The sequence below is a fragment of the Gorilla gorilla genome, chromosome 15, assembly GCF_029281585.2.
Source record: "Gorilla gorilla gorilla isolate KB3781 chromosome 15, NHGRI_mGorGor1-v2.1_pri, whole genome shotgun sequence".
NCBI classification, from domain to species: Eukaryota; Metazoa; Chordata; class Mammalia; order Primates; family Hominidae; genus Gorilla; species Gorilla gorilla.
The window spans coordinates 108,391,013-108,451,960 of record NC_073239.2 but is presented as its reverse complement, the minus strand read 5'-3'; the positions used below and the strand labels follow the sequence as shown (position 1 = coordinate 108,451,960).

General features: G+C 40.5%; 1 protein-coding gene across 5 annotated transcripts; it reads left to right on the top strand.

The window, feature by feature from the left end:
* The first annotated feature begins 490 nt into the window (after nt 1-490).
* PPP4R3A (protein phosphatase 4 regulatory subunit 3A) lies at nt 491-52,511 on the top strand. Of its 5 annotated transcripts, none has more exons than XM_055361249.2 (16): nt 491-545; nt 1,370-1,568; nt 20,495-20,550; nt 25,546-25,644; nt 29,082-29,699; nt 34,269-34,346; nt 34,730-34,846; nt 35,282-35,398; nt 37,886-38,017; nt 38,121-38,223; nt 39,123-39,281; nt 44,687-44,856; nt 47,236-47,378; nt 47,874-48,064; nt 48,506-48,732; nt 51,233-52,511. In XM_055361249.2, the coding sequence occupies exons 2-16, from the start codon at nt 1,427-1,429 to the stop codon at nt 51,341-51,343; spliced, it is 2,463 nt and encodes an 820-aa protein (XP_055217224.2). In that variant the 5' UTR covers nt 491-545; nt 1,370-1,426; the 3' UTR covers nt 51,344-52,511. The 5 variants fall into 5 exon arrangements, with proteins under 5 accessions (XP_055217224.2, XP_055217222.2, XP_055217223.2 ...); XM_055361247.2 differs by having other exon boundaries at nt 492-545; nt 35,282-35,437; XM_055361248.2 differs by having other exon boundaries at nt 541-999.
* Nucleotides 52,512-60,948: the final 8,437 nt, after the last annotated feature.

Here is a 60,948-nt window from a genome sequence, read left to right as displayed (position 1 = left end):
GCTGGCAGACAGTTCTGATAGGATGAAGGAATGGAGCACTTGGGGCTTGCCTAGGCTGTAAGGTGAAGTTTTAGAATTGTCACTTGGGACTCGGTCCCACGCCCAGAAAACGCAAACAGTCCCACGTTTCCACACTGGCCACGCCAGTCCGCGACCCACGGCGGCTCCCAAGGCTGCGCCGACCTAGGCGCCCACACCCGCGACCTTCCCCGGAAGCGTTTCCATTTCATTCCCTCAAGTCCGCAAGGCGCCGGGTGGGTCCCGAGCGCCCGACTCAGCCATAAAGGCGGCCCCGGGAAAACGCTCTAGGAAGCGGGTAGGGGTCCAGGCCCACGCTGCCCGGCGTCCGCAGGCCAGGGGCAGGGGCAGAGGCAGGGACGGGGCAGGAACAAGGGAAGGTGGCGGCGGGCGGAGGCGAGGCCCAGGCGCCGGGGCCCGCGGGCAGAGGCCGCAGACGGATCCACGCCCCTCGTGCCTCCTGGAGCGGGGCTGATGACGAACACAGGGCGCGACGGACGCACACACCGCCCCGCGCTCGCACGACGGTGCGTGCAAGGAGGCGGGAGGGAGCCTCGGGCTGTCACCGGCGCAATCAGCGTCCCGCCTCCTCCGCTCCCTGCGCTCCCGCCACCTCGGCAACTCCGCGCCCGCCTCCCGCCTCCGTCGGAAGCCTCCGCCGCAGTAAGGCTCCCGGTCTCGCTGCTGTCTCTTTAAATGGTGGGGCTACGAGCCGCCCCTGCAGCTGCTCCCTGGGTGGCCCCGCGCGCCGCTTTTGAGGGGCGAACCAAGATGGCGGCGGTTTTGGCTGTGTGAGGAAAACGGAAGAGACGGCGGCGGAGGGAAACCGACTCCCACTAGTCCGGGTCGCTTGGGCGGCCGGGGGCCCTCAGAGTCTCCCGGGCAGTGGTAGCAGTTGCAGCAGGATCAGGCGCCTGTCGGCTTCTGACGTTTAAAACAGGGGGAGCGGAAGGGAGCCACTGGCCGCGGTGGCAGGGCCAGGTATAAGGAAGGAAAATATGGCGGCGGCGGCGGCGGCCTGAGGAGGCGGCGGCGGCGCGGGAAGCTGCTTCGCGGAGATCATGGCGGAGGCGGGAGCAGGGCAGTGACGGGAGCCCCGAGTTCCTAGCGCTGCGGGGCGGGAGGCTACGAAGCGCTGCGCGGCCCCCTCGGGGCTGCCGGGCGCCGGGCTCGCCGGGCCTGGACAATAGCGCCGGGGAGCCGGAGGCGAGGAAAGGCGGCGGCCCAGAGCTCGGTCCCTGGAGCGGGCCATGCAGGCGGCGGCGCGGCCCCGCGGCGCCCAGCGGCGGCAGTGAGGCCGGGGAGCCCTCCGCTCGCGGGCGCCCTCACGCCTCGCCCCTCGCCTCTCCAGGGCCCCTTTCCTGGGCGTCTGCTGGCGGGGCCCCCGCCCCGGTTCCCGGGCGGCACGATGACCGACACCCGGCGGCGGGTGAAGGTGTACACGCTCAACGAGGACCGGCAGTGGGACGACCGGGGCACCGGGCATGTGTCGTCTGGCTACGTGGAGCGGCTGAAGGGCATGTCCCTGCTTGTCAGGGCTGAGAGCGACGGTAAGTGAAGCCCCTCGCGGCGGGACCCTCGCAGCCCCCACGGCCCTGGGCCGCCTCCCTGGTTCTTGCGGGGCACGGCGCTCGCTCCACGAGAACAGAGGGACGGCTGGGGAGGGCAGCCACCTCGGGGGAGGACGGTCCCCAGGTACCCCAGTCCTGCGGGAGCTCCCCGGAGAGCGCTTGAAATGTTTCCTTTCTCTGAGTGCCTGGTGGCATTTTGGGTACGAGGAGGGCCAAGCGTGTTTGAGCTGTGCCGCCCTGGAGTGTGGAGAGGTCGAGGACCTGAGATAGGGAGTCCGGAGCGTGCTGTTCTTTTGCACTAGAGTGACCTTGAGAAAGACACTGATTAATCCGATCTTCTGCCTTAGTTCACCCATCTGTAAAGCAGGCATGAAACTTTGCTTGCAGCTAAGAAAGTTCTTGGACCTTTCACACTTTGAAGAACGTTTTGCTGTGCTTTTTTTGTTTTTCTTTTTAAACATCTTTTTGCTACATGTTTCTGATCGTGTTGAAGCTTGGCAACACTGTATCTGGCAACTCTACACTAAGAGAAAACGCTTTCCCTTGCGAAGATTTTTGTTCACCAGTGTTGGTTGTCTTTTTTATAGTAATGCAGAATTTTGTGTGTAGCTCACTATATAAACATCTTGCAAATTTGGAATCATATGAGCTTTTTTTGATTGCTTAAATGGGTGTTCATAATTTGGTTAACAGGTGCAGAGAAGTTGGCAGATAATTTTTAAAACCTTTCGGATCTTCCCTAGTGTTTATGCTTCACAAATTTTGAAACAGCCCTCAAGGTTCAAAGACTAAGTTGTTTGAAACTAAGTGTTTCACGTTTTTTCTTTTTTCCACATGTGCTGTTTCATATTTTAAAAGACTTATTCTCTGTAGGGATTGCCACTGTTTTTGGCGATATACAGTGAATTTCACTTAAAATACTCAAGTGGGGTAAAACTATTCTCAAATTGTTACTTCCAAACGTGAAAGTAAGTTATCTTCCACTTCTCTTTGTACATTAGTTTGTATTTTATAGTTGCTAACGATGCCAGTTTATTATGATTGTAGCGATTCTGTATCTGAATTATTGCAAACTAATTTCAAGGAATTTTCTTCAATTGGACTCTCCCCAGAACTCCAATTCCATGAAAAACCAACAAGACTAGCCCTTCTGTAATTGAAGACTCTGGGAATATTGACGTTCTATTTAAATTGAAAGTGGTAATCTGGAGTATATTGCCCACAGGTTATAAGGTTACCCAAAGTAACTTAAATCTGGAGATAAATTATTTTCTTTTGGGGGCATTTAAAACTTTTTGAATGTTGGGTGTATTTTTCTGGGCCTGAGTTACTGGCTTCTTAAAATACAATTTGAATGTCAAGTGTTAGTGTAATTTTGTATGTGACTCACATAATAACCTACTCTAGATCTTTCACACATTTGGAAAACTTTACATAGTATGTTGGAAGATACGGGCTTTTTGTATCAGCTTCTTATGAGATGAAAGTATCTGTAGATTTCTTTTTAATTTTTTACGTTCAAAAAAATAAAAACAGGATTTTGCCCTGTTGCCAAGGCTGGTCTCAAACTCCTGACCTCACGCAGTCCACCCGCCTCGGCCTCCCGGAGTATTAGGATTACAGGCATGACCCCCATCCCAGCTGAAAGCATATGTAGATTTGAGATCAATTTATTGAAATCCATATTAAAAATAATACATATAACCTTCACATCATGTGTTTAATTTGATTCATTATACAAAAAATCCTTTAAGATATTTTTAAGTATAAAAGTTTAATGTCGTACTATCAGAAGTATGCTTTTCTGCATAATTAATATAAGCAATTTTTTTCCGTGTATATATTATTATAGTATATATAATAGTATATATAACTATAGTATATATAATAGATAGTATATATAACTATAGTATATATAATATATAGTATATATAACTATAGTATGTATAATATATAGTACATATAACTATAGTATGTATAATATATAGCATATATAGTTATAGTATATATAATATATAGTATATATAACTATAGTATATATAATATATAGTATATATAACTAGTGTATATAATATATAGTATATATAACTATAGTATATATAATAGTATATGTAACTATAGTATATATAATATATAGTATATATAATTATAGTATATATAATATATAGTATATATAATTATAGTATATATAATATACTATATATAATTACAGTATATATACTATATAGTATATATAATATGTATAGATTTTTTTTTTTTTGAGATTGGGTTTTGCTCTTGTCTCCCAGGCTGGAGTGCAATGGCACGATCGTGGCTCATTGCAACCTCCATCTCCTGAGTTCAAGCAATTCTCCTACCTCAGCTTCCTTAGTAGCTGGGACTATAGGCATGTGCCACTATGCCTGGCTAATTTTTTTGTATTTTTAGTAGAGACGGGGTTTCAACATTTTGGCCAGTCTGGTCTCGAACTCTGTACCTCAGGTGATCCACCCGCCTCGGCCTCCCAAAGTGCTAGGATTACAGGCGTGAGCCACTGTGCCGAACCTCCATTTATATTTTTACCATTTTGGAAATAGCCACAAATCTCTCTTCCTCCATTTTGCAGGTTGGAGGTTAAATGACTAAAACAAAATGAGTTTAATTTTTATCTAGCAGGGAGAGCTTAACTAAATTAGTGATGTGCCCTTGTAAATTTAGGCTGTAAGGAAAACTGAATGCAAAGAATGGACTTAGGCTGGGTGCGGTGGCTCACGCCTATAATCCCAGCACTTTGGGAGGCCCAGGCCGATGGATTGTGTGGGCTCGGGAGTTCAAGACCAGCCTGGGCAACATGGCAAAACCCCATCTCTACAAAACATACAAACATTAGCTGGTGCGGTGGCACGGGCCTGTAGTCCTATCTGCTCTGGAGGCTGAGGTGGGAGGGTCACTTGAGCCTAGGAGGTGGAGGCCGCAGTGAGCTGTGATCATGCCACTGCACTGGGTGACAGAGGGAGACCCCGTCACACACAAACACACATACACACACACCATGGACTTAGAAAAAGTTCCAGGATACTTGTGAAATACTGTCAGTAATCTTTAGTCGATGATTAACATTTCTTCTAACATCTAAATAGGGATAATAAGTCAAAATTTACCGAGTACCTACTATGTGCCAAACTCTTTTAGCAATTTTCTTATATTGACTTACATAATTCTTAACCACAGTGTCTGATTTAATGCTATTAGCCATATTAAACTCACATGTTACTGTCTACTTGCATTTGCTGCTTTATTAGCCTGAAGGTTTATTTCAAAGAAAATGAAAATTACTTTTAGCCTAAAGATATTTTCGGCCGGGCACGGTGGCTCATGCCTGTAATCCCATCACTTAGGGAGGCCAAGGCGGGCAGATCACAAGGTCAGGAGATCGAGACCATCCTGGCTAATATGGTGAAACCCTGTCTCTACTAAAAACATACAAAAATGTAGCCAGGTGTGGTGGCGGGCGCCTGTAGTCCCAGCTGCTTAGGAGGCTGAGGCAGGAGAATGGTGTGAACACAGGAGGCGGAGCTTGCAGTGAGCCAAGATCAGCGCCACTGCACTCCAGTCTGGGTGACAAAGCGAGACTCCGTCTCAAAAAAAAAAATTTTTTTTCAATTATAGTTTATCTACAAGCTTTACATGAATGTTTTTGTGTTGACTGCCAGTTGGGGTCAGCCATTATTGTGTGCTTGCTCCATTCTCCATCATAGGATAATTGATATTTTCTTTTTGTTGTCATGAGCAAAATGGAAAGTATTTCTGATTTTCCATAAATTGAGTCATTTGTCCAATAGAAACTTAAAATTATTGCGCTTTTCCATACTTGGGCTAGACCTAGTCATTATTGTGTTGAAGTTTTTCTTTTCTAAATTACTTGTAGCTTTTCCCCAAAAAAACGTTTGATTTTCAGATTATTTCTTTAAAACAAAATAAATATTTGATTCTTAACACTTTTCAAGTATTTTATTGTCTGTAAAATTAAGTTTTTGTGATGTGTTAATCATCCACCTTAGAAATAGGCTATCAGCTAATTTGGTGGTCAGTGCTAGAGATAGCGTGATAGGGGCTTTTGCATACCTGTGAAATAAATGGTGTGTGTGTGTTTTTTTTTTTTTTTTTTAGACAGAATCTCTGTCATCCTGGCTGGAGTGCAGTAGCATGATCTCGGCTCACTGCAACCTCCACCTTCCAGGTTCAAGGGATTCTCATGCTTCAAGCCTCAAGCCTGGAATTACAGGCGTCCGCCATCATGCATGGCTAATTTTTGTGTTTTTAGTAGGGACAGGGTTTCACCATGTTGGCCAGGCTGGTCTTGAACTGCTGACCTCAGGTGATCTGCCCTCCTCAGCCTCCCAAAGTGCTGGGATTACAGGCGTGAGCCATCACACCCAGCCGCGTTTCTTTTTTTTGATAAGTTCTCTCAGAAAGGATGACAACATGTCCAAAGTCATTCATCTATTAAGATAGTATGAGTTGGGATTCAAATTCAGGCAATTCATTTTAAACTGTATACACTACTTAGTAATGACAAAGCGTTTGGGAATTTTATAATGTATGTAGTGTTAGCATGGGTATAGAAAGGCTGGGTAGTTTTAAAATTTTCTCATTATTGGGTCTATATTTGTGGACAGGGAAGCTATAATGATGCTATCTCAACTGTAGGCTCAGTTCTTGTTAGGGGAGCTTATATGCTCGTCTAAAAATCACAGAAGGGAATTTCTAAATGGAAGTACTTGTGGCCTTCATGTTACAGAGCAGATCTGTCTTGGTAAGTACTGTATGCCTTCCCTTCCAAAACTGAGTAACTTGGCACTCAACCTACCTTGCTTTAGAGGAAAAGGGATGTCCCACTAAGCTTCTGGGCCCATTTCTTGGATTGCATCTTTATCCAGTAGGTTTCTGCTGGCAAAATAGGTTGTAAGAACACATCCCTTTCGTTTTTTGTTTTCTTTTTTTCTTTTTCTTTTTTTTTTTTTTTGAGTCAGTGTTTTGCTCTTGTCACTTAGGCCGGAGTGCAATGGCACAATCTCGGCTCACTGCAACCTCCGTTTCCCGGGTTCAAGCGATTCTGCTGCCTCAGCCTTACGAGTAGCTGGGATTACAGGTGCCTGCCACCACGCCTGGTGAATTTCTGTGTTTTTAGTAGAGACGAGGTTTCACCGTGTTGGCCAGGCCGATCTCGAACTCCTGACCTCAGGTGAGCCACCGCACCCTGCTCTTTTTCTTTTCTTTTTTTTTTTTTTTTTTAATTTTTAAGAGCTCTGTTGCCCATGCTGTAGTGCAGTGGCAGGATCATAGCTCACTGTAACCTCAAACTTCTGGGCTCAGTTGATCTTCCCGCCTAGCTAGGATTACAGGTGCACACCACTGCGCCTGGGTAATTAAAAAAATTTTTTTTTTTTTTTTTTTTTTTTTAAGAGGTGGAAGGGGGTGGGTCTTACTTTGTCGCCCAGGCTGGTCTCGAACTCCTGGGCTCAGGCATGAGCCACCATGCCTGGCCCAATTTTTGAATTTTTTCAAAGGTTCTCACTGTGTTGCCCAGAATGGTCTCGATCTCCAGATGTGAAGTGATCTTTCCCACTTGGCCGCCTAAAGTGCTGGGATTACACCGCACCTGGCCCATGCTTTTCTTTAATGAAGATAGATTACCTTATTTCTCTCAGTTTTTGTGATAGCCGTATACCTGCAAAGTTCCATCTTCCATTTCAGATTATTTTGTTTTTATTTTTAATTCTTTCAGTGTATGCTGTGTCTGTTAACTTGAAGTAAGGATAATAATTTCATACCTTGTGCTTTCCCTTTGTGGTCAAATCATTATACTACTTTTCTTTCGTTTTTTCTTCAACTTTTATTTTAAATTCCCGGGTACGTGTGCAGGTTTGTTACATAGGTAAATGTGTGCCATGGTGGTTTGCTGCACAGATCAACCCATCACCTAGGTATTAAGCCCAGCATCCATTAGCTATTCTTCCTGATACTCTCTCCCTCTGCCCCTTTGTACTACTTTTCACCATTATGATTTTTACCATATCCACCTGCCAGTTTTACAGTTGATAAATGCAAGGCTAGGGAACAAAGTGAGACCCCCATCTCTACAAAATAAAAATTTCTAAATTAGCCATGTGTGGTGTTAAACACCTGTAGTCCCGGCTGCTTGGGGCTGAGGCAGGAGGATTGCTTGAGCCCAGAGGTCGAGGCTACAGTGAGCTGTGACTGAGCCACTACTCCAGCCTGGCTGATGAAGCAAGACCCTGTCTCAAAAAAAAAAAATGTAGCTCGGGCACAGTGGCCCACATCTGTGATCCTAGCACTTTGGGAAGCCAAGGTGGGGGAGGATTGCTCAAGGCCAGAAGTTCGATACCTGCCTGGGCAACATAGCAAGACCCTGTCTCCACAAAAAGTTAGAAAATTAGCTGGGCATGTGGCACATACTTGTAGTCTTAGCTACTCAGGAGGCTGAAGCCAGAGAATTGCTTGAGCCCAGGAGTTTGAGGCTGCCATGAACTTTGGTCGTGCTACTGCACTCCAGCCTGGGTGACAGAATGAGACCCTATTTCTAAAAACAAAAAATTTAAAAAAGAAAGAAATGTAAGGGAGTTGGAATTCCTCCACACACTGAAGAGTGTCTTTGGCCATAATCATATTTGTGCTCCTTATTATGAAGTACTTGCCAAGGCATCCAGAATAGTGTGCTTACATTGAGTTTTTACCTTGAATTTTATAAAGTATTCTTTACATTTCAAAATAGTTTTATCTGTTCTCTGACTCATATCTTACAGTTAAACAGGTTAAATTCTCACTGTTACTTGAGGCATGAAGAAAATGAGACATGGAGAAATGTTTTTGTTCAAGGCAGCAGTGCTAGCGAATGGTAAAACTGGGATTCTGTGCTGTTTCTGCCTCTTGATAGAACTCCATGTTCGTTGTAGGTGGGTCTGCCTCTATCCCTACTGTGATTAGAAAAGGAGGTCAGAACACTTAGGGTGGAAAAGCTTTTGGGGGTAAGAGCTGTGAGAGAAATGAACAGATCAGTCAGTAGTATAGAATCTTGTATATGCCAAGCATTCTGTATATTTATCAAGAAGAGCTCAGTGTCGGTACAAGGGGAAGTATTTCACTTTGGAAAGTTTGTTTATTTAGAGACAAGGTCTTGCTGTCACCCAGGCTGGAGTGCAGTGCCACGATCATAGCTCACTGCAGCCTCAAACTCTTAGGCTCAAGTAATCCTACCTTAGCCTCCCAAGTAGCTGGGACTATAGACACATGCCACCATGCACAGCTGATTTATTTTTAAATTTTTTCAGGGGAGGTGGGATCTTAACTGTGTTACCCAGACTAGTCTTGAATTTCCGGCCTCAAGCAATGCTCCTACCTCACCCTCCTGAGTAGCCAGGATTATAGCTGTGAGCTACCACACCTGGCCCATTTTAGTTTTTAAATGCCACTATGTAATGAGGCATTTAAATTTTTTTTGGAAAAATCAGGAAAGAAGGACTTGGAGCACATACCTGTTATGGGTTTAAAGCATACTTTAGTCTCAGCCGGGTGCGGTGGCTCATGCCTGTAGTCCCAGCACTTTGGGAGGCCGAGACGGGCAGATCACGAGGTCAAGAGATACAGACCATCCTGGCTAACACGGTGAAACGCCATCTCTACTAAAAATACCAAAAAAAAAAAAATTAGCCGGGCTTGGTGGCGGGAGCCTGTAGTCCCAGCTACTCAGGAGGCTGAGGCAGGAGAATGGCGTGAACCTGGGAGGCGGAGCTTGCAGTGAGCCAAGATCACGCCACTGCACTCCAGCCTGGGCAACAGAGCGAGATTCCGTCTCAAAAAAAAAAAAAAAAGCACACTTTAGTCTCCCACCTACATAAGATTTTGGGCCCCATTGACTTTTTTTTTTTTGAGGCAGGATCTCACTCTTTTGTCCAGGCTGGAGTGCAGTGATCAGGGCTTACTGCAGCCTTGACCACCAGACTCAGGTAATCCTCTCACCTCAGTGTCCCAAGTAGCTGGGACCACAGGTGTACACCACCATACCTGGCTAATTTTTTCTATTATTTTTGTAGAGATGGGGTCACCTTATGTTGCCCAGGCTGGCATTAACTCATTTTTGATGGTGCATTATCTCTACTAATGAAGCATAGTACATAAGTCCCTGCCTTAAGCCTTGAATATTGATAAGGACAATATACTCTAGAAGCTGATGGATTGAGCTGCTTGCTTAGGAGTGACAAGGGTGTAGCTCTTCATTCTGAAATCCTTCAGTATTTATCCAAATCAGGGCTGTGGTGAAGACCAAAGTTACTTAAACCCAAACCCAAACACTCCCATATTACTTCCCTGCTACCTGAGTCTAGTTGGTTGATAGTGAAGATAAAACCATAAAAATTACAGGAATTCTCTATACTATCTCGTTTCTTCAGTGAGAGGAAGTTAAATCTTCTAAACAAGTGAATTTTCCAGATGAATAAAAGCTGTGTACCAGAAGGTGTTTTTTGGGTTTTTTTGTTTTTAAATTTTAGAGACAGGGTCTCGGTCTTTCACCCAGGCTGGAGCGCAGTGGCGTGATCATAGCTCATCGCAGCATCAACATTCTGGGTTCAAGCAGTCGTCCTGCCTCAGCTTCCCAAGTAGCTGGTACTACAGGCACATACCACCATGTCCAGCTAATTTTTGCACTTTTTGTAGAGACAGGGTTTGCCATGTTGCCCGGGCTGGTCTTGAGCTGGTCTCCAATTCTTGGCCTCCAGTGATCCACCCACCTCAGCTTTCCAAAGTGCTGGGATTACAGTAATGAGCCACGATGCCTGGCCTACCATAAGTTTTAAAAGTCAGTAATTTTTTTATGGAATGTTGACTAAATGTGTACTGGAATGTTTTTCCTAAACAGTAAATGAATATATTGGTTAACCTCTTATTCGTAATGTGTTTATGGGTCATTATTAATGCTTGGTGTTTATGGGTCATTATTAATACTCATTTTCCTGCTATAGAACAGTACAGTGTTACCAGTGAAATGACTGTATGATGATGCCCTAAAAAAACAAGTATTGAGGCCAGGCGCGATGGCTCAGCTTGTAATCCCAAGCACTTTGGAAAGCCGAGGCAGGCAGATCATGAGGTCAGGAGATCTAGAACATCTTGGCCAATATGGTGAAACCCCGTCTCTATTAAAAATACAAAAATTAGCTGGGCGTGGTGGTGTGCGCCTGTAGTCCCAGCCACTCCGGAGGCTGAGTCAGGAGAATCACTTGAACCCGGGAGGCGGAGGTTGCAGTGAGCCGAGATCGTGCCACCGCACTCCAGCCTGACAAGAGCGAAACTCCGTCTCAAAGAAAAGTATTGAGTGCTGGTTATGTACTACATATTGGGGCAGGCACTTGAATAAAAAATTTCAGTTAATGCTAATGGCAACCCTGTGAGGTAGGTATTATTTTTTTCTTAACTATAAATCTTGTTGTATTAACTTGCACCCGGCAAGAAATCTATAATTTTTATGCAAAACCTTTCCTTTTAAAAATATTTGCTGAGTTCTCTGTAATGTAGACTTTGTTAGAAGGATACCTCACTCTGTACTACCAGCCATCTTTATCTCCAATCCCCAGAGGTGTAGTGTTGTGTTGTGTTTTGGTGGTAGCACCCTACAAGAAAGGGCCTCACATTTCATTTTATAGGAAGAACCAAGATATGAAGCAGGGAGGGAACTTTTTTTTTTGAGATGGAGTCTCACTCTGTCACCCAGGTTGGAGTGCAGTGGTGCGATCTCGGCTCACTGCAACCTCTGCCTCCCGGGTTCAAGCGATTCTCCTGCCTCAGCTTCCCGAGTAGCTGGGTTTACAGGCACGCACCACCATGCCCAGCTAATTTTTGTATTTTTAGTAGAGATGAGATTTCACCATGTTGGCCAGGCTGGTCTTGAACTCCTGACCTTGTGATCCGCCCGCCTTGGCCTTTCTTATATTTTTTCTTGCTATTGGAATGTGACAGTTTCTACCTGCAGTTGTCTTGGTGATGTTCTGAGTCGCATTTCTCCTTTTGACATTGTTTTCCCATTTCCTAACTGTAAACACCTCTATTATCAGTATATTTGGGACATCAATTAATGTCAGGATACACAGATCTCATTTAAAAGTAGTGTAGTATTCCACTGTACTTATTCACACAGTAGCTTGTTGGTGGCACAGTGTAGCATTCCTCAAACTTTTGTTCTCAGGATACCTTTAGCCTCTTTTTTTTGTTTGTTTTGTTTTCATTTTTATATTTTATTTTGTTTTTTTCAGACAGGGTCTTGCTCTGTCGCCCAGGTTGGAGTGCAGTGGTGTGATCAGAGGTCACTGCAGCCTCAACCTCCTGGCCTCAAGCAATCCTCCTACCCCAGCCTCCCAAGAGGCTGGAACTATGGGCCTGTACCACCATGCCTGGCAAATTTTTATTTTTTGTAGAGATAGAGGTCTCAGCTGGGCGTGGTGGCTCACACCTGTAATCCCAGCACTTTGGGAGGCCAGGTCAGGCAGATCATGAGGTCAAGAGATCAAGACCATCCTGGCCAACATGGTGAAACCCCGTCTCTACTAAAAAAAAAAAAAATACAAAAATTAGCTGGGCTTCTTTTTTTTTTTTTTTTTTGAGTTGGAGCCTCACTCTGTCGCCCAGGCTGGATGGAGTGCAGTGGTGCGATCTCGGCTCACTGCAAGCTCTGCCTCTCGGGTTCATGCAATTCTCCTGCCTCAGCCTCCTGAGTGGCTGGGACTACAGGCGCCCACCACCACGCCCGGCTAATTTTTTGTATTTTTAGTAGAGACGGGGTTTCACCGTGTTAGCCAGGATGGTCTCGATCTCCTGACCTCGTGATCCGCCTGCCTCTGCCTCCCAAAGTGCTGGGATTACAGGCATGAGCCACCGCGCCCGGCCAAAAAAATTAGCCAGGCTTAAGTGATCCTCCCATAGCAGACTCCCAAGTACCTGGGGTCATTGGCGCGTGCCACCACGCCTAGCTAGATACCTTTATACTCTTAAATTGAGGATTCCCCAGATGTTCATTTGGATTGTATTTATCAATATTTACCATATTAGAAATTAAAACAGACTTTAGGAAAAAAATCACTTAAAAATAATGTTTTAAGTTAGCATGTTAACAAAATATCATTAAGAAAAAATAACTTTTCTAAAATAAGAGTTTAATGAGAAGAGTGTCTTTTTTTTTTTCTTTGAGACAGAGTCTCACTGTCAATTAGGCTGGAGTGCGGTGGCACAATCTTGGCTTACTGCAACCTCTGCCTCCCAGGTTCAAGCAATTCTCCTGCTTCAGCCTCCCTAGTAGCTGGAATTACAGGCATGCACCACCACACCCAGCTAATTTTTATATTTTTAGTAGAGACGGGGTTTCACCATGTTGGCCAGGCTGGTCTCGAATTCCTGACATCAAGTGATTCGCCTACCTCGGCCTCCTGAAGTGCTGTGATTACAGGTGTGAGCCACCATGCCTGGCCTACTTTTACAAATTGCAACATCTGGCCTAATTTTTAAAAAACCAGAAAGATTCTCATCTGCTTCTGCATTCAGTCTTTGGCAGTATCAGTGTAGACTCTGAGAGAATTAATGGTGGAAAAGGCATGTAACCTTGTAGGATCATTTTGAAAATAATCTTGACTTTGCAGGCCCCATAGTGTCCTCAGATCACATTTTGGGAACGGCTGGTATAGATTGTTTTTGGTTTGTTGCCATTACAGACTCTGCTAATGAAATCTGTATCCATATACCTTGGCACTTATCTGAGGGTATAGGGTAATTTCCTAGAAGAATGGTTGGCCCAAAGAGTAGTATGTGTTTAAAAGTTGGGTAGGTGAAGATGATTCAATTTTCAGTCTTGGTACTGGTAAATGAGTATTAAGGACGCCTTATTTTTTTGAGAAAGTCCAAGTGCACATATCAATTAGTAGACATTAGAACTTGTTAGGAATGATAGATTCCACAGTGGCAGATCTAATTGTACTGATGCATTCCGCTTAGCTTGAGCACTCTCTTGATTTTCATTTTTCTCTGTTTCCTTTCTCATTCTTTCTCAAGTCTCAATATTGGAGTTTTCTTGAATTGGAGTGTAGGATTTCCTTTCCTTGGTCTTTGTGACAATGTCTGTCTCAGATGTGTGGGAAAGGTATCTCGTGTGTGTGTGTGTAAATAAAAGATTGGGAGATAAGGGCATCTGTTTCATTGGAGAGGATAGATGTGTTTCTCAAATGAGTTGGGGTGAATGGGGTCTGTCTTGAGTGTGTGCTTCAGTTATTGAGTTCCACTAGACATAACTGTTATCATAAACATGTGTTGCTCTTAGAACCTTCTCTGCCTCCCTCTTAATGTTGCTGAGGTCTCCTGCTAAGGATCATCATTTCTCGCCTGTCATCTCTGCTACCATGTTATTTAATAAATTCCTCTCCTAAAGTTGAGCTCTATATCCCCATTCATACCCATACCTTAGTAGGATAGAATTACTGTGCCTAATACCGTAGCTATAGCAACAAAATACAAACAAACTTGTTGGGGGGAAGGATTGTGTTAATTGATATTAACACTGAACTGGATCTGTTATAGTTGATTGGTTTAGTGTTTATAACTTGGCTCAATAAAACCTATTAGGTGATGGAGGGAAACCTAATAGACTAGGAATAAACCTAGTATTGTGTCTTTTATTTATTGTCTTACTGAGCCCTCAAGTTGAAAGACTTTCCGGTGTTCTAGCCTCTACAGCCTACTTATCTCTTTGGGAATATGGTATTGGGGATCAGAGCTGGACTTCCTAGACCAAAACTGTGTGATATGGCTGAAAAGAGAGTTTCAGGGGATACTTCCCTCTAATATCCTGAATAGTCCAGAAAAACATTTCCCAACACTAGAAGCTTCTAGTGTGTCCTGTTTTAGCCAGAACTTTGGAAGGAAGTACGTCAAACCTTTTTTCCCCCCCTTTCTTATTATCCTGATGCTGTAAACACTACTAAGAGAGTTTTGAAGAAAATGTAAAAGAGACTGGTACTTGAGAAATAATTGCTATTAGGGATTAGGTGGCTGACAATGTCATACCACTGCACTGCCGTGTTTTTTGTTTTAGTGACTGTAAAAATCAGGCGTGTGTTTCTTGAAAGCACAACTTGAATAACAACCTCAATCCCCTGTGCTATGTGTTTCTGACTTCTTAAACTTAAAAAAACTTTTGAATTGCAGTATAATACATCAAAAAGGTACACAAATCATAAGTATTCAATTTGATGAATTTTCAAAAAATAACCAGCACACCATTGAAAAAACAACATAACCACTACTCTGGAAGCCTACTTCATGTTCCTCCCCAGTCACTATCCTACCCAGAGAAAACTGCTAGCCTAATGATAGGTTAATTTTGCCACTTTGTGAGCTTTGTGTAAATGGAATTCTGTGGTTTATACCTTTGTCTCCGCTGTCTTTTACTCAGGTTTGTAAAATATCTGTTGTGTTTACTCTTTGATTCATATATTAACATTGTTCGCGGTATCCATTGTATGAATATTTATACTTTACAGTTTACCTTTTTGTGTGTGTTTGTTTTGTTTTGTTTTTTTGGGACTGGGTCTTGCTCTGTTGCCTAGGCTGGAGTGCAGTGGCATGATCTTGGCTCACTGCAACCTGCATTTCCAAGTCTTAGGCAATCCTCCCACCTCTGCCTCCTGAGCAGCTGGGACTACAGGCGTGCGCTGCCACACTTGGCTAATTTTTAAAATTTTTTTATAGAGACAAGGTCTCACTATATTGCCTAGGCTGCACTCAGCCTGTTTTTTTGTTTTTTTTTTTTTAACAGTATTTACATACTATATAATTCACCAATTCAAAATGTACAATTCATTGTTTTTTAGTATAATCACAGGTTTGCAACCATCACCACAATCTAATTTTAGAACATTTTGTCTCCTCTGAAAAAAATCATGTGCCCATTAGCAATCACTACCCCCTTTCACTTCCTCCCAGCCCTAAACAACCACTAATCTATTTTCTGTCTCTAAATTTACCTGTCTGGACTGGGAACGGTGGCTCACACCTGTAATCCCAGCACTTTGGGAGGCCAAGGCAGGCGTATCACTTGAGGTCAGGAGTTTGAGACCAGCCTGGCCAACGTGGTAAAACCCAGTCTCTACTAAAAATACAAAAATTAGTTGGGCATGGTGGTACGTGCCTGTAGTCCCAGCTACTCAGGTGGCTGAGGCAGGAGAATTGCTTGAACCCAGGAGGCAGAGGCTGCAGTGAGCTCAGATCATGCCACTGCACTCCAGCCTGGGCGACAGAGAGACTGTCTAAAAAAAAAACATACATACACACACACACACACACACACACACACACACACACACACACACACACACTATCTATCTGGACATGTGGTATTTTGTGATGGGCTTCTTTAATTTCATACGTTTTCAAGGTTTATACGTATTGTAATGTGTTAGGTTTTCATTACTCTGTGTAGCTGAGTATATGCCACATTGAATTTATCTGTTCATTTTTTGCTGTTGTAAATAATCTTGCTGTGAATATAAATGTACAAGTTTTTGTCTGGGCATGTATTCATTTCTCTTGGATATATACCGAGGAGGGAAATTGCAAGGTAACTGCTTAACTTTTGAAGGAACTGCCAAACTTTTCCAAAATTGATGCCTGATTTTATATTCCCAGAAGCAATGTATGAAGCTTCCCATTTCTCTACAGCCTTGTCACCGCTTGTTATTGTCTTGTCTTTGATTGTAGACATTCTAGTGGGTACTAAAGGGTATCTCATTTGTGGTTTCGGTTTTTGTTTTCATTTGAGACAGAGTCTCTGTCGTCCAGGCTGGAGTGCAGTGGTGCAATCCTGGCTCACCGCAACCTCCACCTCCCAGGTTAAAGTGATTCTCCTGCCTCAGCCTCCTGAGTAGCTGGGTTTAAAGACATGCACAACCATGCCCAGCTAATTTTTTGTGTGTCTTTAGTAGAGATGGGGTTTCACCATTTTGGCCAGGCTGGTCTCGAACTCCTGACCTCAAGTGATCCACCTGCCTCAGCCTCCCAAAGTGCTGGTATTATAGGCGTGAGCCACCGTGCCTGGCCCTTATTTGTGGTTTTGATTTGCATTTCCTTAATGACTAATGCTGAGCATCTTTTCATATGCTTACTAGTTTTTTGTATATCCGTTTTGGATACATTTCTATTCAAATTCATTGCCCACATTTTAATATTGAGTTGTAAGAATCCTTTATATATTCTGGATACAAGTCCTTTACCAGATACATGCTTTCCAAATCTTTTCTCTCATTCTGTGGGCTTTCTTTTTACTTGATGGTATTGTTTGCAGCACAAACAAGTTTTTAATTGTGATGCCCAATTTTTTCTTTTATATAGGTTGTACTTTTGTGCAGTTTAACTTGTAGAGAAGTGTTTCCTAGTTGGGTCCTATGCCATTAGAGATCTTGCATCTTCTGAAATATAATTTGATAAAGTAATGCAATTCTTTCACTCTATTTTACTTTTGTAATTTTATGGAGATAGATTGTGTCTGAGAATATGAGTTCTATTTCAAAGTAGGTTTTTGTGTGTCTTTAGTAGAGACGGGGGTTTCACCATGTTGGCCAGGCTGGTCTCGAACTGCTGACCTCAAGTGACCCACCTGACTGCCGAGGCAGGCAGATTATCTGAGGTTGGGAATTCAAGACCAGCCTGACCAACATAGAGAAACCCTGTCTCTACTAAAAATACAAAATTAGCCAGGCATGGTGGCACATGCCCAGCTACTCAGGAGGCTGAGGCAGGACAATCACTTGAACCCAGGAGGCAGAGGTTGTGGTGAGCCGGGATTGCACCATTACATTCCAGCCTGGGCAACAAGAGTGAAACTCCGTCTCAAAAAAAAAAAAAGGTAATATTGATCCATAATGTACTTTATACACTTTATGATTTCCGTGGAGAATAATAGAATGCAATTTTTATTCTAGTAATTAAAATAATGAAAGACTACAAAGATAGTTGGAGATTTTTATACTTTTTTTAAAATTTTATATTAAAAATATATAGTATGGGGTCTCAACATCATGTATATTAGACCAGGCTAGCCTCAAGCAATCCTCCCATCTCTACCTCCCAAAGTGCTGGGATTACAGGCATGAGCCACTGCACCCTGCCTTTGTTTTTTGAGACAGGATCTCTTATCACCCAGTCTAGAACCCAGTCTGGAGTGTAGTGGCGCAACCATGGCTCACTGTAGTCTTGAGATCCTGGGCTCAGGAGATCCTCCTGCCTGTCTCTTGAGTAGCTAGAATTATAGGCATGCCCTACCTCATCCAGCTAATTTATTTTTTCTTTCTTTTTCTTTTTTTTTTTTTTTTTTTTTTGAGGCAGAGTCTCTGTTGACCAGGCTGGATTGCAGTGATGCGATCTCAGCTCACTGCAACCATGCCCGGCTAATTTTTGTATTTTTAGTACAGATGGGGTTTAACCGTGTTGGCCAGGCTGATCTCAAACTCCTGACCTCAAGCGATCTGCCCACCTCAGCCTTCCAAAATGCTGGGATTACAGGCATGAGCCACCACGCCCAGCCTACTTTTTCTTATTTTTATTTTATTTTATTGTTATTTTATTTTTGCAGAGGCAAGGTCCTGCTTTATTGGCCAAATTGTTCTGCAACTCCTGGCCTCAGGCGATCCTCCCACCTCAGCTTCCCAAAGTGCTGGGTTATAGGTGTGAGCCACCGCACCTGGCCACCTGCTGCTTTTTCTTGTTATGAATGTATCACTAGCACAGCTCTTAATAACCAAAATAAAATCCTGAAAATTGAGCATAAAGAGAATTGAAGGGGCACTGGAAAATGTGTTTTGATTAATCTGGCAAAAGTTGGATAAAGAGGAAGAAGATTAAAACAGTATTTTCTCCAAAATGTGAGAATGCTTATCTGAGCGTCCTAAGCCAAAACCAGTTTTTGTAAAGAAGAAAAGCCCAAAGAAATGGAGTTTGTGGGGAATACAGGTGGGAAAAAATAATATGGTAAATGTTTAGTTACCTTAAGTACTCAAAGGATAAGAAAGAGATTTTGGATTAATTAGGTCACCTGTCCTAGACATAGTTGGGAGGGTTGGTGTGAAGTAGAAAGCTGCTCATGTGCATGAGACATATACAAATTGAGTTATCAGAACTTGGTTAATTTACTGTGTTCGGTATTACTTGATACTGTTCTGAGCACACAGTGGTGAATGGTCATTAAATCATTAATACTGGGCAGCATTCATAAAACAAATGAATTTTGATGTAAAAGTAAACTAAATTTGGAAATGTTAAGAGCACTCTTAGCCATCTAACCACTATTTGGAATGGGTAAAGCAATTGTTAAGTGTAACAGAAGAAATGAAAGCTCCGTATGAGAGACAGTTGCAGAGAAAACTGCTTTTTCTCAAATATTTTGGGCCAGAGTTTGTCTTCAGGTAGTACTTGGCAGGTATAAACTAGAACTGGTTGATAAGAGGAGAGGGGTATGGGAAGTCATACAATATATAAGAGATTTTAACCCAGATCATCTGACTTCACACTGTGTTGTTTAATTACCTTCTGCTGTCCATAAATTAGTAGATTTCTATTGTTACCCAGTCCTTACTCGTCAGATTATCATGTCTTTCCTGTTAAAAGTAAGCACGTATATAAAACATTTATTGGCTGGGTGCAGTGGCTCATGCCTGTAGTCCCAGCACTTTGGGAGGCCAAGATGGGTAGATTGTTTGAGCCCAGAGACCAGCCTGGGCAATAAAGGGAGACCCCATCTGTACAAAAAATAAAAAAATTAACCAAGCATGGTAGCTGGCACCTGTCCCAACTACCCAGAAGGTGGAGGTTGCAGTCAGTGAGCTGAGATCGCACAACTGCAACAGAGCCTGTCTCAGAAAAACATTTCTTAGGTTACAAGTTACTGTAATTAAACTTACCTTGTTTTAAAAATAATTTTTCTAGGCAGGCGCGGTGGCTCACGCCTGTGAATCCCAGCACTTTGGGAGGCCAAGGCTGGTGGATCAGGAGGTCAAGAGATTGAGACCATCCTGGCCAACATGGTGAAACACCATCTCTACTAAAAATACAAAATTATCTGGGCGTGGTGGCGCATGCCTGTACTCCCAGCTTCTCAGGAGGCTGAGGCAGGAGAATCGCTTGAACTCGGGAGGCGGAGGTTGCAGTGAGCCAAGATCGCGCCACTGCACTCCAGCCTGGCAACAGAGTGAGACTCTGTCCCCAGTAATAATAATTTTTCTATAACTGAAGTTGAGTTTGCATCAAATTTTCAGAAAAGGAAATATGGTCGGGCACAGTGGCTTGCACCTGCAATCCCAGCACTTTGGGAGGAGGGGGCAGTGGGAGGATCACTTGAGCCCAGGAGTTGGAGACCAGCCTGGGCAACATAGCGAGACTCTATCTCTACAAAAAGTGGAAAAATATTTAAAAATATTTTTTGAGGCCAGGTGCAGTGGCTCACGGGTGTGATGCCAGCACCTTGGGAGGCCGAGGCTGGTGGATCACCTGAGGTCAGGAGTTTGAGACCAGCCTGACCAACATGGTGAAACCCCGTCTCTACTAAAAATACAAAACATTAGCCTGGTGTGGTGGCACACACCTGTAATCCCAGCTCCTCGGGAGGCTGAGGCAGGAGAATCTCTTGAACCTGGGAGGCGGAGGTTGCAGTGAGCTGAGGATCGCGCCACTGCACTCCAGTCTGGGCGACAGAAGCCCTGTCTCATAAAAAATTAAAAAAAAAAATTTATTTTTTTTTTAAGGAAATATGTGTATATGTAAGGGAATATAATTTTGTTGTTTTACAGTAACATAATGGAATGTCTTTTTCTGTTTCCTAGGTTCTCTACTTTTAGAGTCCAAAATAAATCCTAACACTGCATACCAGAAACAACAGGTAAAATTTTGAAGATGTGTTTTATCTTGTGTATTTTCCTTTTGAGTAAATGAAAGTTTATTATCTGATTGCTTATAGTGAAAAATTTATAAGAGATTACAACAGTTTGCCAGTGAGATTCTAAAATAGGATTTCTGCCAATTCCTATAGTGTTTAACACAATAATTTTAAATTTAAAAAGCTTGCCACAAGTTAAAATGGAGTTTGTGTTCCAACTATTATAGCAACTGAGCCCTAAAATTTCCTTGTTTTTACCTAAAAAAAAAAGGTGACCATTGATGTGATAAGCTGCTACAAACACAGTTAAATGGTGAAAATTCCTGTTGTAGATGATAGTGCAGAAGGAACATTAGTATCTCCCTCTACAGCAGTACTGTGTAGATAGGAATCTGTCATATGAATCCGATTTCTTTTACAGATTCCTGAATAGGGTCTTATTATGATACTACAGTTTTGAAGGTAACTGTACTTCACAGTACAGTGTACTCAAAATACACTTTCTTAAACCTTTCTAATATGCAAAGAAATATTAGTAAATCTTTCACTTAGTATCAACTAGTGCTGTTATTTAATGGTATTCATTCAGTACACACGCGCGTGCGCTTCACATACACCCACACAGACACACAAGATGAGTGCTCTATATAGCCAATGAAGTCAAGATCAGTTCCCTCATTGCCCAGAAGATGCAGATACAAAATAGTTAATTGAGAAGAAAGAAGATTACCAGCTTGTTCATAAAGTGCTTTGCTTCATCATTGATCTTTAAAATACTAGAAAGAAGTTAGTATTGTTTTTATTTTTCCCATTAGGTGATGCGTAAAGGTCGTGACTTGTTTGACCACACAAATAGTGGTTAGGAATGCTGGTGTCAACTCCTAAATATATTTAGTTGTGATTTATTTGTCCACCAAACATTCATACAGTATATTTTCTTGATAGTTTGATAGTCTGATATAATACTGTATTGCATTTAGTGTTCTTAAGAAAACTTAAGTTTAATGGAAAAATCTAGAGCCTGGAATATTTGGCTTTGGTCTTCCATACTTAAATACATTAAATTCATGTTTTGAAGTTGTATTCAGTTGAAGAGTAAAAGCACATCTTAAGAAAAAGGAAAGATTGAAACTGTTTTGAGAATGAATGAACAGATTCATGTGTCTCAGCCTATAGGTTTTTGGGTGATAAGCAAGATAATTTGGAGAAAAGTTGCTGTAATATTTGGAATCTTCAAGGAAAACAAGAGCAGTTTCTAAAATTTTATAAACTTGCTAGATTTGTCAAATGGGTAATTAAGAGCATATGTCTGGCTATACCCTGACTTAAGCATCAGCCACCAAGTGATTCTGAATATACATTATAGCAGAATGTGTTATTGGCTTTACGCTTATCCTAGTAGCCTTTATTGGGCTGATAATCGTAAGTATTTATCAGAATTTTAGGAGCCATCTAATTTGGGCAGGTTGTTCCCTTCACTCCCAAGATGATTGTTATTTTCTCCCAACTTTGTTTTCATCACTAAGAAGTAGTACCAGCCAGGCGTGGTGGCTCACACCTGTAATCCCAGCACTTTGGGAGGCTGAGGCGGGCAGATCATGAGGTCAGGAGATTGAGACCATCCTGGCTAACACGGTGAAACCCCGTCTCTACTAAATATACAAAAAATAAGCTGGGCGTGGTGGCGGGTACCTGCAGTCCCAGCTACTCAGGAGGCTGAGGCAGGAAAATGGCGTGAACCTGGGAGGTGGAGCTTGCAGTGAGCCGAGATTGCGCCACTGCACTCCAGCCTGGGCGACAGAGTGAGACTCCATCTCAAAAAAAAAAAAAAAAAAAAAGTGGTATCTATATTATGACTAGTTTTCATAACAGTATATATCTTTCCCATCCTAATGATGAGGAAACTGAGGCTCAGAGAGGTTGCCTCACTTTCTAAGCATCACCTGCCACATAGATGGTGGTATTAGAATTTATACCGTGGCCTCTTTACCTCTTAAATTTCTTAGTATTTTCATTCCATGCTATATTGAGGGAAAATAACGTAACTTTAATTTTGTCTTATCTGGAGCCTTATAATAAGTGCTCAGTATTTACTGAGCGGATAACCTTGTAAAGTATTTAGGCTGCCAGAATTATAGATTAACTGCAAATTCTTCTACCATTTGTTCTGTTCTGGTGAATTATAAAGGTAAACTAAAAATGAAACCTTACTAATTTTTGGCATGTTGATCTTAGAATGTTAATAGTTTTGAGCTTGAACTGCTACTCAGTCTGGATCAGATTGCCTGCCTGGTGTCTGTGATATCTGGGAGTCCTTTAAGATAGTATAAAAAGTGGAGTTTGAGGTGTTTTCCAAAATTCTCAATAAAAATTATAGACTTAGTAATACTGCACAACCAAATCAGATTCTCATCTGTTTATTTCTGGCTGGCAGCACTTTAGTCCAGTGAGACTACTGGTCTCATGATTGACAGTTATATAAATGACTGAACAGAGTTAATATGCAGTTTGGCAGATAAATTTTTCTTTTTTTTTTTTTTTTAGAGATGGAGTCTTGATATGTTGCTCAGGCTGGAGTACAGTGGCTATTATTCACAGGTGTGATCATAGTGCACTGCAGCTTCCAACTCCTGGTCTCAAGCAATCCTCCCTCCTCAGCCCCGTAACTAGCTGGGACTACAGGGATACACCATTGTGCCTTGCTTAGACACATTTTTAAACATGGAATCCATTTGTGTTACATTAAGAAGTGTTCTTGGCTGGGAGTGGTGGCTCACGCCTGTAATTCTAGCACTTTTAGAGCCCAGGAGTTTGAGACCAGCCTGAGCAACATGGCATAACTCCGCCTCTACAAAAAATACAATCACTGGGCATGGTGGCACATGCCTGTAGTTCCAGCTACTTGGGAGGCTGAGGTGGAAGGACCACCTGAGCCCAGGGAAGTAGAGGCTGCAGTGAGCCATGATGGCGCCACTACATTGCAGCATGAGTGATAGAGACACCATCTCAAAAAACAAACAAATAAAAAAAACAGAAGTGTTCTTGCTAGTGAGAAAGATTAGAAACTGCTGCAATAGAATCATAGGTCCTTAAAGGTACCTTAAGCTAGTCATCTTTCCTTCTCAATACAGGAACCATTATCATCCTGATGGATACCCAGTCGGCCTTTGCATAGCTGTTTTTGGTTACTTGCTAGTCAGATTGAATTATTTTTTTCTTTATACCATACTCAAATCCATCTAACTTTACTCTTCTAAATTCTCTTTGTACCAGCTTGAAAAAACACTTGAGTGACATAGCCCTTCAGATTTTGAAGTTAGCCATTAAATGTAACTCTCCCTAGTACCATTCAGTATTTCTTGTATGAGATGATTTATAGATTGCTCTCAATGAGAGGGTCCTTTTTTGAAATGGTTGATTGCTATCAAACATTATGTATATTTATTTATTGCCAGTAAGATTTGAAAGGATTTTTTTTTCTTTTTTTTTTTTGAGACGGACTCTCACTCTGTCACCCAGGCTGGAGTGCAGTGGCACGATCTCGGCTCACTGCAACCTCTGCCTCCTGGGTTCAAGTGACTCCCCCACGTCAGCCTCCCATGTAGCTGGGATTACAGGCATCCGCCATCATGCCCGGCTAAAATTTTTTTGTATTTTTAGTAGAGACGGGGCTTTACCATGTTGGCCAGGCTGGTCTTGAACTCCTGACCTCAGGTGATCCGCCTACCTTGGCCTCCCAAAGTGCTGTGATTAGAGGCATGAGCCACCGTACCCTGCCAAAAGGATATATTAGGCCTTATAAATATTTTGACTATTTTTTTTTTTTTTTTTTTTTGGAGACAGAGTTTTGCTCCTGTTGCCCAGGCTGGAGTGCAGTGGGGCAGTCTCAGCTCACTGCAACCTCCGCCTCCTGGGTTCAAGCAGTTCTCCTGCCTCAGTCTCCCGAGTGGCTGGGATTACAGGCACATGCCCGGCTAATTTTTGTATTTTTAGTAGAGATGGGGTTTCACCGGGTTAGCCAGGCTGGCCTCAAACTCCTGACCTCCGCCCACCTCAGCCTCCCAAAGTGCTGGGATTACAGGCGTGAGCCACCACGCCCAGCCAAATATTTTCATTATACCATGCATATTGTAGAATATATGCTCTTGGTACTATGAGGAATATAAAATGGTCTCAGTATTGTATGTGCAGTGTCTTGCTGAGATTACATCTTAATAAAAACTGTTGAACTGTTCATTAAATTTTCATTAAAGTTCTGTCTAGATGGCCAGGCACTGTGGCTCATGCCTGTAATCCCAGTGCTTTGGGAGGCCAAGGCGGGAGGGCCCAAGGCCAGGAGTTCAAGACCAGCCTAGGCAACATGACAAGCCTTCCATCTCTACAAAAAATAAAACTAAGAAGTTCTGAATAGGAATGAAAGGGTGGTAGGTGCTAGGAGTTTGCTGCTTCTTGAACCATAGCACTTTGCTAAGTTTAAAAAAAAAAACCTATGTATAGGTAAATGCTCACATACTACAAATTTAGCCAATAATTTCAAGGGCTTCATGGACCTCAGAGGCCCCTGGTGAAACACACCTGCTGACAATAGAGGGAGGAGAGAAGGAGTTTTATTAACCCTATCGTCCTAACATGCCCTAGCTATTTTATGCTTAGATTTCCTCTTTGGACATTTTAATGACAGCATAAAATGTAAGTCAGTATGCTCGGATAGCATTGGTATAATTGGTATAATGTTTTGTTTTTATCTTTTGCAATGCATGAAAAGAATATATTTCATATATTGGTTTAAGTTGTCCTTAAGGAAACATTATTTTTATTTTATAGATTGGGGGAAGTGAAGTGTAAAAAGTCATTGTTTTGAAAAAGAAAGACATTGATAATTGCCAGTATTAGTGTTGCAAAAAGTAAAAATGAGCACAGTTTTATTTCCTTTTGTTTGTTCATTTTCGTTTGTGATAGTGTATGTTAATCATTCAGACTCCTTTTATGTCTCCAAAGGACACTCTGATTGTGTGGTCTGAAGCAGAAAATTATGACTTGGCCCTTAGCTTTCAAGAAAAAGCTGGATGTGATGAAATTTGGGAGAAAATATGTCAGGTAATTTTTTAAATAAAAAAATCAACATGCTTTCTTTAAGTGTTTAGTTTTTTGCCATGCTTTCAACTAATGCCCAAGAGTTTAAATAAATTTCAAATTGATCTTTTAAATTCACTGCTGTCTTTGAACTTGATTTAAAGGAAGGTATAATTTATTGACACTAAACTCTCTAGCTCATACCTTTGCTGAACTCCATTGTTTTATATCCACCTGCCTTTTTGAAACTTTCTCCTTTCGTGTTCACTAGCATCTCAAATTTAGTACTCCAAAACCAAACATAATCTTCTCACATACATCTATCCCATCTCCTAAGTGCCATCCAGTTGCTGAAATCAGAAACTTGTGGATCATGTTTATCCTTCCATCATCGCTTTTATCCATTCAGTCCCTCGATAATAAATCTAGATCCATTGGCTTATCTTCATTTTTACTTTTGTAGTTTTCCAAGCCACCATCATTTCTTGCCTGGTTTATTGGTTTTGTCTTGACTGATCTTCCTAAATCAACATTTTAGCTAGAGCGATTAGGTGATCTTTTTAAAAATGCAAGTCTGATTACATCACTCTTTGTTCATAACTTCTTGTGGCTCTTGAAAGAAAACCCACCCTTGTACTTGTCTTGAGCAGTATGGCTATTGACTGACTATTCAGCCTTACCGTGCCTCTAGGCTCGAATGTTCTTGATTTATTCTGGAGTTTCCCTAGTGACATAATCACAATCTTTTGTGAATTTGCATTTGTATGTGCTCTAGTAGCTAATGCTGTTGGCTCTTGTTATACACTTCTTAGGCCATTTCTTTCTAGAGAAGGTTTCTCCATCTCCATGTTTACTTTATCTAGAGAATAATCTTCACCAGATTCCTTAATTCCTTTGAATGTGGCCCTCAAACCAGCAGCACAAGCATGACCTGGGAACTGATAGAAATGCAAATTCTGAGACTAGCACCCCTCCCGCCGACCCCAGACCTACTGGATCCAAAACTGCAAGTAGGGTCCAATAATTGTTCTTTAAAATCCTTTCTTAGGAATTCTGTTTTCACAAGCCCTATAGGCCAGACTTTTCTCTGTAAAAAACAAGATGGTAAATATTTAAGGCTTTGCAGGCCATATAGTCTCAGTCACAGCTAGGTCACCTCTGCTGTTCTAGTTCGGAAGTAGTCATAGACAGCACATAAATGAATGGAGGGGCTGTCTTCTAGTAAAACTTTTATTTACAAAAACAGGTGGCAGACCAAATTTGGCTGTAGTTTGTCGCCCCCTGCTTTTGGTGATTCTGATGCACCCTAAAGTTTGACAGCTATAGCATTCATAGAAGATATAGTGTCCTTAGCACAGTTTTTCCTTGACTTAATGGAATTTATTTCAAGAATATATTCTACTTCGCTGTGCTTTTCATAAATTAACCTGTCTGTTAAGCTGTCCCTTTCCTTCTCTGAAACATGAAAGGACTAACATTTATATCTGAATACCATCCATCTTTTTAGTTTTTCTTTGCTTTCCATCCAACAATTATATTTATAGCATATTTCTCTAGATTTTGTCTTGTAGAGTTATCCCAAAGAGAGAGAGGTGACATTAATGAGTTCAGGCTATGTTAATAGCATCTGTTATTCAGACAAATCTTGTTCTCCTCTCTTTCATCTTTCTGAATCAAACACTTCCACTCTGGATACAGTCTTCCTTTATGCCAATGTGTAACTCAAACCTGAACTCACTCTGTCATTGTCATGCCTGGCTCTCCTTTAATATTGTCTGATCTTTACCTTAGTTTGGTCTTTAATGTCATAAAGTTTTTCATCATCTTAATAATTTTATCACTAGCTGCTTATATTCTTTCTGATACTCCCTTTCAACTTTTACATAGTTTATGTTCAAGGTGTCATTTCTCAGTCACTCTTTTTATGGGTTCTGTCTGAACTTCTCAATCATTTTCTAGATCCAAGAAAGTCATTACATTTTGCTCTCTGAGATATTAAATGTTTTTCTATTTCTTGAACCATGTTCACCAATTTGCTCAACTCAAAAAGATGGCATTCTTAATATAATAAGGGCACTCCTCTCTTTTCATTTGGTTTGCTAATCAAAATCTAACATTTTTTCTGTGGATAAAGTCATAGTTTGGGTATCAGGAACTTAAAACTATAATGAGAGCTTACATAATTAACAAATTCAGAGCCAGTGTGAGACCATGCAGGTACAAGCCATGAATGTGACTTGCCTCCTTTCAGTGCTGCTGTCCACTTGGTTGAGGTCAAGACCATATCACCTTGCAGCACATTTCAAGAAAAGTATTCCAGGTCATCATCTTTTCTAGTATCTATCAGTGCATCTGTTCATTACACTAAGCAATTTAAGCTTCTTGGCTTTTTCATATAAGGTCTAATTTTCTTCATCGCTTTACCATTCTACTTGGCCTTCTACTTGCTTTAGTGGTCACTGTCCCAAATTCTAGGGCCAAGATAACAAAATTTGTTTCATTTCAAAGTTTATCCTTGACCTTTTGTTACCAAAAAAAATGCCTTACTTTAAAATGTAGTCAATGTAAGTTACCTTTTTATAATAAGAGCCCCTCCAGTGGCATAAAATTAGGTTTTATGACAGATTTTCAGGCTCCTAGAGGGATCATGAAGGCTACAGGTTAGGGTGTGTAGAAAGGAAAATATTTTCGTGGTTTGGTTACTTAACCTTCAGCAGACCTTTTTTGGGAATAACTCTACTACATATAGGTTGTATTTACTTTATATGTGGCTTCATTTTTATGTAGGTACACTTGTATTCTGCCTAGTGTTTTTTAAATCCTGTGTTTGGGCTGTCAGTATTTATAGCAAATCAGTGACTCACTTTGGTCCAAAGCCAGTTTGTTCATGCTCTTTGGCCCTTGGTTTCTACAATCAATTGATGTTAAATATTTGCCTTTTTGCTTATAATTATATATATTTTCTATGATCATAACATTATGATATTTGGTGTTTATTTGGTCTTCACCTCAGAGTTAAATATTGAAGAGTTTGGTGGTGGCAGCTATCCTTTAGCACAGTCCTAGGACTGTTTCTGAGACTTGCCTTGGTCTGCTGGAAAAGAGGGCCAGGGATATGAGATGTTAGTGGCTGTTTTAGCATCAGGCTTCTATGTTGTGGGTCTGCAGAGGGCTGTTTTGTAACAGTCTCACTTAGTTTAGCCTGTCCTAGAAAGTTGTTCTTGCCAGCAGACCTCATACTTTATAGGGAAGCTCATTCTGTTTTTGAACTTTGACTAACTTCCTTAAAATTGAAAGTATACGTTATTTGGAGAAATGTAATGTAGAAAAGTAGGCAGTTTTGTCTTGAAAATTATCATTATAGGTTTCTTACAACATTTCTAGTATTCATCTTAGAGTAGCATTAAGGTTTGCTGGTCAGCTGTTATCTATTTTGTCAGCAATTGAATTTTTTTTCATAGGTTCAAGGAAAGGACCCTTCCGTGGACATCACTCAGGACCTTGTGGATGAATCTGAAGAGGAGCGTTTTGATGATATGTCATCGCCAGGCTTAGAATTGCCATCTTGTGAATTAAGTCGCCTTGAAGAAATTGCAGAACTTGTGGCATCATCTTTACCTTCACCTCTTCGTCGTGAAAAACTTGCACTGGCACTAGAAAATGAGGGTTATATTAAAAAGCTCCTGGAGCTTTTTCATGTGTGTGAAGATTTGGAAAATATTGAAGGACTGCACCACTTGTATGAAATTATCAAAGGCATCTTTCTCTTGAATCGAACTGCTCTTTTTGAAGTTATGTTCTCTGAAGAATGTATAATGGACGTCATTGGATGTTTAGAATATGATCCTGCTTTATCACAACCACGAAAACACAGGGAATTTCTAACAAAAACAGCCAAGTTTAAAGAAGTGATTCCCATATCAGATCCTGAGCTGAAACAAAAAATTCATCAGACATACAGAGTTCAGTATATACAAGATATGGTTCTACCAACTCCTTCGGTCTTTGAAGAAAACATGTTATCAACACTTCACTCTTTTATCTTTTTCAATAAGGTAGAGATTGTTGGCATGTTGCAGGTGAGTTAGATCATTCATTTTTTCATACTTCAAGAGATGCAGCGAAAACAATTTGCTCCTTTTAAATACATTGAGTTTTAATTTTGTTAATGTATAAAGTTAAGTATTGTGAGATATTTTAAGAGATTATAATATACAATAATAATACGAGACCAGAAGGTTACTCTATCTGGGGTAGGAGAGGTAAGTGTGACAAATGTAGTTTGAAGAAATGGTATGAGGGGATGATTTTTTGGATACAGGGTCTTGCTCTGTCACCCAGGCTGTAGGGCAATAATGCAGTCTCAACGACTGCAACCTCCACCTCCGCTTCCCTGGCTGAAACAATCCTCCCACCGCAGCCTCCTGAGTAGCTGGGACCACAGGTGTGCACCACCACCCCCAGCCAATTTTTGTATTTTTTGGAGAGATGGAGTTTGTCATACTGCCCAGGCTGGCCTCAAACCTCTGAGCTCAAGCAATCTGCCTGCCCTGGCCTCCCAAAGTGCTGGGATTACAGGTGTGAGCCACTGGGCCCAGCCTGATTTTTTTTTTTTTTTAAGTTAGGGTCTTGCTCTGTTGCCCAGGCTGGAGTGCAGTGGTACAGCCATAGCTTATTGCAACCTTGAACTCCTGGGCTTCAGCCATCCTCCCACCTCAGCCTTCCAATTAGCTAAGACTACAGATGCATGCTACCATAGCCACCTTTTAAAAATTTTTTTGTAAAGAATGGATCTCCCTTTGTTGCCCAGGCTGGTCTCAAACTCCTGGCTTCAAGCAATTCTCCCACCTTAGCTTCGTAAAGTGTTGGGATTACAGTTGTGAGCTACCATACTCAACTATAGGAGGATAATATTAATGAAATGGTTGAATGCTGAACTTTGGGGTTATTACTCTATGAATTATGCATAGAATAGAACAGATTGGAAGAGGAAAGAGTGAAGCACAAAGCCAAGAGAAATGTCACCAAACACAGAATATAAATTCTAATGAGAATTGTGGGCCAGGCGCTATGGCCTGTCTCTACCAAAAAAATAAAATTTAAAACGAATTTGTAAAATTCCCAGATAATGATATGGTAAAAGTCCAGTTTCAGGGTCTAGGGAATGTAGCAGAGGAGGCAAATTATAACTGCATGTATCCCTACCAAAAGCCACGTTTTGCTAAGGGGTGTGCCTGTGGGTGAGTTAAACCCAAGTGAATTTGAGTTTCAGCTCCGTCTGTCACTTAATAACAGTAGCTATGTAAGTTGGGCAGCCTTAACTTCTTAAAGCTTCAGTTTCCCCATCTGAAAGATGGTGACATTAATGCCTACCCTGTAAAGTTGTCTGAAAATTAAGTGAGGTCAGGCATGTAAAGAAAGTGTTTAATATGATGTAAGATTCATGGGAATTTTTTAAGTGTCTATTGATAATTGCTTATTAAAATGTAGATTTTTTTTTCTTACAGTATGCCCAATCTCTCTGATCTGGTGTTTTAGGGTGTTTGCATCACAGTCCCCTAGGGTGCAGTATAATGAATTCTGCACAAAACCTGAGTCAAAGTCTCTGAGAGCTAGACAATAATTTGCGTTTGTAACACCCCCAAAGTTAGAAAAGCTCTTACTGTGTCATCCCAGTGTGTGAATTGGTCTATTCTAACTGAAATAGAAGTTTACATAGGCTGGGCCTAGTGGCTTATACCTGTAATCCCACCACTTTGGGAAGCCAAGGCAGGAGAATCGATTGAACCCAGAAGTTAAAGACTAGCCTGGGGCTGGATGCGGTAGCTCACACCTATAATCCCAGCACTTTGGGAGGCCAAGGCGGGTGGATCACCTGAGGTCAAGAGTTCAAGACCAGCCTGGCCAACATGGCAAAACCCCGTCTCTACTAAAAATACAACAATTAGCTAGACGTGATGGTGGACGCCTGTAATCCCAGACTCGGGAGGCTGAGGCGAGAGAATCATTTGAATCTGGGAGGCGGAGGTTGCAGTGAGCTGAGATGACACCATTGCACTCTAGCCTGGGCAACAGGAGTGAAATTCCGTCTCAAAAAAGATTTTTTTTTTTTTTTAAATTAGCCAGGTATGGTGATGCATGCCTATAATCCCAGCCACATGGGAGGCTGAGTTGAGAGAATCGCTTGAGCCCAGGAGTTTGAGTCTGCAGTGAGCAATGATCATGTCACCGCACTCAAGCCTGAGCAACAGAGTGAGACCCTATCTCAACAACAAAAAAATAAGTTTGTGTAGTACAAAGAAAGAATTGTTATTTGCACCCATACACACACACACACACACACGTTTTTTATTCTTTGATGCCTGTGGTATTGTAAGAATAATAGATCTTTGGGAGACTGAGGTGGGTGGATCACTTGAGGTCGGGAGTTCGAGACCAGCCTGACCAACATGGCAAAACCTCGTCTCTACTAAAAATACAAAAATTAGCCAGGCATGGTGGTGGACACCTGTAATCCCAGCTGCTCAGGAGAATGAGGCAGGAGAATCGCTTGAATCCAGGATGCAGAGGCACATGCCTGTAATCCCAGTTACTCCAGAGGCTGAGACAGGAGAATCATTTGCACCTGGTAGGCAGAGGTTGCATTGAGCCAAGGTCGCACCACTGCAGATAAGTGTAATATGACTTGGAAGATCTTTTAAGACTTTACCTCAGGTGTATAAGTAAAATTTATTTGAAACCTGAATTTGTTAAGTATAGAAAGGAAGACAATAAATGTAGTAAGAGCTGCTTGGTAGCACACATTACATATAAAGCAGTATGTTTAATCGTGTCTGTTCCTGTTTAGAAAATTTTGTATTTGTAAGGTATTAGCCAGTGATAGGCAAAAAAAGGAAAAGTATGAACTAAAATACTGAGTTCTCCTGATCCTTTTCTTTAGTTCCATATGGTTTTGTTTTTGTTATGTGGGGATTTGTCACTTCTGTGTTTTCTTGGTCTTCATACATGTAAAATGCCAGTTTTATTCATTAAGTATGAATAATTTCAAGTTGTTAAATCTTTGCTTCCCTGTAATATGCTGTGTAAAATACTGGCTGCCAATACGTCTGTTTCTCTTGATGCTGGACACTTCTATCCAAAGTGCTGCTGTGAAGGCTGTAGCATTTTACAAATGTTTTGGCAAGAAGTGATTGAGGTACAGTTTAATGCAGGTTCCTGCCCACTTTGTATAGCCCCATGCACACAAAATAAATATCACACCCTCTTAACATTGACTGCTTCCTTTGTAGTACCATAAACATTCTTATTTTCTCTATTTCTGTACCCCCAACTGCAGTTCAGAGAATGTCTTTTTTAACCATTTGATACCCATTTGGTAGAATATAGTATATTGGAGATGTGTCTTGAAATTGGATGCCATTTGGGTAACAAACATGGTCAAGATCATATTAATGAGGTATGACCTATTTGTTCATTTTAGAAAAAGTAAAGGTGGGAATAACCAAACTAACTTAGTGCCACAGAAGATTTTTCTGGAGCACTCAAAATAGTGAATGTGGAGCTAGTAATCTAGTGGGAGCTTGTATATACATCCATGTGTATGTGTATTTAGAGTGAGGCATGTCTAGGGCTGGAGTGGTATTGAATCTACTTGCACAAGCTGAGGTAGTATGTAATTAAAATAAAATCTTGGTCGAGCATGGTGGTTCATGTGTGTAATCCCAGCACTTCAGGAGGCCCAGGCCAGTGGATTGCTTGAGGCCAGGAGTTCAAGACCAGACTGGCCAACATGACAAAACCCCATCTCTGCTACAAGTACAAAACTTATCTGGGCGTAGTGGTGTGTGCCTGCAGTCCCAGCTGCTAAGGAGACTGAGACAGGAGAATTGCTTTAACCTGGGAGGCGGAGGTTGTAGTGAGCCGAGATGGCACCACTGTGCTCTACCTGGGTGACAGAGCAAGACTCTGTCTCAAAAAGCAAAACAAAACAAAAGCCAAGATCTTGATGAAAAAATAGTGATGAGAAACATTGACCAGGCAGTCATGAAGGCTCTGCCACCTTAATTGGGCTTGGGTAAATTTTAAAATCCAAGTCTCAATTATAAAATGAGGAAGTAAAACAAAAAGTTCTAAATTTTGCTTTTTAAATAATTGAGTCATTCACTGTATCTTTAAAACACTAAAGTAGCTTTGTCTTCATTTTCATTCTCATTTGAGAGGTTGTAGAACCTACCTTTTAAAAGTTAATAAGATTATAAAACCTATGAAAGTGAGGGGTCAGCAAGTATTGGTCCTGCTATTTTTGTAAGATTTTATTGAAATACAGCCATATCCACTCATTTCCAGTTGTCTGTGACTACTTTCATATTACTGGAGCAGGGTTGAGTACTCGTAGTAGAGATCACATGGGCCGCAAAGCTCAAAATATTTACTACCTGGCCTTTATATAGGCTTAGAAAATAGAGCCTTGACAAAATTTTATACTTTAATAGTGTGGTTTTTCCTTCTGTTAAAAAAAAAAAAAAAGAGCATTGCCAATACCACCTTTCCTTTTTATAGTTATTGCTGTGTATATTAAAGCATTCCTGAAATTATATTTTAGGACAATCTTAGCATTAACATAATTGCATTTGTCCTTTGTTTCACAGGAAGATGAAAAATTTCTGACAGATTTGTTTGCACAACTAACAGATGAAGCAACAGATGAGGAAAAAAGACAGGAATTGGTAAGAAATTAGATACTATGAAAGGCATAAAAATAAAACAACTGGCCGGGCTTGGTGGCTCACGCCTGTAATCCCAGCACTTTGGGAGGCCGAGGTGGGTGGATCACGAGGTCAGGAGTTTGAGACCAGCCTGGCGAACGTGGCGAAACTCCGTCTCTACTAAAAAGTACAAAAATTAGCCAAGCATGGTGGCGGGCACCTGTAATCCTAGCTACTCAGAAGGCTGAGGCAGGAGAATCGCTTGAACTCGGGAGGTGGAGGTTGCAGTGAGCCAAGATCGTGCCATTGCACTCCAGCGTCGGCAACAACAGCAAGACTCCGTCTCAATAAATAAATAAATAAAATAAACTTTTTATATCACTTATCCTTTTTTCTAATTTCAGGTTAACTTTTTAAAAGAATTTTGTGCGTTTTCCCAAACGCTACAGCCTCAAAACAGAGATGCTTTTTTCAAGACTTTGTCAAACATGGGCATACTACCAGCTTTAGAAGTCATCCTTGTAAGTTTTGTGTCTCCTCATTTTTAATTACCATTTTTTAATCCCAAAATTAATATTTTTAATGCTACATGCAAATATTCTATTAGCCAATATTTAAAATTAGCTGCGTAGTTCATTAAGTTAAAGAAGCTGTAAAATTCCAATATTAGACAGTTTTCACACAGTATTGAAAGAATGCAGTAAAGGAATTTTCCATAATTTAATGATAATTTGTCAGCTTTGCAGCTTATTAGCTGAAATGTTAAAATAGGCAAACAAATAAATGATTTAGAAAGTATAATTTTATCCGTACAATAAGAGTTTTATATGCAGAAGAATTTCTTTCACCTTTTACATTGCAGTTTTTTCATATGTTTTGTTAGGTTTGGATATTTACATAGCTATAGGTTCCGTATTTTTATAATTACAGGAAAAATAAATGTTTTTTGTCTGCAGGGCATGGATGATACACAGGTGCGAAGTGCTGCTACTGATATATTCTCATACTTGGTTGAATATAATCCATCCATGGTACGAGAGTTTGTCATGCAGGAGGCACAACAGAATGATGATGTAAGTAAGAAGTTAACAGAGCAAAAAATAACCAGCAAGGTAAATATTATTTGTACTAATAGTAAGTATTTATACATAGGAAGCTATAACTGTTTTTATTATTCACTTTTAAGATTTAATTGTTGCTGTTTGGGAAAAGTGTAGCCATAATATCAGACGGCTTATTATTCCCCTAAATTGGTTCCTGTCTCAGTTTATCAATTTGTCCTACAGCAATTATTTATGTTCATTTAAATTGCCTTTTAAAATATTCATGTCAGGTTTTTGTTTTGTTTTGTTTTAATTCTGAAGTCAACTTGCTATGTTGTCTTTTTTAAATCATTTAGTCAATCAATTCTTGTATCTGGGGAATTAAGAGTAAGTTACCTAGGAAAACATTGACTTTAGGGTAGATTCTCAAAATCGTCAAGAATGAAGAAATGTAGCACAGTCCCTTAAAGTATGAAGGGTGCTGTTTCTTTACTGCCTAGCCATAGAGAACAAGCTGTTACATTGTTCACAAACACTCACACGTTAGCATCTGAGATATACCAGATTTTAAAGTAATAGAGAATATATCCTGGTAATGTGAAGGGTGCGCCTGGATCACATAGTGCGTGACATGTGAGAGCACTAAATGTGTGTGCTCTCCTTTATTTTAAAATAATTGAACCAATGATTCTGATTTTTTCCTGCTTCCCCTGTAACAATTTGGAAGCAACTTTTTACGTAAGAATGAGTAAGAAGGACCTGCTCTCAGGTCCTTCTTAAGGGAGGAGGGGAATAAAGATCCCCTAAGGAAAAAAAAAATCTGTTTAGAATTCCAGCCTGCGGTATTTTTACGAAATAAGAAAATAGACTGTCTTACTTTTTGAAAAGATCCTATTTAATGTATTGTGATGTCAAAAGGAAATGGAATGCCATGTAACTGCTGTGTTTAAGTTTTTATTTTTATAGTGCAGGATAGGTGCAAAAAAGCACCAGTTTGAACTGTTGTGTCATGTTTTTCTTTTATAAAATATTAACATCAGCCTCAGCAACATAGCAAGACCCTCTTTTAGTACAAGATTAATTTTTAAAACTTAGATATGGTGGCATGCACCTATAGTCCCAGATACTCAGGAGGATGAGAAGGAAGAGTCTCTTAAGACCAGGAGTTTGACTCTGCAGTGAGCTATGATTGCTCCACTGCACTCCAGTCTGGGTGACGAAGCCAGACCCCATCTCAAAAAAAAAAAAAATTCTTTGAGAACCAAAGTATCTGTATTATTGAAAATAAAGGCTATTGTTGGTCCCATTAACCCATGAGCTGAACATATGAACATGTATTGATATACCTCAAAATACACACAGTAGGACTCTTTTTTTTTTCTCCTGTTTTGCAACAGAATAACATTTCAGTCACTAGGACTCTTGATTCCCACTCTTCTTAATCATCATTTCCATCTACTGTCTGCATTTTCTCTATCCCTTGTCCATCCTGCCTTTGCATACACATAGGCAAGAGCAGGGATTTTCTCACTGAATCCCTCTCAATCTTATTTACTACTTAGGTGAGGAATACCAGTCATAATAGGACCTCAGGAAAACCAGCCATCTATTTTCTTTGATATTTAGAATGTGTATAATCCATTTGTTCTCTGCACTCTCTAAATACCATAGTCTCATTTTCTCCAATTTCAGACATTCAGATAATTTTTTCCTAAATTTATTTTAAAAGGAAATTTTATATCACTTTTACAAATGGAGAACATACATCATTGGCCATAAATAGAAGGACTCTATAATAATAAACGCAATAGACCGGGCACGGTGGCTCACGCCTGTAATCCCAGCACTTTGGGAGGCTGAGGCAGGCGGATCACCTGAGGTAGGGAGTTCAAGACTAGCCTGACGATCATGGAGAAACCCCATCTCTACTAAAAATACAAAATTAGCCGGGCATGGTGGTGCATGCCTGTAATCCCAGCTACTAGGGAGGCTGAGGCAGGAGAATCGCTTGAACCCGGGAGGTGGAGGTTGTAGTAAGCCGAGATGTAGTAAGCTGAGATCGTGCCATTGCACTCCAGCCTGGGCAACAAGAGGCAAACTCCGTCTCAAAAAAATAAAAATAAAAGCAACGAAAGTAGAATGATGTTCTAAATCCTACCTAAATATTCTTACTCTTAAAGCTATGGTCATAAAACCCACTGGCTTTCTTCAAAAGGTAGATTACATTATTAGAAAGTTGTAAAGATATATTATCACCAAACTAAAACTTTGCTTTTGCTTTATTAAGAGGAATTTAAAGATAATAGACAAATTTCTATTTAGGGCTATGTCCCTGTACCACACTTTAGGGAATGAAACACTGTCATATGTCCTGTCAGATAACTGAGTTAAACATTTCACTTTGCAATTAACAAAACAGCTAGAGCCTAGGTATAATGCTGTGGTATGTGTCTTAGTTTTTGCTTTTTCCGTTCTCTCATAATAAGTGATCCTGAGTATGTCTATTTTTCTCTCCAGGATATTTTGCTCATCAACCTCATTATAGAACATATGATTTGTGATACAGATCCTGAACTTGGAGGAGCAGTCCAGCTTATGGGCCTGCTTCGAACTTTAGTTGACCCAGAGAACATGCTAGCCACTGCCAATGTAAGCCATGAGCATTTCCCCTCTTTTTCATAGTTAGTATATTGTGTATTGCTGGTAGGAACCAGTGCGGTTAAAGTTCATGGAATTGTTCTTGATTCCTTAGAAAACAGAAAAGACTGAATTTCTGGGTTTCTTCTACAAGCACTGTATGCATGTTCTCACTGCTCCTTTACTAGCAAATACAACAGAAGACAAACCTAGTAAAGGTAAGATAATTCAGGTTGGTAGTTAAGTTCTCTGTTCTTGAATGCTGAATTCAAAGTTGGTGTTAAGTCAGTCTTTTTAGGAGGCAGTTAGTGGGAGGTAGAGGCTGGGAGGACACACCTTTTAAAAAGTAGTAGTCTTTAAAAGTTCAAACCATCAGGTTAACATAGAGGTCTTAATAATTGGTTGGTTGGTTGGTTGGTTGGTTGTTTTTATCAAAAGCAACCTGGAGAATTAATGATGTATTTTGAAAAGAAAGGTTCATGACAAAAATGTCCCTAAAAGGCCTGTAATCCCAGCACTTTGGGAGGCCAAGGCAAGCGGATCATGAGGTCAGGAGATCGAGACCATCCTGGCTAACACGGTGCAACCCCATCTCTACTAAAAAAATACAAAAAAAATTTAGCGGCCGGGCGCTGTGGCTCACGCCTGTAATCCCAGCACTTTGGGAGGCCGAGGCGGGCGGATCATAACGTCAGGAGATCGAGACCATCCTGGCTAACACGGTGAAACCCCGTCTCTACTAAAAATACTAAAAATCAGCCGGGCGTGGTGGCGGGCGCCTGTAGTCCCAGCTACTCGGGAGGCTGAGGCAGGAGAATGGCGTGAACCCAGGAGGCGGAGCTTGCAGTGAGCCGAGCTCGCGCCACTGCACTCCAGCCTGGGCGACAGAGCGAGACTCCGTCTCAAAAAAAAAAAAAAAAAAAAATTAAATAAAAAAAAGTAAAGCACCATTCCTGGCACATGTTAGGCATTCAGTAAATGCTAATTTCCTCCTCCCTAAAGTTAATATATTTAGGTTAATAGAAGAGATTTTACTTGATTAGAATTTGAGTTCTTACATTTTAGAAGGAAAAATGTTAGTCATTAAATATAATTAGTTGTGTTTTGTTTCTTTTAGATGATTTTCAGACTGCCCAACTATTGGCACTTGTATTGGAATTGTTAACATTTTGTGTGGAGCACCATACCTACCACATAAAGAACTACATTATTAATAAGGATATCCTCCGGAGAGTGCTAGTTCTTATGGCCTCGAAGCATGCTTTCTTGGCATTATGTAAGTGTTAGAATTATTTATCATCTTTGTATATTGACATGTTGGTATTTTTTACATCTTATCGCCCAAATGAAAAGACCACTGATTACAGGTCAGGAGATCTAGGTCGTAATACTAGCTCTGCCACTGATTATGCAGGTTTGCCATGTTGAGCAGGTGTTTTTCTTGACTCTCTTCTTACTTAATATACAGTAAGGGAGTAGAATGTATCTACAGTGTTATATTCCATTACTAAAACAGCACTTTGATCATTTTACCTTGGATATTTTATAGCAGGGGTGACAGACTACAGCTGAGGCCAGATCCAGCCCATGGCCTATGATTGTACAGCCTACAAGCTGAAACATGTTTATGTTTTTAAAAGGTGGCCTGAGAAGAGAGAAATGAATATGGTACAGAGACCATATGTGGCCCACAAAGCCTAAAATATGTACTAGGTGGACCTTTATGAAAACGTTTGTAGACTCTTTTAGAGCAATATAGTCTCATAACAAGATTGTTCTTAGAGATAAGTTTTTCAAAATGACTTTCACAGTGTTCTTAAGACCCGAGTTTGTTAGAGAAAACCATGTTTCTGAATTGAAAATAGGTTAATCCAGAATGTTCTTTATCAAGCAGCAGCCAGACATCTCAGGTAATGAGTTGCCATATGTAAGTGGTCCTTACTGGTAAGTTGTTAGACCAAATTTAGGGGTACCCTAGAGGTTCTGTAAGAGATTTCTGGTGGTAATTTAATTTTTGCCCTTTGGTTTTTAAAGGTAAGTTTGAGTGTTTGTTGTTGTTGTTGTTGTTTGAAGCAGTCATAGTCATGCACTAATTAGAGGCCTGAATATATATCCATTTTTGCTAATCTACTTCATTTCTAATTGCTTTGCTTAATTGATTTTTTTAAAAATCCTTAAATCATGTAATTACATATTAAAATAATTATAAATTAAAATTTTATTTTAAATTTATAAATAAATAAATGGCCAGGTGCAGTGGCTCATATCTATAATCTTAGCACTTTGGGAGGATGAGGCTGGCAGATCACCTGAGGTCAGGAGTTCTAGGCCAGTCTGGGTAACATGGTGAAACCCCGTCTCTACTAAAAATAGAAAGCTGGGTGTGGTGGTGCACGCCTATAGTCCCAACTACTCAGGAGGCTGAGGCAGAAGGATCGCTTGAACCTGGGAGGCAGATATCGCGGTGAGCTGAAATTGCACCATTGCACTCCAGTCTGGGCAACAGAGAGACACTGTCTCCCCACCCAAGAAAATAATAAATTTTATATTTTATAAAAGCAACATTGATTTCTTTTAAAATTCATTAAACTTCCTATCAGGGCAACATTATATTCATTTTTATCATATACTATCGCAGAAAAAGTGAGAACACCAAGGCCAAGTTTAGAGGGTGAGTTTATAGCTCTTTGATTTGTTCTTTTATGTTGACAATAGAGTTTTGTTCAAGTGTGGAAAAGGGGATTTGAGAGCAGAATGGAAAAACTGAATAAATGAATAAATTGTTTTATTTTACCAAACATATTAAACACAACTATATTTCATTGATTCAAAAAATATACACTTTTACACATTATCTCTGAAATCAGGATGAGTCTTACAATTAACCCATTTATGCCTAGTGTTCCATTATTGGAACGCTAAGCTTGTGGGAGTTATTTATATCCTGCTTAAGGTCAACACCAAGGTCTGATTTTTTTTTTTTTTACAGAAAAAAATTTGCAACCTCTAGCATGAATGGGTTAATGGCATGTCACTATAATTGGTAGCTTAGTCAGTGGCATCTTAGATTTGATTACTATCTTATATCTGGTGTACTAGGAAAATGAAGATGGTTATGACCTGGACTTGGCCATCAATGGAATCAGTTCATTAGGAGGAGGGAGTCATGTGAAAATCAAAATGCAACAGTAATAAGCACTATATTGAGGTGTGTTTGGATGCATAGTGGAAATAGTTCATTATAATTTAATGAGGCAGATGAAAAATTTCACACAATTGGTAACTTGAGTTGTGTCTTGGTCATGGGAGAGTATTGCATTCTTGGTTGAATACATAGTTAAGATGTTAATTGGGTAAAAAAAAAAGTGTGGCATGTGGACAAAGTATACTTGGTCTTTTTTTTCTTTTTTCCTTTTTTTTTTTGAGACAGAGTCTCACTCTGTCGCCTTGGCTGGAGTGCAGTGGCACGATCTCGGCTCACTGCACATCCACCTCCTGGGTTCAAGCAATTCTCCTGCCTCAGCCTCCTGAGTAGCTGGGATTACAGGAGCGCACCACTACGCCCAGCTAATTTTTGTATTTTAGTAGAGATGGGGTTTCACCATGTTGGTCAGGCTGGTCTCAAATTCCTGACCTCGTGATCCGCCTGCCTCGGCCTCCCAAAGTGCTGGGATTCAGGCGTAAGCCATGGCGCCCAGCCTACTTGGTCATTTTTAAAGAGATTCAGGACAGTGCAGCTGAAAGGAAAGGACTTTTCTTTAGTTCAGTTCATCATTTCATTATTTTGCTTGCAGTATTGCAAAGAAAATTTCTCATAATCTAATGAGAACTTTGGAGGGAATCTTTTAAGTAAATGAAAGTTTATTGTTGGAAACTATGTTAGCAAAATCTTAGTTATGTTTCATTGTTGATATTTTCCAAACTGAGTCAGGTTATCATTAAACCTAACTCTTTGAAAGGACCTCTTGGTGTACCTCTCTTCCCAGGGTTGAGGATATATAAGTATCTTCCTAACAAAGATGCCTGTCATTAGGAACAAGCTTTTTAGAACTGGCTTTGTAGTATGCAATAGGAGTTTTTATCAAAGATATCTAAGAACTAAAATAAATTTGAGGAAATTTAAGATACTTGTGGTTCTTCTGAAAAAAAGTGTACGTTGAAGTATTCGGTATAGTATTTTTTAAAGGAGGGTTTATTGATATTTAAGTTTAGGTGCACATATATAAATGCAGACAGGAATGAGCAATTAAATGTAACAGTTTGGGGATTTAGGGAGCTTTTAATTTTTTTATATTTGCTGCTGCTTAATTATTATACTTTGTCATCTTTAAAGACAACTAGTTAAGTATGTAGGTGTGTCTAGCAATCGTTTCTAAACTCGGTCTTTATAGGCTAGATATCACATCTATCAATTTCCTTGGCCTTATTAAGTTCCTTGGATCTTACATTGTAGCCCTTTAGCTCATACTTTTATGTTGTTTGAGGGTGTTTTGTTGTTCTTGTTAAAAACATGGAAATCTTAAAAAAGAATGAAATAAAGCTTTATTGTAGAGACATTTATTCAATTATCATTAGTTACGAGGTAAAAAGTCACAAATTTATTACATGAAATTCACGTTTTATAAAGTACAGATAAATAATGTTTTTTAGAGATGATTGAAACTAAGCACAAGAGGTTCCTGGAAATGTTAATGAAGGTTAGAGATGTGAGTGGAAGCAGAATGTGCTTTACATTGAAAATCCAATGGCAGTGCCAACTTGGCCTATCCTAAAAGCTTTCTCCACTCTACTTTGAGTGACTTCCTAGATCTTACTGGTAAAATTTTGAAAGCAGCTTTTTACTCAACAGCAAAGAATAGTGGTTGGATATTTTTGATGCAGGTTTCTTTTAAGGGATGGATTTGAGTGGTAATAATACAAAGTTCTTGATATAAAAATGTAAGAGCAAATGGAAATAAGGACCAAAACAAAAAGACCACTAGAACCTCCTTCTATCTACCCCAGCAGTTTCTGGATAGAAGTGCTCTGGAAGAAGTGCAGTGGTGCTATCTACATTCCCTTGTCTTAGTGAATTTCAGGAAAGGAGTTTTTCACTCACCTAGGAACTACAGTCAGACAAGAGGGGTGGGTGTGTGTGTGTGTGTGTGTGTGTGTGTGTGTTATGGTAGGACACAAGTCTCCACAAAGCCCGCAAAGTTGGAGTACAAATTCTTAAAATAGTAATACTCCTGCCTTAATTATTACAAGTTTAAAATGTGGTCTATTAGCATGAGCTCTAAAGTACTGATTTTTATTCCTAACAAATGGAAATGCCTCAGTAAGTTCCTTTGTCAAATAACCTTAAAAATACAAACTGAAAATATTGTTTTGGGAAAATAAACCCTTGTTAGGCTTTGACTTATCACACAGAAAGATGCCTCTTAGTGTTTAAAATGTCTTAGTTCACCATGAATATGTTTTTAAAAATATTCAGTAGTTTAAAAAATAAAATGCAATTATTATTCTATAAACTATTTAGAAACTCCCTGCCCAGAGTGTTTCTTAAGAAAGATACACTCTTAAATAAGTTGCATTGTTAAGGCAGTTAATAATCAACTGTACCTAATTGGGCATTCACTTGTGGACCTCTTTTCTGCCAACTAAAGAAAAATTGAGCTGCTTTACTCCTCTGCCTTCCCACCCAGAAACCGTGTCAGCATGGTTGCCTGGCTACCTGCTCATGAAGGACTTGATTAATAGCAAATTGGCAATTTAACGAGCCACTTCCATGATCTCCAAAGAAACCAAAATACAAACACAATATTTAATCTTGCCAACCGAAGACGATGTGACTGCATGAAGTGAGTATGCTTTTTTGCACTGTTTACAATAACTGGGGCATTAACTTACTGATAATTCCATTTAGGTAAAGAGGGCTTTGTTGAAGTCTAGCTGTCTGAGTATATTTGTGTCTTGATGAATGGTGACTTAAGTAACTCCCCATACCTCAAGATGTAAATATACCTTTTAATCTGTAAGTTAAAGCCTAATTAATTATGAAAATGAAAACTAGAAAAAAATTAAAAAGCATACTCGCTACAATAAGCATAGAGGACCACATTTTAAGTAACATCCTCTAAATTTATTTTTAAACTATGGCAAGGCAAATTTTGGGTCATGCAGATTTTTGTGGGTTGATGGCCTTTCTACAGCCACATCCACAAATAAATAAAATTCCATGAACTACAATGCAAAATAATAAGAGTGTCCAAAAATATTGAAGATCAAGTTATACAGTGGATTGCCCTAATAAAACACTGGTTTTTTCTATTAAGGTGGATATAAAAGGTCATGTTGAATTTTTTCATCTTAAGTAGTGTGATAGGTTCATTCGTTTGTCTTAGCTCTTATTTTAGATGTAAATTACATTTTGGTCATTAGTAACTGGTTTATTTTCAGGATTTTTCTGGCTTTCTAAGACTTGTGTTCTATGATGACATATACTACTTTTAGAAGACATTTTTCTGATAACATTTTCATAATCCTTATCTTTAGGTTCACAGTTCCGGAAGTGCAAACATCATAAATAATTATTGATATGTGTTAAACAGTTTTTTTTGGTTTGATGGTTATTTTTGTTTGGTAAGTCTAAAGTATGGAAGAGTGGTATGTGATTTAAACAACCATGCCTCTGTGTTTCAGGTGCCCTTCGTTTTAAAAGAAAGATTATTGGATTAAAAGATGAGTTTTACAACCGCTACATAATGAAAAGTTTTTTGTTTGAACCAGTAGTGAAAGCATTTCTCAACAATGGATCCCGCTACAATCTGATGAACTCTGCCATAATAGAGATGTTTGAATTTATTAGAGTGGTAGGTTCTGTATTTTTAATTAGAATTTTCGTTTTAATTGTTTGAGAAAATTGAATATGCATTACCTAGTATTTTGGCTTGAGATAATATTTGGAGAGATTTAAAAAAAAAAAAAAAAAAACACAAGTACCAAAAGCCTGTGAGAGATTTGATTCAAGCTACATCTTACCTCTCAGCAGCTACAAATCTTTTATAGCAGGGGTCCTCAACCCCTTGGCCGCGGACCAGTCCATAGCCTGTTAGGAACCAGGCTGCACAGCAGGAGGTAAGCTGCTGGCAAGCAGGCATTATTACTGCCTGAGCTCTACCTCCTATCAGATCAGCAGCAGCATTATATTCTCCTAGGAGCATGAACCCTTTGGTTAACTGTGAGGTGGAACAATTTCATCCTGAAACCATGCCCCCCCACTCCCACCCCAGTTGGTGGAAAAATTGTCTTTCATGAAACCAAAAAGGTTAGTGACTGCTGCTTTGTAGGATGGTCACAGTAATCATTTTAAGAAAGCAAAACTACACTTGACAGATAAGCATTTGAATGTGTTTTTCTTAACTTAAACATTTCTAAAGACCAGTTTCATAATACTCTTTATTCTCTAGTAATGTAATAAGCTAGTGGTTCTCATTGATGCTGTGCAAATTTATCTGGCATGGCTTTTTGTTTTGTTTGTTTCTTAGAGACAGGGTTTTACTATGTTGCCCAGCTGGGCTCAAACGATCCTCCCACCTTAGCCTCACAAGTAATTGAGACTGTAGGTGCATACCACAGTACCTGGATGTCGTGCTTTTCTAAAAGCTGGGATAAAATAATATAAAACATTAAACTTGCTATTTTAACCATTTTAAAGTAAACATTCACATTGTTGGCAGCCATCACCATTATTCATCTCCAGAACTTTTCTGTAACATGCTTTTTTTGGGGGTTGAGGGAGGGGGGTGGGGACAGAGTCTCACTCTGTCACCCAGGCTGAAGTTTAGTGGCATGATCTCGACTCACTGCGCCTTCCACCTCCCAGGTTCATGCGATTCTTCTGCCTCAGCCTCTAGAGTAGCTGGGATTACAGACATGCGCCACCATACCCGACTAATTTTTGTATTTTTAGTAGAGATAGGGTCTCACTATTGGCCAGGCAGGTCTCAACCTCCTGACCTCAGGTGATCTGCCCACCTCGGCCTCCCAAACTACTGGGATTACAGGCATGAGCCTCTTCACCCGGCCTGTGACATGCTTTTAAAATACGCATGGCTGTTGTGTGTTCTCTCTTGTAAGTGGGAACTAAACTTTGAGTACACATGGAAATAAAGAAGGGAACAACAACAGATACCAGAGCCACTTGAGGGTAGAGAGTAGGAGAAGGTGGGGATTGAAAAACTACCCATTGGGTACTGTGCTTACTACCTGGGTGATGAAATAAGCTATACACCAAACCCCTGTGACACGCAGTTTACCCATATAACAAATATGCACATGGACCCCCTGAACCTAAAATAAAAATTAATTAATAAAACGTATATGTCCATGGCCAGGGATAGTGGCTTATGCCTGTAATCCCAGCACTTTGGCAGGCCAAAGTGGGAGGATTGCTTTAGGCCAGGAGTTAGAGACTAGCTTGGGCAACATATCAAGACCCCATCTCTACAAAAATTTTTTGTTAAAACTTAGCCCCATATGGTGGTGCATGCCGATAGTCCTAGCTGCTCAGGAGGCTGAGGTGGGAGGATTGCTTGAGCCCAGGAGTTCAAGCCTGTGGTGAGCTATAATCATACCACTATATCTCAACCTGGGTGCCAGAACAAGACCCCATCTCTAAAAAATACACATACCCAGCCCGCACATCAGAATCAGAATCACCTAGGGCAAGACCTGGGCATTTACTTTGTAAAGACCCATAGATAGCTGGGTGTAGTGGCTCGCACCTGTAATCCCAGCACTTTGGGAGGCCGAGGCAGGCGGATCACCTGAGGTCGGGAGTTCGAGACCAGCCTGACCAACATGGAGACACCCCATCTCTACTAAAAATACAAAATTAGCCAGGCGTGGTGGTGCATGCATGTAATCCCAGCTACTCTGGAGGCTGAGGCAGGAGAATCGCTTAAATCCAGGAGGCAGAGGTTGCAGTGAGCCGAGATCACGCCATTGCACTCCAGCCTGAGCAATAAGAGCAAAACTCCATCTCAAAAAAAAAAGACCCATAGATAAATTGGGGACTACTATAGTAGCCAGTGTACGTTTTTCCCATTTTTTATTGTTTGGTTATCTCTAAGATTATGTAGTTTTATTAAATTAAGCTATTTTTGGTGGGTATGAATTGATTAAATTAAGCCTCATCTTGCTAAAATGACATTTTTCTATCATTTTTTCATTACTATTCTTTTCTGTAGGAAGATATAAAATCATTAACTGCTCATGTAGTTGAAAATTACTGGAAAGCACTGGAAGATGTAGATTATGTACAGACATTTAAAGGATTAAAACTGAGATTTGAACAACAAAGAGAAAGGCAAGATAATCCCAAACTTGACAGGTAAATTACCATATACTTAAACCTATTTGTTCAGCATCAAGTTGTATGGTAGTGGCTTTATTGTTTATTTGATATTATTTGGCTTGACAAGGAACAGGGAAATCAGCAGATAGCAAATAGAAATTGTAGCTTCCTGTAAGGGTCAGCATAAATGTTTCCCTGAAGATTAGGCTGGTTATTAGTATAATACCTCAGGCATGTATCAGGCTAGATAAGGGGAAAAAAAAAAAAAAGACCAAACAGTGGAAGTGAGGCTTCATGTGTTCAAAATAAAATCAGAGGATTATATTACTTGCTTTGAATTTACAAGTTACTAAGGTTACAAATTATTCTTTAAAATTTTGTACATTAATCTAAATACCTGGATTTACATTGATATTTTAATATTTGTAAATTTCATGTTAATTCCCTATGTTAACAAGTTTAATAAGTCATCTGTAACAGTACAATTAAGTCCATATATGATTGTATTTACTCTTTCTTCTCTACGTATAGTATGCGTTCCATTTTGAGGAATCACAGATATCGAAGAGATGCCAGAACACTAGAAGATGAAGAAGAGATGTGGTTTAACACAGATGAAGATGACATGGAAGATGGAGAAGCTGTAGTGTCTCCATCTGACAAAACTAAAAATGATGATGATATTATGGATCCAATAAGTAAATTCATGGAAAGGAAGAAATGTATGTTGAAAAAAAATGGGCAAGAGAAAATTAAGGCTTTCTTACTCTAGATTTATTCTTATTTCTTGACAAAATGATTATTTGCTTGCAATGTGTGATGGCATAGGGTTTAAAGACTCCATTGCTTTATGGGATGTGACTGAATAGCAGTGTTGTGTAGGCATAGACTTAAGTTTTCTTAATTTGAGTTGAATAAGGAATATACTATTTCAGGAAGGGTAGGGACACTAAATATGATTCTGAAGGTTTCACTTCTTCTCTGGGGTAAGATCCAATGAATGGAATTGTGGTTAGTATTTTGGTAAGCTTCTTTTATAAATTGAACTTCAATGTTTCTACCCAGCGTAGTAAGCTAGTTAAATGTGTTTTAGTGTTACCTCATTTGGGGAAATTTAAAAAAGAAGTATGGGGGACGACTATTGACAGTATTCTCATTTTTAGTAAAAGAAAGTGAGGAAAAGGAAGTGCTTCTGAAAACAAATCTTTCTGGACGGCAGAGCCCAAGTTTCAAGCTTTCCCTGTCCAGTGGAACGAAGACTAACCTCACCAGCCAGTCATCTACAACAAATCTGCCTGGTTCTCCGGGATCACCTGGATCCCCAGGATCTCCAGGCTCTCCTGGATCCGTACCTAAAAATACATCTCACACGGCAGCTATTACTACAAAGGTACATTTTTGACTCCCATTTTGCCCCCTTTTTTCCCAATTGAAGCTTTCTCAACAATAATTTTGACTAAGATTCCCTTTGGTTACTGCCACCTAGAACTGATTTAACATTCCTGAACTAGAGGATGAATCCCCCCACAGCTTGAACTTATATAAAGGTTGAGAAATTTCTATAAGTTTTTTTATGACCAATGCAAGTCTGAATATAGTGTGAATTCTCACTTGGGTATTTTGGATTTTAGAACTGAAAATTCAAATTTGTATGTCAAAACATTTACAGAAATGTTCAAGGTTTTCAGTTATTCTTGAATAAATTTTCCTAACTAATACCCAGATAAAGCCTTTGTGGGGAAATGATAATCTAAATATCTGGATACTTCTAACTTTATTTTGCCAGTTAAGGTTTGTTAAGAAAACTAAACATCTACTATCACTAACATTTCATAGAAGAAAGGAACAAGGGCTGGGCACGGTGGCTCACGCCTGTAATCCCAGCACTTCGGGAGGCTGAGGCGGGCAGGTCACGAGGTCAGGAGATCGAGACCATCCTGGCTAATGTGGTGAAACCCCGTTTCTACTAAAAATACAAAAATTAGCTGGGCGTGGTGGCGGGTGCCTGTAGTCCCAGCTACTCTGGAGGCTGAGGCAGGAGAATGGCATGAACCTGGGAGGCGGAGCTTGCAGTGAGCCGAGATCGCTACTGCAACAGTGAGACTCCATCTCAAAAGAAAAAAAAAAAAAGGAACAAAATCTTTAAAAATGTAGAAAACATGCAATCTCAGAATAAAACCAGTTTTGGGGGCTCCTTATGCCAACTACCCTTTTCTTTTGAGACATAATATATTGATTATTGGGCTAGCAGACTAGCAGTTAAGACTGGCATTTGGGAATCACTGATCTAAATCAGACACGTAATGCCCATTCAGTCTTTTTATTTCTGGCGTGAGCTGGAGACTCCTGACGGCTAAGAAGTGAATCTGAGACACGCTGAAATGAAGAGGCAGGCTTGAGAGCAGGGCAGTGTGAATTTTTCCCTTAGCATCGAAATAAAGCAAGCGGCAGCCGGGCGTGGTGGCTTAACGCCTGTAATCCCAGTGCTTTGGGAGGTCCAGGCGGGCGGATCACGAGGTCAGGAGATCCGAGACCATCCTGGCTAATACAGTGAAACCCCGTCTCTACTAAAAATACAAAAACATTAGCCGCGTGTGGTGGCGGGCGCCTGTAGTCTCAGCTACTCAGGAGGCTGAGGCAGGCGAATGGTGTGATCCCGGGAGGTGGAGCTTGTAGTGAGCTGAGATGGCGCCACTGCACTGCAGCCTGGGTGACAGAGTGAGACTCCATCTCAAAAAATAAATAAAGCAAGTGGCAGTGGTTTCTGGTGAAGGAGCAGGGCTAAAAGGAAACCCAGATGAAATGATGAGGAAGAGTCAGGGTAGAACTGCTTTCCTAACCTCTAATAAATAGAAAAAGCCTGTCTACCCTCATTTCTGGTGATCTCTTTATCTGCTGCAGTTTTCATTTTGGTACTTTTTTTTTTTTGACAGAGTCTCAGTCTGTCACCCAGGCTGGAGTGCAGTGGCGTGATCTCAGCTCACTGCAATGTCCACCTTCCAGATTAAAGCGATTCTTGTGCCTCAGCCTCCCGAGTAGCTGGGATTACAGATGTGCACCACTACACCTGGCTAATTTTTGTAATTGTATTAGAGACAGGGTTTCACTATGTTAATTAACAGGCCAGGCTGGTCTAAAATTCCTGTCCTCATGTGATCCCTCCGCCTCAGCCTCCCAAAGTGCTGGAATTACAAGCAGGGGCCACCGTGCTCAGCCTCATTTTTATACTATTTTAGACTTTATGTTTAAAAAAATTTTAATGTGCTATTAAGTCTTGAAACAAACATTTTTCATTCATTTTCTAACTCCTGGGTAATTTGCTAGGATTATAAACTACTTAAATTTTTTTGCTTTAGTTTGGGTGCAGTGGCTTATGCCTGTAATCCCAGCACTTTGGGAGTCCAAGGTAGGTGGATCGCCTGAGGTCAGGAGTTCAAGACCAGGCTGGCCAACATGACAAAACCCTGTCTCTAGTAAAAATACAAAAATTACCCAGGCGTGGTGACGGGCGCCTGTCCAGCTACTCGGGAGGCTGAGGCAGGGAGAATTGCTTGAACCCGGGAGGTGGAGGTTGCAGTGAGCCGAGATCGCACCACTGCACTCCAGCCTGGGTGACATAGCAAGACTCCGACTTGGAAAAAAAAATTTTTTTTTGCTTTAATTCTAATCAACTCAAAGTTTTCCCTTATTGTAAAAAAGTATGCATGTTTATTACAGGAAATTTAGAAAATATGTAAGCATAATGAATTGAAGTTTAACACAGTCCCACCACCCAGAAATAACCACCATTACTATGTTGGTAGGATCTATTTTCTTTCTCCAGCCAGAAAACACCAGTGTTTTTATATGTTTTGTTTTCTGTTCTTTAAATAATCCTTATTTCTTAACAGGGAGGCCTGGTGGGTCTGGTAGATTATCCTGATGATGATGAAGATGATGATGAGGATGAAGATAAGGAAGATACGTTACCATTGTCAAAGAAAGCAAAATTTGATTCATAATAATATAATAATGGCAACGGCCTAGGATCAGTACCTGTTGAAAAAAACTGGTTCTCCACCCCTCCCCCATACAAAATCCACAACAAAGCGCAGTGGTCTCTTGTGAATGACTGACACAGATCAGCCTCTTACACTTGACTTCTGCTCATCAAGTGCCAATTCAATGGAGCAGGAGGAGGGGATATCATACATTTAGGGGAAAGACTTAAGCCTTTGAGCTCTCCAGCTTGGACCACACATTGCCCTTTTCTCAGGGAAGGAAATGGAAACAAAAAGCCAACAGGGCAGGGGTTTTGTAAGTGGAACTCTGGATTGACTGGTCAGTTGCTACAATCAGAATATGCTTTCTTGGACCATGTTTGAGACTCAGAAGAATGGGCCTTTCTGCCATAATTCTTCACTAGTCAAGAATGCCAGCAGTTTCTTTGTATAAAGAGACCTGCCTTTAAAATCATACATTCTGAACATTTTAGTCAAGCTACAACAGGTTTGGAAAATCTCTGTGGGGGAGGGGCGAGTATAAAGTTTTCCTCTTTTTTAACTGTTCCCTTTGCCCTTCAAACTGCAGATTTTTTTTTTTTTTTAAGTGGAGACTTCTCCCTACTTGATTAAAGATTGAGTGGAATTCTAGATGTGGTCATTTGTGTCATAATTTTTTTGTTTTATTTTGTTTTTGATTGATTTTTTTTTTCCTCCCCTGAGTGTATGCTTAGTTGTTGAGTATATATATTTGGGACCATTAAAACTTTTTTTGATGTAATATAACCTAACGTTGTGCTGGTACCTGTTTTACCATGTGTAATTTTTGTTCTACATCACAGTTCTTAATTTGTTTAGAGTTTTATGAAAGATGGTATAGTTTTTATTGACAAAAGCAAAGTAATCTTACAACTATGTGCATACAAAAGCAATACTATTTTGTGACTAAATATTTTATATTAAAATTTACATCAGCAACTGTCTTGAGAATTCAGGGAAATAGAATGGAATTTAAAACTTCCAACAGTTTTGTTAAATCTAGAAACATGAAATTAGTATTCCAAAGAGATTCTGAAATTTCTTTTCTTGGGGAAATGACGGTACATTAAATCAAAATTGAGGATGGATGATTTAAAAACATTTGACTTGACTTTTGAATAATAAAAAGAAAAGTGAAGAGTAAGAGAAATTGTATTAGTTGTATGTTTCTTGTTTTTGTTTTTAACTACTCCCTTTGGAATACCAGTTTGACTTGTAAGTGGTGGTTTCTAAATAAATACCTGGCCAGAGGACCATCACCTGTCACCTTATTAAAACAGTATTTTTAAATAGGTTCTTTTTGTTGTCTTAGATGTGATCAAATTATTTCAAGGAAAATGAAAATAATTCTACTTACCCTCACTTTTTAAAGTGAAGAGTTTAGAACTTAAGAATATATTTTCAAATGTGAATAAAACTTCATATCCAGGAAAGGATGCTATTTTAAGTATCATATACTTTAAGAGTATCTAGCAAGCGCTGTGTGCTTCTCTGTCTTGTCTTGTTTATTCCTCAGTAAATTACAATGGTGGTACCAAAAACAAGACTATACTGCATAGTTGGATAGAAAACCAGAAAGTGTCAACTTGCTACAGTCATTAAAAGTTTTATTATTGGCTGATACCTTTTTTTAACAACAAAAACTTTGGGTGCTTAATTATGAGATTATATCTCACTAGAGTATAGATCTAATTCGGAGGCACAAGTTTTGGCTATTAATGAAGTTAATCAACTTATCTTGCAAATAAAGAGAAGAAAAACTCTTAGGATCTAAGCCAATTATATTATGTCTTCCTTTTTTACCTAGAAAGCCCCATGCCAAGTAATGTTTCTGCCTTAAACATACAATTTAAAACTGACCTTTCTGGGTGATTCTTGAAACACTTGTCTTGGTATTCTGCAGGTTCTTAGATTGAGGGAAGAACTTGCATCACTTGATTTCATTTTGTGGTCCAGTATATTAACTGCTGGCCTTCCACAGTTGAGATGACTTTTCATTGGTGGACTTTTGTGTTCCCTTAGTTATTAGTGATTATGGTTACTGAAATAGAAACCTGACACAAGTGTTCCTAAAACAGAAGGAGAAATGAGGTTAGAAATAGCTTGTCATCTTATGAAGGAATACTGTTTGTTAGAAATTGCTAGAAATACAACACTACACACAGTTCCATTGACTCAAAAGTCCATACTTTGTTTCACTCTGTCACCCAGTCTGGAGTGCAGTGGTATGACCATGGCTTACTGCAGTCTTGACCTCCCAGACTCAACTGATCCTCCTCCCTCAGCCTCCCAAGTAGCTGGGACCAAAGGGACACCACCATGCCTAGCTAATTGGTTATTTTTTGTAGAGACGGGATCTCCCTATGTTGTCCTGGTCTCAAGTGGTCCTCCTGCCTTGGCCTCCCAAAGTGCTGTGATTACAGGTGTGAGCCATCATGCCTGACCAAAAGTCCAAACCCTTAATCAAAGATAATATCTTGGTAACTGACATGAATGTAGTTAAAAATTATTTCCCACCTTAACGATACCAATTGGTTCTTTCAGTCATTTTGCAGTGTTTAAAATGAAAACATTTTCACCTCCCAGAGTGAACTCAACAGTTTCTGAAAAAGATTTATAATTATCGCAGGAAACACCTTGACATCTTTTTAATAGAATGATGTGTCTTTTTTTTCTGCCCAATTATACTCAGATCTTGCATCTAATTTTTCCCAGAACTCCAATTTGCAAGTCAGTCTTTTTGAATTTGGAAATGCAGGGGAGGCATGGAGCAGGGGAAAACATTCCCTACTATTTGTTCTTAATTAACAATTGGTCATTGTAAAGGCTGCAAGATTAGAATGGCAACAAGTTTAAACTGGAAGATTTAAGTGGAAATTTTTTCAGGTTGTCAGCAGATTTCTGGTATTTAACCATAAATAACTGCTAAAACAGCATTGTCAGAGTTCCTTTTGGAGGAAAAATTAGGCCTTCAAAATTCTTTTATTCAGATTATATTAACTTTTTCTGACAATGTTATTTCAAGAAAGATTATAGACATTTTTATGTATGGACTATTATCTACCACTACACTGGGGCTTTGAGAGCATATGAGGAAATGAGAGTCATCAGTATATTGTGATTCCCAATGCTAATTCAGTTTTTATTTCTTCAGCCTTAATATCTTATTTTGGCTTTGTAGAACGATGAATCTGAAAGAAAACTGTAGAGATCCTGTTTTCAGCTGAGTATGTTAACGCTGGAGTCAAATGTCTCATTTCTTCAAATAGTTCTTGTTGGAGACACAACGTTCCTTGACCCTTTTCAGTCTCCTGGATAAAAGGTTCTTCCATGTACTCAGAGGAAATAGTGGTTACTTCAACATGAGGCCAGATGGGCTTTTGTTTATTTAATTTCCTCTGCCTCTTACCATTTCAAAGAAAGTGCTCTGGTATAAGTAACATCCTACCTGCAGGTTTATTGGATCCTTTTTCGTTCTCTATTTGACGCTGAGGCAGCATTAGCTACCAACCACTGTTTTTTTGATATCTTTGTCTTGGTTTCTACACATGTGTTTTAACTTTTTTTTTTTTTTTTTTTTTTGGAGATGGGGCCTCTGTTGCCCAGGCTGGAGTGCAGTGGGGCGAGCACAGCTCACTGCAGCCTTGACCTCCTGGGTTCAAGCAATCCTTTTGTCTCAGCCTCCCAAGTAGCTGGAACTAGTTATGTGACACCACGCCTGGCTGATTTTTGTATTTTTTTGTAAAGACTGGTTTTCACTGTGTTGCCCAGAGTGGTGGTGATAAGAGACAGGGTCTCGCTCTGTTGCCAAGGCTGAGTGCCGTGGCACAATCATCACTCATTACAGCCTTGAACTGGCCTCAAGCAATCCTCCTGCCTCAGCCTCTCTAATAGCCAGGACTCTCTAAGTAGCTGGGACTACAGGTGCGTGCCACCATGGGTTTTGTTTGTTTGTTTTAAGAGATGGGATCTCACTATGTTGCCCAGGCCAGTCTCAAATTTGACATCTCCATTCTCTACCCTTTCAGTGCTGGGATTCATTAGGTTTCCACCTTTGTGCACTCAACTTCCCAAGCTCTGACCAGACCACATTTCTTGTTAGGTCCTTGACACAATCATGCTGTGCTCTAAAGGATCCGCCCTTACCTGCACTGTGCCCCTTTTCTTGAGTGCTCTTTTCTCTGTCTTGACTGCTGATGAACTTAAATTCTTTCAACATTCAAAAGTGATCCCCTGATACCCCCACTCATTTCTTGAAGGAAGGGGCTATATCCTTTTCAACTTTGTATCCCTAGCATATAGCATGATACTGAACCCACAGGCAGATTTTGGGTAATCTGAGTAAATGAAGGAAAGACTGAATAATGTGCACACAGAATACAGACTAGGAAAGCAGCTGATGCTCTTAAAACAGTCAAGAGTTTGACTTATTCTTGACCACAAAATTTCCTATTCTTTTTTCTTTTGTTAATGAACTGCAGCTAGAAAGAGACCTTAGGGTAATTCTAAAAGCCCAAAATACCCCCTTGGCATAACATTTGTTGAATCAACAATTCCTACAATCCTGCTTCTTTAAGCTTTCCTGGTTTATTCATCTCTGCCCCAGCACTTCTAACTCCTTAGCTCAGCGTTCATTTTGGTCGTAGGTCTTTACCCCTGAGTAGGACTTTCATCACCAGACCTAGTATGAGCTGGTTGGTTCCTCAATACCCGGGCCACAGGCCAGTAGCAGTCCATGGTTAGGAACTGGGCCACACCGCAAGATGTGAGCAGCAGGCAAACGAGCAAAGCTGTATATTTACAGCCACTCCCTATTGCTTGCATTACCACCTGAGCTCCACCTGTCAGATCAGCAGTGGCATTAGATTCTTACAGGACCGCAAGCCCTATTGTGAACTGCACATGCAAGGCATCTGTCACTGTCTCCCATCACCCCCAGATGGGATGGCCTGGTTGCAGGAAAATAAGCTTGGGGCTCCCACTCATTCTACATTATGGTGAGCTGTATAATTATCTCATATATTACAATGCAATAATAGAAATAAAGTGCACAATAAATGTAAGTGCACTTGAATCATCCCAAAACCATCCCCCCACCCACCCTGGTCTGTGAAAAAATTGTCTTCTATGAAACCAGTCCCTGGTGCCAAAAAGGTTGGGGACCACTGCTCTAAAGGAAGGTGAGGAAATAATAATACTTTATTAACCAACCTCCAAGATAATTCTGATTGGCTTATACTGTGAGAGGTAAAAATCTCTCCAAAACTAAGAGCCCAGAAATATTTGGCCTTTGGAATGTTTAGGGTGGCTTTCAACAAAGGTAGAGAATGAAGAATTAGTGAAAACCTTTCACCCGAAACCCCCAATTCAAGCCCTTCAAGGGCCTACTTTGGAAGACTGGAATGGGATAGGGGTTGGGGTGCCAAATAAAAGAGGCTAAATCAGCACTCAGGAAATCCCACAATATGTGTTCCCTGCTTGTATATTGATAAATTGATTCTAAGAACGCTTTTCCTGGTAAGGCAGCAGTGAAAAGTGGACAAAATGGAATAGCAAGAGCATAGAAGGGCCTGGGTTTAAATTCTTACTCTGCTAATAAGATCTTAGGCAAGCTCCTTTAGCCTTGGTTTTCTCATTTGTGATAGGAATAACATCCACAAAACAACATGAGGGCTGTGGAATATAGGTATATATAAAACAGCTATCCCAATGGTAGGTACTCAATAAGTAGTAGCTATTTAATATATATTAATATAGTCCAAACAAGTCTGTAAATTATCTACTTTTAGGAGTCATTCATAGTCTATGCAGTGGGAATTAATATATTAAGATTATACATCCATAAATGGCTGAGTGAGGAACTTGGCAAATCTCTCCCCAAACAGCAACGTTAAAACAGCAAAATTGCCTGGGCACAGTGGCTCACACCTGTAATCCCAACACTTTGGGAGGCCAAGGCAAGAGAATTGCTTGAGCCCAGGAGTTTGAGACCAGCCTGGGCAACATGGCAAAACCCTGTCTACAAAAAATACAAAAATTAGCCAGGCATGATGGTGTGCCTGTAGTCCCAGCTACTCTGGAGGCTGAGGTGGGAGGATCACTTGAGCAGGGGAGTTTAAGGCTGCAGACAGCCGTGATCTCACCACTGCACTCCAGCCTGGGTGACAGAGACCCTGTCTCAAAAAACAAAACAGCAAAATTGCCAAAACCAACCATTTCAGGACTGTAGAAATCAACCAAAGACATATAACAAATTAAGAAAACAATCTTGGTGGGCCGGGTGCAGTGGCTCACACCTGTAATCCCAGCACTTGGGGAGGCCGAGGCAGGCAGCTCGCTTGAGCTCAGGAGTTCGAGACCAGCATGGCCAACATGGTGAAACCCCACCTCTACAAAAAATACAAACATTAGCTGGGCATGGTGGCACATCCCTGTAGTTCCAGATACTCCGGAGGTTGAGGTAGGAGGATGACCTCAGCCCAGGGAGTCAAAGCTGCAACAAGCTGTAATCATGCCACTGCATTCCCACTTGGGTGACAGAGTGAGACCCTGTCTCAAAAAATAATAATCTTGGGTAAGAACAGTGGGAGTCTATCTAGAATTTTGGCCTGGGGCTACTCCCATCCCCCGAAGCCACCTTACTTCCCCACTCCCAATCCCTCAGCTCAACCAGCTGGGTAGTTCTACTAAGCAGGATAGATTTCATTTGGAGTGGAGGGGAAAAACACACCCCTGCTTGTTCACAGAAGCAGTAGCTTGACCAAGAAAAAAAAGAAGACTCAGATTATTAACGTCAGAAATAAAAGACACTTGGTTGGGACATTACTACCAACCTTGAAGGTTGGTAGTATGAATAATTGTATGCCAGTAATTAGATAACTCAGATGAAATGGACACATTCTTAGAGACAAACTTCTGAAACTCAAGAAGAAACACTATTTGAAGAGATCTATAACAAGTGAAAAGATTGAATTAGTAATCCAAAAGACTATCCCCACACACAAGAAAACCCTGGAGTCCAGATGGCTTCATTACTGAATTTTACCAATTCTTCACAAACTTCCAAAAAACAGAAGAGGAGGGATCACTTCCCAAGTCATTCTGTGAGATCAGTATTACCCTAATAACAAAATCCAGACAAAGATATCACAAGAAGAGGAAGCTACAAAGTATCTCTGGATATGGTTGCAAAAATTCTCAACTAAATACTAGGACACTGAATCCAGCAACAAAGAATTATATACCATGACCAAGTGGGATTTATCCTAGGAATGCATGGTTGGTTTGACATCTTTAAATCAATTAATGTAATAAGCCATATCAAAAGATTAAAATACAAAACCACATGATTATCTCAATAAATGCAGAAAAAGCATTTGACAAAATTCAACACCATTTCATGATAAAAACACTACACAAACTCAACCAGATAAAGAGCATCTAAGAAAAATCTAGAGTTAACATGATAATGGTGAAAGACTAGATGTTTCCCACCTAAAATCAGAAACAAGAAGTGTCTCTTGCCTCTTCAACATTGTACTGCAGGTATTAGCCAATTTAGGTAAAACAATTAAATGAAAAGCATCAGATTAGAAAGGAAAAAGTAGCTGGGTGCAGTGGCTCACCCCTGTGATGCCAGCACTTTGGGAGTCCAAGGAGGGTGGATGGCTTAAGCCCAGGAGTTCCAGACCAGCCTGGCCAACATGGCAAAACCCCTTCTCTACAAAAAATATTTTAAAAAATTAGTAGCCAAGCGTAGTGGTGCATGCCTGTAATCCCAGCTACTCCGGAGGCTGAGGCAGGAGAATCACTTGAACCTAGAAGGCGGAGGTTGCAGTGAGCTGAGATCATGCCATTGCACTCCAGCCTGGGCAACAGAGTGAGACTCCATCTCAAAAAAAAAAAAAATTAGCTGGACATGGTGGCATGCACCTGTTGGTCCCAGCTACTCAAAAGGCTGAGGTGGGAGGATCACTTGGGCTCAGGAGGCAGAGGAGATTGCAGTGAGCCAAGATCACACCGCCATACTCCAGCCTGGGCAACAGAGTGAGACCCTGCCTCAAAAAAAAAAAAAAAAAAAAAATGTGGAAGAAGTAAAACTGTTTGTAGATGTTTGTGGATGCCATGATCTTGCATGCAAAGTCCTAGGGAATTCATACAAAACTCTTAGAACTATAAGCAGGTTCAGCAAAGTTGCAGATGTAACATCAACATACAAAAATCAGTTGTATTTCTGGGGCTGGGCGCGATGGCTCACGTCTGTAATCCCAGAACTTTTGGGAGGCCAAGGCAGGCAGATCACGAGGTCAGGAGATCGAGACCATCCTGGCTAACACGGTGAAACCCTATCTCTACTAAAAAATACAAAAAAGCAGCCGGGCGTTGTGGCGGGTGCCTGTAGTCCCAGCTACTCGGGAGGCTGAGGCAGGAGAATGGCATGAACCCGGGAGGTGGAGCTTGTAGTGAGCCGAGATCACGCCACTGCACTCCAGCCTGGGCAACAGAGTGAGACTCCGTCTCAAAAAAAAGGCTGGGCGCGGTGGCTCATGCCTGTAATCCCAGCACTTCGGGAGGCCAAAGCGGGCGGATCACCCGAGGTTGGGATTCACGACCAGCCTGACCAACATGGAGGAACCCCATCTCTACTAAAAATACAAAGTTAACTGGGCATGATGGCACATACCTGTAATCCTGGCTACTTGGGAGGCTGAGGCAGGAAAATCGCTTGAACCTGGGAGGCAGAGGTTGTGGTGAGCCGAGATCACGCCATTACACTCCAACCTGGGCAACAAGAGACTCAAAAAAAAAAAAAAAAGTTGTATTTCTATACACTTGCAATGAATAATCTGAAAATTTAGAAGACATTTCCATTTACAATAGCATAAAGAAAAATAAGATACAAACACATTTAACAAAAGAAGTCCAAAGTTTATACCCTGAAAGCTAAAAAACATTGTTGAAAGAAATTAAAGTTTTGTTTGTTTGTTTGTCTGGGGACAAAGTCTTGCTCTGTCAGCCAGGCTGGAGTGCAGTGGCGCGATCTCAGCTCACTGCAACCTCCACCTCTTGGGTTCAAGCGATTCTCGTGCCTCAGCCTCCGGAGTAGCTGGGATTACAGGTGCACTCCACCACGCCCAGCTGTTTTTTTGTATTTTTAGTAGAGATGGGGTTTCTCCATGTTAGCCAGGCTGGTCTCAAACTCCTGGCCTCAAGTGATCTGCCTGCCTCAGCCTCCCAAAATGCTGGGATTACAGGCATGAGCCACCAGGCCTGGCCAAAATTAAAGATTTAAATAAATGGAAATGCATCCCATGTTTATGGATTGAAAGATTAATATTGTTAAAATGGCAATATTCCACAACTTGATCCACAGACGGAATGCAATCCCCATCAGAATCACTAGCTGACTTATTTGTAGATGTTGAAAAGCTGCTTCTAGAATTCATCTGGAACTGCAAAGGTCTCAAAATAGCTAAAACAATCTTTAAAAAAAAAAAAAAAGAAGTAGTAGGAGGACCCACACTTCCAAATTTCAAAACTTACTACAAAGCAAGAGCAATCAAGACAGTGTTGTACTAGCATATAAA

What these genes read in the sequence shown, in the direction of transcription:
- PPP4R3A (XM_055361247.2), top strand. Translation starts at nt 1,427, where the DNA reads ATGACCGACACCCGGCGGCGGGTGAAGGTGTACACGCTCAACGAGGAC. An exon ending in CTGCATACCAGAAACAACAG is followed by an intron (nt 20,551 to 25,545) that starts GTAAAATTTTGA and finishes ATGTCTCCAAAG; the next exon opens with GACACTCTGATTGTGTGGTC. An exon ending in CAGCTTTAGAAGTCATCCTT is followed by an intron (nt 34,847 to 35,281) that starts GTAAGTTTTGTG and finishes TTTTGTCTGCAG; the next exon opens with GGCATGGATGATACACAGGT.